General features: G+C 37.0%; 2 protein-coding genes and 1 pseudogene across 2 annotated transcripts in view; 1 reads left to right on the forward strand and 2 right to left on the reverse strand.

Annotated features, from left to right (window-relative positions):
* The window catches only part of LOC109241941, a 5,837-nt pseudogene extending 4,706 nt beyond the window's left edge, over positions 1 to 1,131 (forward strand).
* Positions 1 to 8,158, reverse strand: part of LOC109241940 (endoribonuclease Dicer homolog 3a) — a 55,033-nt gene extending 46,875 nt beyond the window's left edge. The window contains exons 1-5 of the mRNA XM_019408769.1: positions 7,926 to 8,158; positions 7,663 to 7,843; positions 5,781 to 5,894; positions 3,994 to 4,128; positions 3,813 to 3,882 (exon numbers count right to left, since the gene is read on the reverse strand). Coding sequence (XP_019264314.1) covers positions 3,813 to 3,882; positions 3,994 to 4,128; positions 5,781 to 5,894; positions 7,663 to 7,843; positions 7,926 to 8,035 — 610 coding nt within the window. The 5' untranslated portion in view covers positions 8,036 to 8,158. The remainder of the gene's footprint in view (positions 1 to 3,812; positions 3,883 to 3,993; positions 4,129 to 5,780; positions 5,895 to 7,662; positions 7,844 to 7,925) is intronic.
* Positions 8,159 to 16,214: 8,056 nt separating this feature from the next.
* Positions 16,215 to 44,769, reverse strand: LOC109241942 (anaphase-promoting complex subunit 5). The gene is made up of 21 exons (XM_019408770.1): positions 44,397 to 44,769; positions 43,543 to 43,702; positions 43,333 to 43,454; positions 42,822 to 43,071; positions 41,715 to 41,892; positions 41,556 to 41,634; positions 41,382 to 41,467; positions 35,743 to 35,875; positions 35,527 to 35,559; positions 32,764 to 33,012; positions 27,192 to 27,269; positions 26,834 to 27,096; positions 25,305 to 25,364; positions 25,145 to 25,212; positions 23,768 to 23,873; positions 23,525 to 23,666; positions 22,293 to 22,391; positions 21,824 to 22,088; positions 20,901 to 20,968; positions 18,274 to 18,462; positions 16,215 to 17,448 (listed from the first exon to the last, which is right to left on the reverse strand). Exons 1-20 carry the CDS (start codon positions 44,568 to 44,570, stop codon positions 18,316 to 18,318), a joined length of 2,760 nt encoding a protein of 919 aa, XP_019264315.1. The 5' UTR covers positions 44,571 to 44,769; the 3' UTR covers positions 16,215 to 17,448; positions 18,274 to 18,315.
* Positions 44,770 to 64,880: the final 20,111 nt, after the last annotated feature.

The following is a 64,880-nucleotide window of genomic DNA, read 5'->3' on the forward strand; positions in this document are numbered from 1 at the left end:
TGAAAGAGTATTATGATAAAGGGCATCGAGAGGTGGAATATGAACCGGGAGCATTAGTTTGGCTTCGTTTGCAACCTTATAGACAGCGTTCTCTTGCTGGTCAGCTTCGCCACAAACTTTCTCCAAAGTTTTATGGGCCATTTCAAATTTTGAAACGCATTGGGACAGTTGCTTATCAGTTACAGTTGCCTGTGGACTCTAAACTTCCTAATGTTTTTCATGTTTCTCTTCTTAAGCCTTTCAAAGGTGCAGCACCAGCGCCTACACCAACATTACCTCCTATAACTGATGGTCGGGTTGTGCCAACACCAGGTTCTGTTTTGCGTGCTCGCCTTAACCGCGGAACATGGGAAGTTTTGGTTCAGTGGGCTGGTTTGGATGCAACTAAGGCTACTTGGGAATGTGTAGACTAGTTTCGACAGGTTTATCCTGAATTTACGCTTGAGGACAAGCTCTTTCTTCAGGAGGAGGGTGATGTTATGGACTCATTTGTGGGACGTGTCTATGCTAGGCGCAATAAGTGAATTCAGTATTTCAATAGGCTTAGATCTCTTCTTTTAGTTGTTATTTATTTTCTGTTTAATTATTCTAGAATAGGTTGTCTACGTATTTCTGTTTTTATAAAGCCTAAATTATAGGTTTCCTACTCTTGTAATAAGTCTAGTCCTATTTAACAGAAACAGAAGGAATAAAACAGGAGGCCAACTTTTATCAGAAAACTACAGAGGATTGGAGTTCTCCCTAACGAGCTCTAAGGTTTCAAACTCCCTTCGACGAGTTTGATTGTTTATTCACAATAGGTAAATCAAGGAATCGAAATAAGGAAAAGGGGAATCGCCCTGTGACACGATCTATATCGCGGGACCTTAACAGAGGAGAGGAGGCTGAGGCTGTTCCAGAGGAGAAGAAGAGTAACCATGTCCAAAGAAAGCTGCAAAAGAGGCAACAGGATCACAAGATTGACCCACATATTGAGGAGCAATTTGCTAGTGGGCGTCTATTGGCTGCAATCTCATCACGACCTGGCCAGTGTGGTCGTACCGATGGTTACATCTTGGAGGGTAAGGAACTTGAGTTTACATGAAGAAACTCCAGAGAAAGAAAGGAAAGGGTGCCAGTGGTGCTGCTTAGAGTTGCACCTCCATTTTTTCATATTGTGATAAGTTTAGAACAAATTAGATTGGTCGTTATTCCCTATTCAGTAGTCTCGGTGCTACTCTTCATTGGAAGAGAATGATAACTTCTTGTATCAGAGTTAGATTCAAGTTTCTTTTGCATATGGTTATCTAAAAGTTTTGAGAACTGCCTACTTTATGAAAAGAAGAATTTTGAGAACAAAAAAAAAAATAGAGATGAAAAAAGAAATTGGTTCAGATTTCTGTTTCTCCACTNATCTATCTTCATGGCACTTGAACCCACAACTGCTGCTAACTTTAAACCTTTCCGAAGATCATCTTTCTCGAACCGTCGACATTAGAAATACTGATTCAATCATGAACTACCGCACCCCGCGATACCTGACAGCTGCATCTTCAATACTATTACACAATATCTTACCCCAAAGGCGAATTGTAGAATATCATAACACCGGCGAACTGAGTACGTTCAATTAGGACAACGACACCTCAGCATAGAAGAAAACTCCACCACGCTCGCAAATACCAAGTCTCGTTACTCCACCAGCCCACATCTGATCATTCTTAGTCTGATTGCCTTTCCCTACTGGGGATAAAATACCGAATCTCTAGATCATGCGCTGAGTAAACCTCTCTTCGAGTCATTTACTGCCACGACACATAGGTAACATCCTACCATCATATCAGACATTCTAGAAAAACAAAACTCTGTTTTTCATATGCAACATCTATTAATTAAGTAGGTAATACTCCCGTTTACATTAATTAGACTCATTCTTCAATGTAAATGCCCCTTTCTTCAGGAGGAGGGTGATGTTATGGACTCATTTGTGGGACGTGTCTATGCTAGGCGCAATAAGTGAATTCAGTATTTCAATAGGCTTAGATCTCTTCTTTTAGTTGTTATTTATTTTCTGTTTAATTATTCTAGAATAGGTTGTCTACGTATTTCTGTTTTTATAAAGCCTAAATTATAGGTTTCCTACTCTTGTAATAAGTCTAGTCCTATTTAACAGAAACAGAAGGAATAAAACAGGAGGCCAACTTTTATCAGAAAACTACAGAGGATTGGAGTTCTCCCTAACGAGCTCTAAGGTTTCTAACTCCCTTCGACGAGTTTGATTGTTTATTCACAATAGGTAGATCAAGGAATCGAAATAAGGAAAAGGGGAATCGCCCTGTGACACGATCTTTTTCTCTAAGAGGCAAGGTTTGACTTTGGTGATGAGAACTGTAGAAACCACTGTAATTATGCGTAATAACAGGAATACTCTCTTTCTTCTAATTAATATTCTTAAATGTCATTATTGTACACGCTGACCCATATTATTTGTGTGCTAAGGTTTTTTAAAAATGGAGTCAATGCTTACAGAATTATTTAATAGCCTTGATGTAAAATTGCTCTAAATAACTATTTATGTCTCCTTGCACTAAGGCTGTAAGGGTAGATCTGGCAGAAGAGCTATGAAGAACTTCTTGTTTCGAAAACATCAAACATTTGAAAAAACTTAGTATTTTTTAATTTGTCAAAACAACTAATATTTGAGACTGGAGGTAGTATATATATTACGCTCTCTGATCCTTTTAAAATGTCTTTTGGCAGATGCACTAATAAGAAATCATTTACTAGTAGTATTTATCACAAGGGCTATATGATTAAATAATCTTTTAGTTCTCCTCGAACATATTTTTGGATTCTAATATACAATATTATTGAAGAATAGATTTGAAAAAAAATTAATATCTTCTTAAATTTTTTTAATGTATACTCAGTTTTTTCGATCAAATTAAATAAGAAGACAGTTAAGAAGGAAACACATCGGAAATGGAATTAACTAAGCAGGAACAAGATCNATTCAAGTTTCTTTTTGCATATGGTTATCTAAAAGTTTTGAGAACTGCCTACTTTATGAAAAGAAGAATTTTGAGAACAAAAAAAAAAATAGAGATGAAAAAAGAAATTGGTTCAGATTTCTGTTTCTCCACTTCTGCACAATCTTTTGGACAATTATGCTAAGTAGATTTCTAATACTTTTTTTCTTAATTTTCTCCCACATCTAGATTTTGTTTTAAAAAATATATGCACACTTATTTAATACTTTGACTAATAATTTAGAATTTGAAATCAGCTTTTAATTTAAGCTTTTGTATTCTATAAATTAACACCGCCAATCACCTTGTACTCCTTTTAGGTTTAGAAGTCTCTTTTTGTTGTTAATTAAATTTTTCACAAATTAATTCTTTGCAAATTTATATCAGAAAAGTTTTAAACACTTACTTCTTTTAGGTTGCAGAGCCTTTTTTGTACTAATAAATGTAAAAGTTTCGAACAAGTTTTAGCACTCTCATAACATGAGTAGAATGAGAGAAAAGGATTTTCAGTTGTTGTAAATCATCATACACAAATATTCTAATAACTAACATAAAATATACATGCACAATATGTACCTAAATACTCATGTAAAGTTAAACGACTCTTTTACATTCAATCAAACGCTACTTCTATTGATACTTCTTTAATAATATTTATGTAATTTATTATAATTTTCTACTCATTGAAACAAGGTATACGCGCAACGCGCGTACCGTAAGACTAGTTTATTTGTTGATGAGAGGGATGATTTGGGCAACGAGAAGCAGGCAGAGCACGAGGAACTGAGGAAGATCAAAAGTTACCTTTTCTAGTCACGGGGGTAGCAGTCATCCCAAAAACCTTTGATGTTCTTGTGGAATGATGATAGAACTCCTTTGTTGGTTATAGAGAGTGCACAGGAGCATGTCCAACAGGATAACGAGAAGATGAGAAAAGTTTAAGAAGGGAATTAAGAAAAAGTCACATGAAAGAAGTGAGGCTTACCGTCATAATCATTTTATAGGGATGTTTACCACTGGCACGATGACACTCGTCTAGTATCAGAAAGCACACTCTACCAAATTTTATGTAACCCTTTCTCAGTGCATCCAAGAAAATTTGGGGTGTCATAACCAAAACCTGTGAGATCAAAAGTAATTGCAGTTATATCAAGTAATACTTACAGCACATTCATAAATGGAGAATTTAAATGATTTATATAATATTAAACTCTTTAGAAAAGTTATTTAAAAGAACACGTGGTAGCATTACTCAGCAAGAAGTCAATATAAAGAAATCAAGACCGCAAAAGTTTCAAGTCAAAGTAGTATGACCGAGTCCAATGTTGGATCTGATAGACTCAACGAACTTCTAGTTGGATCTAGAATTAAAAATAGGATCGCTCCGCCCCAAAGGTATCCCTTGGCACATAAAATCTTCTTTCTTCTAACCCAGCCCACTTAGGAGCCTTACAAATTTCTTTTTATGGATAATAAGAGAAGGGCCGTGTATCGGACTAACAAGTAACCTAAATGACAGGAAACAAAAGGATTGTCTAATCTATTACAATCATGCATGCACATTTTTGCTATCTCATAACTCCAATTGACTACTAAACGGATATCTAATTTCTGGTAGCCAAGACTAAAAGATCATGCAACAAGCATCTTTCCATGTGATCTGCAAAGAAATTGGCTCAGGCCAATCTGGAAATTTTATGGGGCTCACACCTGATTCGGCGAATTTGGCATGGATCGCCGTTGTAAAATGCTCATTTAAGGCGTGCTTAAGCCCTGAAGCTAAAAAAGAGCTCAAGGAGGGCGCTTCACCTCACTTACGTTGCGCTTTAGTGCAGGCGAGGCACTAATGTGTACGTATTAGTAACCATGCATCTATCTTGAATCGAGTGGTACTAAACAATAGACATAATCAGTAAAGAGATGTTAATTATTAAGAAAAGCATTATGAATGAATTTGTCTTTTTTTTCTTGCATTACAAATATATTTTATTTCTATTTTTCATTGCACTTTTTTTACTAAAGCGCACACTTTTTGCACTTAAAGCCCTAATAGACCTGGAGCACTTTCTAAAGGTTTTCGCCTTTGACAACACTGGCGTGGATTGATTTTCCATCGGACTGAGATCACAATTAGCATGCACAGAATATTAAGTGTGGCACTATCTTGGCAATGCTTGGAAGACAAATCATAGATATTAGGATCAACAACCAGAAAGCGGCATGCTAGGCACAGCGCCTTCGAGTTTAAAATATATTCAACTAGAAATTAAGCACTACAACAACAACATACCCAATATATTCCCACAGTGTGGGGTCTGGTAAGGGTAATGTGTATGCAGACCTTACTCTTACCTTGTGGAGGTAGAGACATTAAGCAGTACAATCATAAAATCAAAAGGTTGATGATTTGAATTTTTTTTTTTCTTTCAAAATGTTTGTGTAGTGTCCATATCCTCAGCAGGGCAATCAAATAACTTTACATACAAATATGCTAGTCAATCATATGAAGCTTTGTGCATAGTGGGACTTGACCTGTTTACGGGATTTACTTCAGTGAACAAGGAATGCTCTTTGATTATTACATATGACTATCTATCAAATAATAATATCTTGACTACAGAACCACAAAGCTAGTCGTGTCTTGAGATTGGAAAAGTAACCTTCACCTTGGCACAGATCGTGTTACCTTAGATATCAGCTTCACCGATTATCATACAATTATTTCAGCACAAACACACTTGAGCTGGAAAACCAAGAAAGGGAACAACTTACGTCATTATCATCAGTTTCGGTTTTCCATTTTTCTGCATTCCAGTCATCAACTCCTTTGGCCCCATAGTATTCTTGAACCGCAAGCTGTGTATGATGTCGTATAACCTCGTATTGCTGCAACAATGTTATAAATAAACAAGGATTAGTATCATCAAAATTGAGCACATTCCAAAGTACCAAATTTGATAAAAGCTCAAACTCAAACTTTTCAGCTGATTGCAAATCCTTATCAAAAGGATAAAGTAGATTGCAGATCATTTAATGCTCAAAGCCCCTCTACAGTCTACAGTCATAATTTTGGAATGAAACATGCGTTCAGGACTTCTATGAATAGAGCACAGTGGAAGCTCTAAAAGTTTGAGTGGCATTGTTTGAAAATCAAGTACTTCCCCTTGGAAGAAAATTTTTCTTTTTCTTTTTGGTCCTTTCATTTAGAGATTTCTATTGTATAGATCTGTCAGAGAGTACATCTATCCCACTGCTTCACGCTTGGGCTTGTGACCTCAATAAATTTCTGAGAAGAATATAGCTCTCCTCTTCAGTAATCACTCTTCCCTCTTTTAGTCAAGTATCATACTCCAACACAATGGACATGGTTTAATTAAGTCATTTTGACAGCAGAGGGACGGGCACCATTATCCACCGAGCTTTGAACCGTGTGTCACTAGCCTTCGAGGATTTCTCAGTTATCAAACATCAATAAATAATAATAAAAATAAAGAGATAAAGACAGTGAACTTCATTTATATTAGCATGCTTTCTACAGAAAGAGATAGTTTCATAAAACAACAAAATACCCTTTTTTGCAAAAACTTTCTACGGGAAGAGTGATACTTGAACTAATATTTGTCATTCAAACTCATAAAACAAAAGTAATTGTATATTCGGAAATGTATCATTTAAAGATTTCACAATGACTAAGGAAAACAAAATCATCAAAGTGCAAAATAACAAACATACTAAACAAATAAACAAGAACATAATCTTGGTACTCCATACAAAAATCACAAACAATTCCAATAGATATTCACATTATCTTCACCACAAGTCACATAATTCCAAATCAAACATTTAATACTCATTAGTTGCATAAGTGAGTAGAAAAAGACTGAAACTTCCAAAGAAGCCCACAGGCCTAAGTAATGCGTGAAAGGTAAATTCTCTGAAAACATAAGATCAATAAATACTAAATAAAAGCATAAAAACATATATTGTAAGCAACTTATCAGCAAAAGAAAGAAAAATCCATACAATCAGTAATTCTTTGTTTGGATTTATTTCACGATCCGAGTTTGAACCAAAAACCAAAAGAAAAAAATTGAACTCTTCATCCGAAACTAAACCAAAAAACCAAAATTTTCTCTTAACCACAGACAAAAAAAGAAAAAAAAAAGGAAAAAATATTCAAAACCATCAAGATTAAGGAAGTATGTCATAATGAAGTATGTCATTTACCAGGTGAATAGTAAGTTGGTCAAGTTTTCTGGGAAGGGAACATTATCAAGTGCGATAACAAAACAAAAAAAAAGGGACCTAAAAAAAGGACCATAGTTTTTTTTCTTTTATAACCATGGTACGCGGACGAGCTTAGGCACATCTCCACTAATTAGAGGGTACCTGCTACCAACAAATGGGAAGAAATCACCTAATATTTTTGCCTCTGCTAAGATTTGAACCTCAAACCTAAAAAAAAAAAAAAAAGAAGACCATAGTTGGACTTTTCTATCACCATTTATTTCCAACAGTGGTACTGGTTCTACTTAGTCCAAAACCATAACTTTACCCACCATAATCAAGAATTTCTAAACCACATTCTCTTATTCAACCAAAATTCTGGCCAAAAAAAAATGAAAAAGATAAAGAAAAAGAAAAGAAGACATGCCTGATGAACAAGATGAACAGTAGGTGCCAAGAATACAATAAACTTCTTTTCATCAGCAGTCCTCAATGTTTTACTAATTTCTCTGATCATCATCACTGCTATATATGTCTTCCCAGCCCCAGTTTCCAATACACATATAGTGTTCCTCTTCATTGCCACTTCATATACCTCCAATTGGTAACTGAAAAAAAAAACATGCAATTTCATCAAAGTTCAACTTCTTGTTTTAAAATAAATATAAGAACCCAAAAAAAATTGCATACTCTCTTGGAATAAAATCCTCTTTCTGCTTCTTATCTACAGCCATTTGTTCAGCTTCACTACATAAGTCTTCAAAGTTTCTCTTCAATGGGTTTTCTTTCTCCTCCTCCATTGTTTTTCTTTCGAGTTTTCTCCTCAGAGAAAAACTGGAAAGTTACAAATGCCAAGGGCGTGAAGAATCAAGGAGTGAAATTTGTACTCATATATTCTGCATATAGTGGAGACTGTTTTCTTCGGCCCAATAAAACAATTTTTCAGTTTTTTTGTTTAAAACTTTTTAAGTCAATTAATTTATACTCTTTTTGAAAAAAGAATAACCTATACTTTAGGTTAATCTAAATTAGTGGCTGGTTGATAATTTAACTTGAACAATTAATATTCTAAAAAATTATAGGAGATAATTTTATCCATGGTCGTTGAACTTTTGTGTTTGTTACCCAAAAGTCACTAATCTTTTTTTGTTACGTAAAAATAATTCAACTTTGTGTTCATTATACAAAAGTCACTTTTCTTTCCTTTGTTACACAAAAATCATTTTACTTTGCTCTAGTTATCACAAAAGTCACATTTTTACTTGAAAAGTCTATTATGCCCTTGATATTATATAAACCTTCATATTTATGTAATACCTTCTATATAATATACTATATAATATATTTTTAACTATGTATTTTATTAATAAATAAAATAACTTAATATTATTTTATTTATTATTTTTTATAATATATTCGTATATTTAATTTTTCTTAGCTTTAATTTTCAAGATTTATTAGTAGCGTTAAAAAATAACCTTTTTCAGCAATTCTTTTTTTTTGAATTTAATCGACCGACCAAAGTTGGTCGGTAGCCCTTCTGAGTTCCAACCTTCAAAATATCGACCACACGCTAATGGTCGCATTTTGGACGATTATTGACCAATACAGACCAACTTTGGTCGATTTTTTCTCGACGGTTTTTTCCGAATTTCTAGTAGTGTAATTTCCCAAATAACCAATTGCCGAGGTAAATTCACAGCTAAATTTGCATGTAGTACATATGGATTTTCCTTCAGAATAACATGATTTGTTCCTCATTTTCTTTGTTTGTTTACCTACGAATTTTCTCACGGAAATGTACTTGTCGATTTATTTATCTACTAACATATATTTGAGTTAACCCTCAGGGGTTGGCCTGGTGGCAATAGACTTGAGCCTTGGGGTTTGCTCCCTTTCAAGGTCTCAAGTTCGAAACCCACTGGGTGCAAACAACTTCTGAGGGCCATCGAACTGGGTAGAACCTGAATTAACCGTGGTGCACTTGCGGGAAACTCCTTGCCGAGGGCCAGTGCACCCCCGGGATTAGTCGGGGCTCTTAGAGACTCGGACACCCGGTGCAAATAAAAAAAAAAACATATATTTGAGATACTGACAAATTTAATAACACTACATATATTTTGAAAATTAACGTTAAGAAAAAATTAAATATACGAATATACTATAAAAATAATAAATAAAATAATATTAATTTATTTTATTTATAAATAAAATACATAGTTAAAAATATAGTATATAGTATATAAGAATAGAAGTAATTACATAAATATGAAGGTTTATATAATATCAAGGACATAAAAGACTTTTCAAGTAAAAATGTGACTTTTGTGATAACTAGAGCAAAGTAAAATGATTTTTGTGTAACAAAAGAAAGAAAAGTGACTTTTGTGTAATGAACACAAAATTGAATGATTTTTACGTAACAAAAATAAGATTAGTGACTTTTGGGTAACAAACACAAAAGTTCAATGACCATGGATAAAATTAACTCAAAATTATACTAGTAGTACTTTTTGTGTTCCGTCTTATAAATGATTGTATTTTATAGCGCAATATCTAAATTTATTTATATATTACATCCGTAGAAGAAAAAATAGAATTATAATAAAAATTCAATAATGAAATTTAATTGAAAAATATTATATCATTACTTTTTACTAAATAAATAAACTTGAATTTAAAAAACTAGTATAAATTTATGTAAAATATTTACTACTCTTATTAGAATATTGGCTTCTTTATTTTATTTTATTTTTTGGTCTAGAATATTGGGGTTAACGTACACGTGCTTATCATGCTCCAAGCTTCGAAGAGGAAGAACGTGGAAAGAACGCTCCAATTAAAAACTGGCAAGTAAGGTCAACAGTCTTTTTCTTTTCTTTTTCCCTTTTTCTTTTTTCTTTTTTCTTTTTTTGTTTTTGTTTGGTACTAATATCTTGACTTGAGTTGAGAGACTGTTTTGAAGTACACTACTTAGTGAAAAGTGAAGGGGTTGAGATTTTCCTGTTTGGTTTTAATTTTACGAAAATCCCTCTATTTTTTTGTTACTATGAAAATACCCTCATCCTTTTTGAAATTTACCCCCTACTCCTTCTTATCTTTTTTGTGTTAGAAACATGGAATAAATAGGGGATATATCGATGCAGACAAATATAATCGTGTTTATACGAAATTATGCTCAAATTTTAAATTCATAACGTAAAATTATTTGTTAATTGGTTAACCCTAATACATGTCTGAAATTTTCTTTATGATTGAAGTCAAGAAACTCTACTTTTCTCTCTTGTCTATTCCCCTAATCAAAAAGACGATAATCTTTCTTCCCTTCCATCGAAAAGACAATAGCTTTGATCGCTAAATCTAGTCTCTAGCTTTTTATTCTAGGCAATTCTATTGTTTGACATAAATATTGGGGGATAATCTTGGTTTAGAGATGATGATTAAGCTTAACTAGTATTAGTACCCGCGCGATGCGCGGACACAAATCATGTCGGATTGTGATTTAAATTATTTGAATTATGTATAAATAACATTAAAATATAAATCTTCCAGATAAAATTTATATATAATCATTAGATATTAATTAAGAAGCAAGACATGAAACTATTTCGCAAATCTCATAGTGGATAACTTGCTTTCTTTTTCTATATTTATATAATCCAATAGGTTAATTTTAGTACTTGAATTTCGGTTTCGTTATCAATATTAAAAATTACAAACTATGTCATGTGGTGATTTGTCTCGTTTGAACATATTAAATTATATTAATTTAATAAAATTCTCAGTATGAGTTTATTTTTTATCTCAAGCTTAAATAAATCTTATTCTTTTAAATTGTACACATTTTTTTTGTTCTTTACTTATAATTATTATATTATTTATTATTTAATATTATTATACTTTCATGTGATTTTTCGGCTTACTAATTGACTTAATATTTTGCTTATTATCCTTTTAATAATTATTGATAAATATTATTTTTTTATTCTTGAAATTTAATATATTTTACGCTTTTATCCTCTTACTCGATACTATTTTACTATTTAAATCTATCAATAATATTTTTGAATATTATCCAATTATTTACTTTATTTTTTTAAATTAATTTAAAGTATAAATATTCTCACATTATATCTAATTTTTTCTTTATATAATCTCTTCCCTATTGAGAAATTTTTAATTGATATTTTACCTGTAATCAAAATAATATCATATTTTACTTTTAGTTGTAACTTTGATTAATATAAAATATTAATATATAAGTTCTTTTATTATTATATTCCAAATCTATTAAGTTTTTTTATATTTATTTTTTTGTATTACATGCAATAAAAGAAATTCTCTTTTAGTTTCAAGATACAAAATTTGACTTTCCATTTTAGTTAATAAAATTACTTATATTAGATATTTATTTTATATTTTTTAAATTTTAATTCTATATCTAGTAAGACTTTAATTTTTGGTGCCACTTTATTTAGTATTATTATCCATTACTATCCTTTAATATAATATAGATAAATCTAGAAATTTCATAATCTTAAAATAAATATCTATTTTATTTTAAAAATATTGCTTGAATTCTTAAGTTATTTAATTTATCAATAGTATTTTTAAGTATTTTATTTCACTTTATTTTATTTTCTAAACTAATTCTTAGCATAAATATTCTCACGCTATTTCTAATTTAATTTTAATATTTTTAAGTTCTTATTTTATCTGTTAGACATAAGTTGCGTGGTATTATCCACAACATGATCTTTCTTATCATAATAGATAAATAACAACATTCTCATCTCAAATTTAAATAAGTTTTATTATTTTTCTTTATGATGAAGGTTTTGATTAATGTCTCTCTATTTATTCCTTATTTTTGCTATTCTATTATTCAATACATAATATATAGTTATGTGGCTTTCATTAGCTTGTTTAATTTAATATCTATTTCTACCACACACTTTTTAGTATTAATCATAACAGTTAATTTCTTATTTGTTTGACCACATTATANTATGATGATTCGAGAGATAATTTTAGAGTTCTCTAAGATGTTTTACTTTATAACACAAACTTTTCAGGTGATTTCTGATATTAGTTTTACCTTCGTTATTTTATTTTATTTGTAATAATTTATTTATTCTGTTTATCATTATCTGAAAAGAAAACATATGCAACTTTATCACCAACATGAGCAAACTACCAGATTCGTAGGCTAACACTCTTGTAAATAGGAGAATCACATCCCTTGTGATTCAGTTTAAATCGTAATCTACTAATTCTCTCAAAGGTCAATGCAATGAACTCAAAGTCATGGCTAAATTTTATTTTTCTAATTCACTATTGAAAAGTAAATTAATAGAGGGATTGAAATGCAGTATGCACTCTATATATTTCCGGTGAATCAAGCAAGCTTTTGAATCTATATCTATATTATATTAAAAGGAGAGTAGTATGCATTGTGGTTAAACCAAGTGGCAAGGTAAAATTAAGCCACTTGGCAATATAGGACAACATTAATTATAAGAAATTATAAATGGAAACATAACTAAGGGAAGTAGTTTAGTGAATCTTATACATAATCTAAATATATCTTAGACAAATGACAAATCTAATCTCGCTCTCTCTTTATATATATATAAAGAGAGAGCGAGATTAGATTTGTCATTTGTCTAAGATATATTTAGATTATGTATAAGATTCACTAAACTACTTCCCTTAGTTATGTTTCCATTTATAATTTCTTATAATTAATGTTGTCCTATATTGCCAAGTGGCTTAATTTTACCTTGCCACTTGGTTTAACCACAATGCATACTACTCTCCTTTTAATATAATATAGATATAGATTCAAAAGCTTGCTTGATTCACCGGAAATATATAGAGTGCATACTGCATTTCAATCCCTCTATTAATTTACTTTTCAATAGTGAATTAGAAAAATAAAATTTAGCCATGACTTTGAGTTCATTGCATTGACCTTTGAGAGAATTAGTAGATTACGATTTAAACTGAATCACAAGGGATGTGATTCTCCTATTTACAAGAGTGTTAGCCTACGAATCTGGTAGTTTGCTCATGTTGGTGATAAAGTTGCATATGTTTTCTTTTCAGATAATGATAAACAGAATAAATAAATTATTACAAATAAAATAAAATAACGAAGGTAAAACTAATATCAGAAATCACCTGAAAAGTTTGTGTTATAAAGTAAAACATCTTAGAGAACTCTAAAATTATCTCTCGAATCATCATATCATATTATATTATAAGTAGGAAGACCCAAAGTAAAAGTTAAATTACTAAATTGTCCTATAAAAGTTAAATGACTTTCTTTACCCTTCAAGCAAATACAACTAAAGTAAAAAAGAATGTGCAAAAATGAAATTACACATTCTAATAAAGTTTAAATTTTTTTGGAGAATGTGAGTTGCGTTGAATGGCACAATAGGTTAAATTCATTTGGCTAATTTAATACACGCCAAATTCATCTACTGAATGCAAATTATTAGTATCAATTAATTAATTATCCATTCAATATATACAAGGTTTATTTAGCATATATTGGCGATAGAGTTTGTTTTGACTTATGACATCTTACATTTATTATGCTTTTTAAATCACGCTAAATTACAAGAACACTCATATTTATTCTTCCTTTTAAAATTTTAGAAAGATACCTTCTTAATTGACTTTTACTAGGTATGTTGTTGTTATTGTAATACCTTCTTAATTGACTGATCTTCATAACCTTTCATATTGTAGCTTTACCTCTCACATCTGGGCAAAAGTTTATCTCCATCCTTTTCTCTATGTAAGTTCAGTACTCAAAATTTTATATTTTTCGTATCTGAATTCATCTAGCGATGTAACTTTACTTTCTATTCTACGAAAGAAACTTCATTATCTCCACTTTGTTATTTTTTATGCACATTCATTACTCATAATTTTAAATTTTCTGATTTGGATTCATTTAAAGTATCGATATCTTAAACCCCATTTTGTGATTTTTGTTGCAGGTGAAAGATAGAGGTTAAATTTTTGCCTAATAGAGTTGAGGATGCAGCAAATGAAGCAGTTGAGTGCAAGTGGTTAGTCTCTCCTCTGGTAATGAATAAATATCTCTGACATACGAAAATATAAATTTATGTTAAGTTGGTGTGTATTCCTTAATTATTTTGTTCTTTTGATTTCTTAAAAATTTATATTTAAAATACCTTCACGAAACCTTGTATTCTTATGATTATTATGATATTCTTGTAATAGCCAATTGCATTTTTGCAATTAAATTGAATTATTTACTTAGCGCAGTTCGTTTGTATTGGCTTCTTTGCTATTATATTTACGGATTATCTAAAATAAAGGAACCTTAGCATCTAAGGTATCCACGAACATATGGGGTAAGGTTTCTTCTTTTATAGAATTTGCTAAGTAAGATCAACATTCATTATTTTAGAATTTGCAATTAAATTTTATGTTATAACTAACTAAAAATACATTTTTAATAATATTTATATTATTTTAAGCATTAGGGGTTGCCCAAAAACTAGTAAAATAATAGGCATGAACTCATGCACAAGCCCCCTCAACAAACATAAACATTTGCAATATCCCGCAAAACTTGAACAGCTTAGTAGTGTTGGGAGACCATACGTTTCGCAACAGAGAGAATTTGTACCCATTTCAACCATCCATATGGAACTATCTCCGTTGTTGTAAAAGGCAAAGCTTCAACACAAGCTTCCAAGAACATTGAATGTGAAAAGCATGAGCCAAAAGCAACGAATCAGGGACATCCATTGCCACAATATGATGTAATAGTGATGCAATATCTCTGTAATTGCACAATATTTCATAGAACTAACTCTTCTTGGAGTTGGAACATGGGATTATGAAAGAAAGGCCATTGAAGGTGCTTGTGAAGGCTCAATTTATGAAGCACAGAAGCAGTGAAAAAGGCTAATTCATGTACAATTTGATGATCGACGGAGATCTTTTCCTTTAAAGCATAACTACAATCTGCACATAAACTAAAGATGATTCTAGCTAACGAATATTGACTTTCCATGCTTAACTTTAATCTTCCTCAACTAAAGTGCCAAACAACTGAATGCCCGCATTGCATGATATACCATCTTTAATTTTGAGGATCACTAAAGTCATTTTTCCACCGTGCAACACATGTTTGTTGTAAAGTTTAGTCTTAGACATTAAAACTTGCGGCTAATGAAATATAATTTCATACTAGTAAGCATTATTGGAAAACAATTCTCGGTGGTCATTCAAGTAAAAGTGCATTGCATAAAAATCGCTATTCTATTTTTTGTCACTTAAAATCATTTCACTATTGCCTAATTAACTAAAGAATAGAACGGCCGAAAGGTAACTCTTCTCTCACTTCACTATTGCCTGATTAACTAAAGAATAGAACGGCCGAAAGGTAACTTTTGTCTCACCTGAAAGCTTCCTGAGTCAAATGTAAATTAACCTGTTTTGAAAAACAAGTCACAGGGTCAAGTCTATAATATGGATATAAAATAGGTTAATTAGAATTAGGGTTGTTTTATTTAACATATTAGGTGATTTGGAGAGCCACGTCAGCTTTTAGGTGAAAGAAAAGTTACCTTCCGATCAACTTTATTTTTAACCAAGTGACAGAAAATAGAAATGCCTCGATCAACTTTATTTTTAACTAAGTGACAGAAAATAGAAATGCCTCTTTTGTGCAATGAATTTGCATTTGAATAACCACTTTCCCAGCAATATTAATAATTTTGTTAGAACGGATAGGCAGAAGGCAAACTATTGCTGACGAGTGACGTTCCTAATCACCTTATCCACTTGAATTTTTTCGATGCTACAATACGTGTTCGAATTTTCTCAGTCGTATCCTGTACAATAAGTTTTCTTGTTCCACTGATAGATTAGATAACTCATTAATTGAAAGGTAAACCTTTAACCTCGTTGCAATTTAAACTTTATGATGAATGTATTTGGTTCTTTCATTACCATTCACTAAGTGACTCGAGGCTAATTCCTAGGAGTGACTCAAGGCGACTCTATCGGCAAAAGAAATATAATTGCGTCATATGCATAGGCAAAGTTCGTATTATAAAGGGGCGTCCTCTTAAATATAGACTTTCACAAATTTCTTATCAGCACCCTCTTTGTTAATGCTCGTGAATTCAAACACCTTTCTCTTACACATTCTGACACTTCCACTCTCTCCACACTTGTTCTCCAAATGGTAGCACAATGGGAAATCAGAAGACCTCTATCTTCTCTCTAGCATCGTTTGGATGTTCATTCCGGTCGACTTTCTCTCTAGCCATACATATTCCCCTTCCACACCATAAAATATTCAACACATTAGAAGGTATTTTGAGGCTATTCGATCCACTGCCACAACCCTCGAAGCTCTTTTTCAGTCTTTCGGCACCTATCTTCACAATAATGGTCCCTTACATCTATGGTAATCCTACAATTACTACTGCTAAGTTACTTGTCTGGGCTCAGGATAAATCTCTGCACATGGTGTCAAATGATTTTATCATGTTGATGAGGTGATAAGTCTGAAGATCTCAACTTTCAACATGGCTCAATGTCTTATGATGTACTTTTTTTTTTCTTCTTATGATGTACTTAATATCTGATATCCTACTACATTGCTAATCCTATAGAACAATCTGTACAACGAGAGAAGATCTTACACATCATAAGAAAAGTTGGAAAAGGTTCTTACTGTAGACAATCTCTTCAGGAGGCTTCTTTAGATCTCTATCTCTCGATCAGCGATTGTGGATATCTAGTTCAACACCGCGGAGCAATCATTTAGCCTTAGCCTTTTCGGCCTCGCAAACGGGCCAACAAAATCATGGTTATCTTCCAATAATCATACTCAAAAGGTGTTGGTACACTCTAACTGGTATAGCATGGCCATCTAGCACTAATGTTCCTCAACCACCATCAACAACAAAAATGTGCCTCAATCGGAAATTGGAGGATAGCGACGATACACTTGCCAAGAAATTTGAGGCGTTTCTAAGATTGCAATCGGAAAGCCACCACATCCGTGATATCTTCACTGTCTTTATATGATTATATCACAATCAATGTCCACATGGGTATTCCATTAGAAATTTAGAATGCTTCTCATGGTGCATGAATGAAGCTGTAACAAAGCATGTATGAGACAGTCCAACACGGATTTGCCAGCTGCCTGTGATAGGAAAAAGAAAACTTAATTAGATAGTTCTTGCAAAGCAACTCCCACTAGATTAAGAAAACTTTTCGCCTTTTGATCTAGTTGTCTTACTCGTGGGCCTTGTAAATGGAACGGAACCTCCAGGATTCAATAGGAAAGGCAAAAAGTATCGGAGGCAAACTCATCATGCTTAAGGATAGTCCTTATCAGGTAACTCTGAACTCTTCTCTTCCCCCATTTAGATCTCTAAGTGCATTGGGAGGTATTATGCTTTTTTTTTTGTAGAGCAAGGAGATAAATGTCCAATACTCATGACGGGGAAGGGTTATTCCCCACAAAAATAAATAAATAAAATTGTATTTTCTTGTATAACAACTGAAGAGCAACACCTAGATGTTACACCCAACTTCCAGCTATGCTAGTGTCTCTCAGTTTTTTCAGTTAAGCACGGAATATAGATGATTTTCTTTTCTCTAGTTTCAGTCAAATGAAATTAGTTAGCTAATGTTCCTTGTTCTTAAAACCAAGCATACTCTTTCGGAATTGAAGAAAACTGCAAACTCTCGATTAACCGACATAGTACAAGGTAGAACGTCGTATAGCTTATTTTTCCTTCTGCTTGCACACTTCTCTTCCAGTTAATACGATGACTTTCAAATCGTCAATTCATACTGACAGCAAGAGTTTTGGTTCCCAAATATATGAAGTTACAAAATTATCCTGTTGAGACATACTTTAACCAATAGACTCCGGAATCGTTGTTGATCTAGTGAACAATTCTGTATCAAGAGCTAAAATCTACTCTTATAAGTAGCTGCAAGGAGGCAAATAATCACTCACCAAGGGCATATTTACGTAAAATACTGGTTCTTAGCAACAATATTAAAGAGGATCTTCAATATCAGAGCTTTCAAGAGTAGTGATGTGTTTCCTAAATGAAGAAGCTGCTTCTTCCCTGTGGTCCAGCTGCCCCAGCTTGTCATATACAATGGCCATCAAGTAAAAAGCTTCTGCTGCCAATTTGTGATACTGCATAAGAAAATTCATTGTCATGTCAGAAATTTATCTTTGCTTTTATTGGGGGGCAGTGGAGGGACGGGCAATTGTGAGCCAAGCGAAGGCATGTCCCACTTTACCAGAAAACAGAAACAGTTCAGTGCACTCACAAGTGGGAATTGGATTCATTGTGATAGTTAGTGTATGTTCCTCTATTATGGTAGTCTCATTTTTTTTTAATTGAAAGCCATCAGCCAGGGAAAGGATCCGGAGGTGTTGGGGGTTTGGCTTGACCCCTACCATGTACATAGAAGGTAAAAGATGACAAAAGAGAAGGGGGGCCATGTACCTGACCTTCCATAAGCACTAGACTGCAGCTGAGACAGCCTTCAAAAAACTCATGAAAGAGCTAATCATATGCAGCTTCTCTTCCATGAGGAAAGAAAATACATTAACTTACAAAAAATGGCTTTGTCAAATCTACTTCTTATGCTAGGCAACCGTCATTTATCCACGTGAAAAGGACCCTTAGCTTCTCTAGGCAATTGCTGGAATGTGTAGCAGTATGAGGATATGAGCTATTGCCACTGTTTGCAGCTTTTTTGGCAAGAAGATCAGCCACTCGGTTGGCTTCTCTATAATAATGGGTAATTCGAACTTCTTCCTGGTCTAGAATCTATTATGGTAGACAATCAAACTTAAGTATGCCGAGAACTAGATTCTTCAAGCACTTAAGTAGGGATTTACAATTCTGACCTAACGTATTGACCTTAAAATGATAAAATTAAAAAAAAAATGTTGCGACATCACCTATTAGATTCACAAAGAAGGTTTAGTTGAGCTGATCATGTGCAAATTCCAAATTGTTTTCCCTATTTCTCAGAAAAACAAGTCAAAGCTAAGATGAATAGGTTAAAAAAATATGTAAAACATTGCTCTACAAGATTGCCTTTGGGCGGGGCATGAAGTTAGGAGCTCACCACAACAAAGCTTTTAACCTAATCTTTCTTTTATTGTTAGGAAAGGCTAATCATATTCAAATATGATAGCAGAAAAGCCAATGAACTCCTATTGTTTACTATCTTGTGAGAATTACAGTACAGAAATCCAGAATATAGGCAAGACAAATATGCCCAACGCACTAGTTCATCTAGACTGGCAATACCTGTTAAGACAAAAAAATTAGAACCTAGCGCGGCATTAAAACTGGAAGCAATCACATGATTAGCAATCTAGTAGCACTCGTCATTTCAGCCGCCTATTTTAATTTTATGTATTACAAAATTAAGCTTGGATATCTCAACTGTATACATTTAGGCACAATAATCACTTCTAATTTCGTTTCACCTTCACCTTTCTCATGGAACTACACTGGTAGTGCTTATACTATGTCTTACTTCTACTTATCTTAAAATCTTTTATTCTCTAGAGTATCTCTCCATGGTTCCTACTTCTGGTTGACGCCTAGAGAATTAATGGAAGAAAATATGATAATTTACAATGGAATTGGATGCAAAATGCCAAATCTAGTGCTACACAAACAGCATTGGTTACTCCACGTTCACGAGAATTGATGAAATAAGAGTAAATTTTGCAGATTAAACATCTCCGGCGATTTTATCGAATTCAGCTAACAAATAGAAGCTGGAGTCCGAAAAGTATTCTGCAAGGCCCAGAATGGAACATGGATTTACTTTTCTAAGATTTGGAACAACAAAACAAGTATGATGGAAAAGAAAATAGGGTGGATCGGGGAGGGAAAGACTTAGTATATTTTAAGGAAAATACTTTCTTTGAAGAGGGTCAGGAAAATGGAGAAAGTTAATTCACGTACTTTAATCTTTTTCTCTTTTCCTTCACCTGACTCAATTGGTTCTCAATTCTGAAGAGCATCTAGTTCACCTAATTGAACCCTAATCTTATAGAATTGCTTCTTTTCGGCCTCAGCCCTTTCATTTCTTTCCGTTAATCTCACATAATTGGTAATTACAGTTTACAGAATTGTACCTTTCTTTACTTTCTCTTTTTAATTCTCCTTCAACTCACTCAAATGATAATTTTAGATAGTTATGCCTTCGTGTTTCTCATTTACACTCTACTTTTAACATGTTTTTATTTTGTATAGCAGGCTTACAGCTATTTGTCCATATATGTGAACACAAAAAAACCTCACTAAAACACACACACACACACACATTTGCTTAGAGTAGAGGCTTTTTGACAGGGTAAAGAAAACATTGTATTTAAGAAAGAAAGATGAATTTCACAGAATACAACTTTTGTATCTTCTAGATATTATTTCACTTAGCTATTGATGTATATCATTTCCCACAACGTAATCCAATGTACTTCTCTTGTAGCATATTAATACACAATGAAGAATTTCAAATTTCTTGGAACCAAAACTGAAGTCTTTTAACTAGAGTATAAATGTCATTGATTTGAATACCAAATTGTCCATATTGACTAACCTCTATAAGTTCCAGGTCTTCGGAAGCCTGCCTCAACGGTTCAAGTACCATCTCTGGTTCTTCAGATACTGAGAACAATAAGTAACACTAAGCAATGGTCAAAAATTTAAGAAGATAGCGCAACAAGAAAATTCAGCAGCTACTTAATTTTCAATTTCTAATTGACTTGCACGTCTCTGTGTGTGCATTAATGGGAGGTAGAGTCTCAAGTGAGGTACAGGGCAGGATGATGTAATTCTTGCAAGGAAAGGCCACATAAGACTTCATAAGACTATATTGATACACTTATACCAGCTAAATCCCAAAATATATTATTTTCAATTTAGGTTATAATTGTTTTCAAGTGGAACTAGTTTGTCCTTGTCATTTATATTTGACTCAAATATGGTAAATCATATTCAAAGAGCGGCAAATTAATCATAAAAAAATCTCAAGGTCAAAGGATATATGAACCATGGGAGGTGGGAATGGAGGGCAGCTTGATTGGGAAAGGGGAAAGGTAGATGGCAAGTCATGGCTGGAGATGAGGCAAACTATTGGAGTGATTGGCAGGTTCTCCTGTTCCATTCTGATTCATAAAATCGTAGGCATTCACAAGAGCTATAATTGCTAAAAAAGAGTCCTTACGCAAAAAACTGCCCAAATTTCTCTTAATCCTCTGATTATCACTTATGATGGACCATGTAATCCATTACTTAAAAAACGTAATTTGCAAAATGTGGAGGCATTTGCATCATTTGGGTGACATGGACAAGAATTATATATGAGGTTGAAAACACAGGATGTAGTTAAAACTCAAAAATGAAGAATTATATATGAGGTTGAAAACACAAATGAGATCTGATTAGAGCACAAGCTAATGAAAAGTCATGTTTACACTAAGTATAGCAAACAGGTGGAGCACTAAAATTCCGATAAGGCACCTGAAAAGCTCGAGTCAGCAAGATAGCATTTTGCTTCAGTGATAAAGGCCCGAGCACGAAGCTCCAAACCACCGTGACCAAGAAGTACAGGAAATGCCCCATGTATGAGAGCCAAAGCTCTTTTTGCATGACTTGATCCAAGTGAGAGCCAAAGCTCTGCCAGCGTCAGCGTAGCAGATGCTTTGAGAAGGTCTAAGTTGAATGAGTTACAAAAGGAAAGGCTTGCCAACGCGTACGGAATACCTAAAACAGCATTTCCTGATCTCTGAAATGGATGAACATAGTTATATTACATCTTGATCGTGTCAGAGAAAGGAAAGAGTGTGGGCTCAGTAGTTCAAGTTTTACAAATCCAATAGTGAAGATGCATAAGCGGTAAAAGAAGTTCCATCTCTTCTGACGAGGTGATATTTTTTATAAGAAAGTACTTGCATGTGAGCAAAAATATTGATTAACAGTAAATCAATACCTTGTGTATCTCTGCAAGTAAAAGAAGAACAGTGGCATTCTCGACTTGTAAACTGAATTTGTAGCACATACAGAAGAGAGAGTGTGCGATAGCTGCTGCCTGGAAGAATCATATGCACAAGAATGGAAATTAAGAAATTCTTTAGATGCTTATTGCCTTTGGCCTCTGTCACTGTTCAAACTAGAGCAAATTATTGCCTATAGCTTAGAAAATCAGAAAAGGATGAAATATACTTTAGCACCACAGCACAATATCAAGTTATCAGATGTAAGAGAAACAAAATTTGTGAGAACTTGGGGAAAAGAGATTCAGAGTGGACTTGTCTATATAAACAAATTTCATATTCAAATATTTTCTTTTTGGTAGGTGATATTCCAATATCTTAAGGTAACAGCTCATTCAGAATAGTCTTGCAGAATGATCATTATCACCACATTGGCTGCAAGACCAAAGAGTAGAGTCGATGTGGTTAAAATCCTCGGCATCACAGGCACAGGCAAACCTGTAAGTGATCTATTCATACTCTGTTTGCAAGCATGCTTTGCAGAATCAAGCATGATCAAATATTACTAGACTTTAGAACCAAGACCAGACTTGCTGGTGCTGCCACTTTGAACCAGACCATGGCCTCGTGATTTTCATGTCCATTATCAAGAGAAAAAACTGCTCATTCCAGAAAACCATGCAAGTTTTCCAGAAAATTGAAGGCCTTGAGGACAATGAAAATGATCTATCAGTACTAATACAGGCAATGAACTAAAGAAAAAACATGATCATCAGCATAACAGTATAATGATTCACTTAGAAGAACAGCCAAAGCCTTAAAAGTGAATATATTTATGCAAATAGAATAGGGAAAAGCATAAAGAAAAACAAGAAAACTTAAATCTTTTCCTGACCAAAGAGCAAGCAACAAAGGTATCCAATTTTCTATCACAAGTGTATTTGAAAATCACCAGTTTAGGATGTACTTGACCATATTCCTTTTCATTATTCATTCACCTTTTCTTGGGAGCAAGTGGGCACATTCTTCTTTTGATTAGAAATGATAGTGCATGAGCAAAAAAATTAATCAATAAGATTCTTGCACCATCTCATTTGTTCAAAGTTCAAAAAGAGAAGCAGAAACTATTAAGTTAGCAGGTCATGTAGATATAAGAACAAGTTCACCATCCAACATATACCTTACTGAATCTACTCGAAAGAGATCTAACTAAAGGAAAGCAGACTACCTGGCTAAATTGGTTAGCTGCAATTAGTATTCGTGCATGGCGGAGGCTAGCTTCAACTTTTATCTCTATATCTACACCAGTTACTGAAGAGGCTAAAACACCTAGCTCATCACACAACTGTTGAGCAAGTTTTAAATTTCCCCTGAGAGGCAACTAATATCCAATCAGACAAGCAAAAGGAAGTTTAAAACCAAGTAAGAATAATTTTATGCAACTTGATTAGCATTAGAGAAGTCTCCTTACGTATGTAAAGCATGATCATGGAGCAATTGTAGTTTTACAAGCTGAATTTGTGACTTTGAAACGGATAAAAACTTCTCCTCCGCAAGTTTCAGAGCAGCAAAAGCTTCTGAAGGCGCACAAAAGAAGCCATTATTGAGTATGAGCAAAAAAACAAAAATAAACTATAAACTATAATATCAAGTCACTTTTCCACTTTGCTTTCCTTGTATTTTCTGAGGGACGTAGGGGAAGAGGATAAATTTTTTTAACAGAGAAAGGAAAGAAATAGATCTGCCTTCCTACTCTCACATATGTAAAAATAAAGTATGAAGGATTATATACTAATTTGGGCACAGTAAACTAAAACCTGGCATAAGACTGAAGACAAATATGGATCCCTACCCACTGATTTACCAGCAAACACTTTGGTCATAAGTCAGCAGCCTATCATGATCTATTTAAGTTCATCTGTTTCTACCTTCTCCCGACCGGATTGCACAGCAATGTTCTTCTCTACAAGAAAAGGCTAATTAGTTCTGAAGCTTTTTCCCGCACTACTTCCAAAATGCTTATTGTAATATGAACTGGTATGAGGTAGCCTAGTATTTACCGGCAACCACTTTGGCCACAACTCATTAGCCTATCACAATCATATTTCCATTTGACCTACTTCTATCTTTCTTCCGACTAAATTACACGTGAATGTTATTCGTCTCTAGAAGAGAAGGCTAATCAGTTCTGCACTTTCCTGCATTTCTGCCAAAACACCAATTTTTACTTGAACAGACATGTGTTGTCAGAAGGCTGTGTTCAGTTCTTACCAAGTTCTCTGGTAAGTCTTCAAAGATTTGTGTCCCACATTGGTTGAGGGAATAGGCTCAAGGCCCACAGTCTTTACCATGTCTCCTTGTATGATTTTAGGCAATCCTCACCACATGAGCTAACTTTTGGAGTTGAGTTAGGCCCAAGGTCCATTTTCTTAACATGGTATCAGATTCAAGCTCATACCTATTCTAGGTTTACTCAATGCTGGGCTCCAATTATATGTTTGTTCACAGTACACATGTCTAGTTGTAGTCGTGTTGGGGGAGGGATTGTTAGAGTGTCCAAATTGGTTGAGGGAATAGTTTGCGGTCTTCTTATATGGTCTTGGGTCTAATGAGCTAGCTTTTGGAGTTCAGTTACCTATGGTCCAACTATGTCTAAAAGAATGCAATTCCATTGAATAAACAAAAGAAATCAAGTAAACAATGCATCAGCAAATGACTTAAGTATAGTAACGCTCTACTACTCTCATCTATGCACCACAATGACATGAGCCAACAGATACATGTACAACTACTGTGTAGCTATGCCAATTCAAGAATACTTCTGAAGTATAAAATATTTTTAGCTAACCTTTGTATCCTTTAAATACTGCTAGATGCTGGATAAGTTTTCCATACGCTAATGCCACATCATCCAAACTGCATGCAGAAAAGAAAGCAAATTTCAGTCGAAAAATATGGAGGCACAGTTTCAAACAGCTCAACTACTTAAAAATTCATACAAGTATTACCTCGATGAGCCAGCAAAGCATGTCGCATAAAGCAGTGCATTCATTCGAGCAAGAGGTGCACTAAATTAGCATACAAAAAGAGAAGAAAATCAGTAAAGACATCTGAACTAGAATTGAGTGCTTTGCGATGTACAGATTATATACATAGCTGACAGGTGACAATAAAACACCTAAAAATGTGAACTGCATTGGAAGTTCTATCTAGCCTTCTTTGAACTGATAAAGCAGCATTTGATCTACAAGCTTATAAGGCAAACCCATCCCATTACGAGTTGGTGTTTATAATCTCCAACTGGCTTCATACTTTTGTTATTCTGGGCTACGCAAATTGGACACTGCTTTCCTATTTCCTTTGCAAATCCAAAACTTTTAAGAGAGTGAGTTGGTCCTTTTATAATAAATTAAGGTTGTGAAGAAATCTTAGATACCATTGTCATTCGGCAAGTCCTAAAACTACAGAAGAGCACACTCCCCTAATTAGGTGCTGTGTTTCATGCTGTTTAGTACATGGAACTAATGATAAATTATTAAGCTTTCTATTTAGTACTGGAGCTAACTGTGATGATCATCTTCGGCACTGCACAGGAAAACAGCAGCCATCATCCTCTTCTATGGCTTACATAGCTCTATAGCTGTATAGCTGATATAGCTCAACTTGGTAACTCTGCGTATGTGACATAGTATTCATCCTTTGGATTCCGACCACATCTCTGGTCAGTTTCTAACCTCAAATCTCCTTTAGTCTCTTCTACTGTCGTTTTAACTAAAGGATCTAAAACTATAGTTAAAGGGACAAGAAAAGCTTACAATCTTCCTTTATGACCTTTAGTTTCAGTTCATTTGGCAACTAAGTGTCCATAAAATATGTTATTTAATAGTAAACTGACCAAAAACTTCAATTTTTTTAAATGTCCTGTTTTGTTCTTGTGCAGGACTGAAATATAGGACAGATATAGCATCATAAACTGCTCACACTAAGGATTTACTCGTCCGCCTAAATTCCATTTTGGTTACCCAAAGGACTGTCCGTTTCTCGAAAAGATAAGCTTTTCCCTTACTTAAATACTTTCCCAATATTCTCCTATCAAGAGAGCACCGTGCCACATTTTGTACTTAAGTTCTTCAAATTATTCAGAAGTCAAATTCAATTTTCAAAATCTAAAAGAACTATTAAGGCCTTAATACCTGCCCGGTCAAGGTGAAACCCATAAATCGGGAAGCGAGGGAGTAATACTTGTTATTTTGCATTTGAAAGTAATGACACTTGAGGATCTTTCTAATTCTGCAGCAAAGCAGATTTGTTGCTCCTTCTTAATATCCCTTTCCCAAACATTTATCATGAGTAATGGCATAGACTGACTAACCATGCATTTTGCAAATTTCAAAATTGGCAGTGGTCACCTAGGCAGAATATTTTCATGCTTCTGAAACATCACTTCATCGTTAATTGCACAAGGAACATATCTCACATAGATAACAATACCGTACTGTATGCAGAACAAGCATGAGAACAAAGATCATCACGTCACCTGCCATAGACCTCCCAAGCAGTAGCGCGGAACAAATACGAAGAGCCTAAAAGTTGCAGCACAGATCCAGGGATGGAACATGGCTGCCCACAGAACTGGAGAGCATCAGTATTACTCCTACATTCATTCTCCTGGGAAAAGATAACGGAACCTTTTGGCTTCTTTAAGTTCCTAATCCATTGAGTACAAAAAGCCCCGTCTGAGATCATTAGTGAAGCCTCATCACCATATTCATTAATCAGATGAGAACTCAACCTCAGTTCCTGCAAAAATGAATACAATCAGGACAAAGAAATCGACAACACAAAGAGAAACTTTATACTTTAAAGATTAAGCAACGTCTATGAGCGAATATAACCTTGCAGACATTAATTGGGCATGTTGCAAGTTTCATGGAAGCTTTTGGACCAAATGAAAGCAAAGGTCTTTGCACTTGCTGCACATTAAATGTCACAAGTTAAGTTTCCTTATAAATTACACATATACAGCAACCATATGAAGAAAGCGAAAAGCCTCTAACAATACAATGTTCAGCAATGACTCTCTAATGTTCCTTGAGTTAGTTAACAATAAATACAGAGAAAATATCTGGCTCAATATCCCAGTAGAAACTAAGCATCTACAGCTGGCAAAAGGAACTATATATGTGCAGAGCATTGCAAGCGAACTTATAAGAATGTAGCAGATGACATTTAAGCCCATCTCTGGCCAGGCCTTCCGATGGTAAGTGAAGTAGTGACACTTCAACCTGCTTCAAATGCATTTCACAGAATTACTTAATCCCAAGAAAGCAGGAAATGGAAGAGAAATATTATCTCAGCTATCCGCTCTCACTTTGTTTTTACAAAATTGAACAGAAGTTTGATTTGTGATGATCTGGAAACTCTCGTTTCGGGACAAAATTCTGTCCCTCGTATTGAGCCAGTCTTGCTCGTGTGAAGTTCAAAGCAATCTCCTAGTACAACTCTGTTCACAGTTGTTGTGTGAAGGTGACTTTCGTGTTTGAACTGAAGGGAAGTGCAAGAATAAGCTGAGAAATGAACACGTTCATAAGGACCAAACCATGAACAAATTTTGGCTCTTGGAAGATGTTGACTTCTTAAAAATTAAGCATGAGCCAGGCATAAGTTCAATTACTTACAGACCTAAAATGTGAAACACGGGCAATATGACCCTGGTAATTTGACCATACTGGAATAGCTTACATTTTCATTTAGAAAAATTGACCTTTTCAAAGATGAAGTGGAAGAACTGCATATCCCTGGGCTATGCCTACAGTTTATATATGTCATTAAAAACAATAACATAATAATCTATATATAATTTCAATTCCTTTTGGTCATTTGGGTTGTGTTATATGCATGATTAGAATAAGTACAAAATGGATGGTCATATTTTTCCTTTATTTTCAAAATTAGAAGGCATACTCACAGGAGTTTAAGAAAAAATGGTGACACCACAAAAAATTAATACCTACAGTTTATTGTTTCTATTATGGTACCGATTTTTCATACACCTGCAGTTCAACTATAGAACCCAACAATTGATCTGAAACTCGCAACTTGATCAAATTACTCGCCCTGTCAGGTTCATAAACTATGAGAAGAACTTTTACTCGTAAGTATTTGTTTTAGAAATGGAAATAATTTGCCTTTTCTAATAAGGTTATTATGTGAAGAATACAACTAAAGTAACAAAGGCTAGTTTTATCCTAAAAGTTCTAATACTTCTATTTGCATTTGTTGAAGCACTCCAAGTAAAAGTTCAATAAGCATCAAATAGAAATTAATAGTCGGGCTGATCGTCAGCTAAGGGTCTGATACTGATCTTAAGTTTAAGGGATCTACAGTTGCTGTTTTAAATCTATAACAGGGATACTGGGACAGGTTGAACTAGTTTTTGGAGACATATAGTTCATTTGCTCTAAGAAATTAGTGTTTATAGCCTTTCCTTGAAGTTCTGCTTTCCTAAATATGCTTTCCTTTCTGTTTCTCTGGCGCATCACAGCACAGGGGACTATTAATGGCTTCTAAGATACAACAAGTGGACCTAAGGATGTGGTCGATGACTCCCTGGTTGTTTACCGCGATACTTTAATTGTGATGCTAATCAAGCCAACTAAGCACGTAATACGAGTTTTGTTGTGCTCCCAATCAATGTCAGAACTTAAGATCAATTTAAGGATGATTCCAATTGTAATATCACGAACCTAGAAAAGTCGAATTAGGTTTATAGGTGTAAAATCAGCAATCCTTATGTATTTGTGGTTGCCTTTAGTTGCTAATCACAATCCATATCAGATCGAGCTCGGAGTCCCATTTTCAAGGAGTTTGAGGAACCACTAGGAGGAGAGAAGAAACAATACCTCTCTAAAGGGTGTAAGTTGGAGCAGGTAATATATCAACCTGTCTACTTAAGACCTGTCTCTCAAAGAAATGCCTGTATCAAGGAGTAAGAAAATTGAGCAGCAGTATAGGTATTTTTTCAGATGGAGATGGAAGTAAGAAAAAAATTTCACCTCCTGACAGGGGTAACATCACTTTTGCCTATTAAGGATGGTCTGTTGGGGATGAGGGATGTAACAGTAATAGAGCTTTGCTTGGAAATAGTTATGAAGGATTGAGGAGGAAGAACAAAAAAGCGACATGGTCCATAGGACTTGAAGCGAATAGCGAGAAGTGAAGCGCACGCTTCTTTGAAGTTGAGCGCACAATTCATGACAGTAAAAAGATCCAAATATATATGTGAATTTAGTACTTATAATGAACAAATTGCAATTAAAATAACTAATTTAATTGTTCAATGTACAATAATGTCAATATTAATCCAACTCCTCAAAGTTAAGATTCACAGAACCGACTGCTTGTTGTTGAGCTCACTTTGCGCATCATAGTTTGAAGCGGTACTTCCATAAAGTGCATGGCTTCATCCATGAAACAATAACTTCTCGCTTCAGATCGCTAAGCGAGGAAACAATGGATTTTAATAACACCGCTCAAGGATAAGCACTTCGAGTGTAAGCTTAGTGTTGGGGCTCATGAAGCAGAAGTGGACATGAAGCTGGATACACAAGTCATTGCCAGGAGAGATAGTTTCAAATATCTTGGGTCTGTGATACAGGGAACGGGGAGATCGATGAGGATGTCGCACATCGTATTGGAGTGGGATGGATGAAATGGAGGCTCGCTTCTGGTGTTTTATGTGACAAGAATGTGCCACCTAGACTTAAAAGGCAAGTTCTATAAAGCGGTAGTCAGACCGGCCACGTATGGGGCCAAGTGTTGGCCAGTCAAGAAATCTCATGTCCAGAAGTTGAAAATAGCGGAAATGAGGATGTTGAGATGGATGTGTGGGCATACCAAGAAAGATAAGATTAGGAACGAGTCTATTAGGGACAAGGTGGGCGTGGCTCCTGTAGAAGATAAGTTGTTGGAATCGAGGCTGAGATGGTTCGGATACGTGAAGAGAAGAGACCCTGATGCCCCGGTTAGGAGGTGTGAGAGGTTGAACATGGCGGGTCAGAGGAGGGGTAGAGGGAGGCCTAAGAAGTACTGGGGTGGGGTGATTAGGCAGGACATGGCCTACTTCAGCTCACCGAGGACATACCCTTGATGGGAGGGTGTGGAGGTCGAGGATTAGGGTTGTAGGTTGACAGGAAGTCTAGAGTTTCGTCTAGTCATCCCAGTAGTATTAGTACTAGTCTTGTATTTTCCTATTCCTAGCCCCTTGCTATTTCACATTGTGTCATTATTTCCGGCGAGATTGACTCTATTCTTATCGTGTCGTATTTTTAGATCTCTGTTATTGCACGTATCTCCATTTGCACCCATTTTTAATTACCTTGTTGTTGCTACTGTCTGTTTATTGCTTCATTTTCACTTCTCTTGAGCCGAGGGTCTTTCGGAAACAACCTCTCTACCGTCATAAGGTAGGGGTAAGGTCTGCATACACTTTACCCTCCCCAGACTCACTTGTGGGATTTCACTGGGTTTCTTGTTGTTGTTGTTGCTCAGGGATAAGTACAAGGAGTACAGAGGGGAATGGAGCACACCAGAATTATCAAGCCCATAGATAAAAGGCTTGTTGATGTGGATGTGAATGTGAATGCTAAGCAACTGGGAAGAATTTGCTATACTATACTGTAGCATTTCGTAAGCCCCAATAATTTGGGATTGGAATTTAGTTGATTGATTGATGGATTGAGTAGCATTTATGCAAAAATATTTAATTCAAGGGAAAACACATACAACAGTTTAGATTCACGTAGTTTATAGATTTGAATCTTTTTTCCAACTGAGGTGAAATGAATTTTTTTTTAATAATAATAAATCCACTAATTCCAGCTCTGAAACTCCAAGGGCAATGGTGTTGCCCCTCTATTCTTCTCCACTTAAATATCAGACTAGGTTCACTAATAGGATCCGAATCATGACATGCACCGACCACATATCCCTCATTTTATTACCTCTACTTCTGAACCTGGGGCATAATGTATCTAACACCGTTAAGATATCTCAAATAGGAGACAGATAAATGGGATGATGAAACTAAAAGTATCCACAGTCTGATTAAGAGGGTGTTTGGCTAAGCTTATAAGCCGGTCAAACTAGCTTATAAGCACTTTTCGGCTTATCTACGCATTTGGTAAAGTTAAAAGTGCTTATAAGTCAAAAATAAGCCAAAAGCCATAAGCTGGTCACCCCTAGCTTATGAATTTTTAGCTTATAAGCACTTTAAGTTTGACCAAGATTTTTACTATTTTATCCTTAAAATATTCCTTTTTAGAACAAAACTCCTACATTGATACTCACTGCCTCAGGTATTTTTTCAACCTAACCCCCCTCTCCCCCCTTCCCCCTTCAAGTTTGCAATTCTCATTGACTATATAAAATAAGCAAATTCTCTATTCCTTTGCATTTTTTTATCTATGTGATTGTATATTAATCTTTGAATTGTATGTAATAAATGAGGACAGCAAATTTTTGGTGTATTGCTTTTTAAGTGTTGTGGTGACGAAGACAGTATTTGTTTCTCTTCAATATTTTGTCCTATTTAGATTTATTTTTATTGAGAAAATTTTGTCAATTTATTAATTATTATAACTTATTATTATATGCTTATCATAAAATAAATTATATTTATCATAAATATTATCTTATCTAAGCACAGTTGTATTTAAAATAAAATGACAAATAGGATATTTTGTATTTGAATCGATTAGGAATCTAAAATTTTGAAGAAATTATGCCCTTATAAGTGTAAACAGTTCTAAGGTTATTTAAGTCATTTTAATAGAAAAAGAGCTTATCAGCACTTTTTAATCAAATACTGCAGCAACTTATTATCAATTTCAGCACTTATATCCAAACACGTAACTGCTTATTTATTAAATCAGTTTCAGCACTTAAAAGTGCTTTTCAGCACATAATGCTTATCAGCTACTTCAAATCAGCTAATCCAAACGGCCTCTAAATAAAGTAAGAAATGTTAATATTACATTAAGTTCATGAATAATACCTCGCACTGGCTATTTCGCATACTCTCCGGATCTCAAAATTCACCATCCCTCCATTGGATTATCCAAAACCCAATAAAAAGATGTTATGTTACACTTTAATTGTCTTATCTGAATGAATGAACACCCAAAAGCAACAAATTCAATTGAGTAATTCGTGCGACATATTCAAGGACAAAAAATGAGTAACACCTTGCAACATGAATGAGCGAGAATGGGTACCGCTTCTATTTCTTACTGCCTTTACATTTTTTTCACTTTACACCTACGCACTTTTTTCTTTAAAAGAAGGTGCCTTTACATAAACACTTTACTCATGCAAATGGGTCTACCTTGGTGTATGCTATGATTAAATATCACCATTAATTATTTGGTCACTGCAATGCATAAACAAGAGAGTGATTAAAGTGCTTACAGTCAGGTCGAATTTAGCCATGGCAAGATGATTAGATGCAACCAGTCGTTTCAGCTTTAGACTTTCCGCTCGCTTTAAGGATCTTCTCAAGAGAACATATAAGAGTTGTTGAGTGGATAATGAAGTTCCTATACTGGTTACAGGTGAATAGGATGATCCGATAAGCCCCCTCATATTTGAGACTCCAAATTCAGACAACAGCTTGCAAATTGCTGCTAACGTGTAAGCAAGACAACTATCATTATTTTGCTGCATATGAAGAGAGGAGAAATATTAGATCTCCTAGTAAGGGATGTTATAAATTAAATAAAGAGGCAACTCTACAGGGAAAAAGTTATTACAGGCACATCAAGCCTGTTTATGGTTGAAACAAACTGATATCTGGGAGGACCGGATAACCATATTTATTGCTCTCTCCTGGAAAAGAAGTTAAAAACTATCTACCAGTGTTTTGATTAATACAGTGAAAGACAGGCCGAAACCATTGAAGACATTGACACTTCAACCGAGTTCCACTTGTGCCTTTTCATCAGCGGGATTCACATTTTTAGCATTTAAAAACAATTCTGATTGGATTCAGCTGATAGTGAAGAGACATCTCCATTTTCTTGGAGCTCCTTCGCCACTTACTGTTAATCACAGTGCCATTTTGGAGATTTGTAATTTCAGTATCTTTTCAATTTTCTCCATTCAGAGTTTGCACGTTTAGCCGTCAGCTAAGCATGTTATGCAATTTGATAAAAAATGTTAAAACTCCTTCCCAAATGGAGCCTTTTGTTCTGATTTAGATGATTGTTTAAACAACGGTTGAAGTTTGTTGTTTTTACATCAGGAAAAACTGCTAAAAGTTACTTTCAGATATTTAAGAAAATAAAAATGAGGAGTTGCATTGGAAAGTGTAGAGAAAGGATCTATGTAACTTTTGTATGTAACTTTTGTTACAATATAAGATGTGACGGAAATTTCTAGGATACTGAAATAAGTTGCAGAGAGACCAAGGATGAAAATAGACGTAGTATTTTTTATGTATAGTATATGTAGATCTTGATTTTTTATTTTGGCAAACAATAATTGCGCTAATTTCCCCGGTATCCAATTATGAAAAGGTTCAATGGGCATCAATTAAATAGCAGTGTTCATTCATCATCTTGTACAGACACCCCATGCAAGAAAATATTGCAAAACCAATCATTTGTCAACTAGTTGGTGACAAGAAAAAGTATTTGTTCATAATCCTATAACACAAAATAATGAAAAATGCCTAAAGAAGGAATGCAGGAAATTCAATGGTCTCCAAACTACTCATCAAAAGATTGCGAGATAATTGGGACTGCTATGATGATATACTTCTTTAACATAGGAAAGGTGGTATACATCAATTGCATTTTTAACTCCTTGTTAGGAAAACTCTTTGACACAAAATAGACAATACAACTAAACTAGACCAAGATTAGGGACTTGCTTTAACTGAGTTAACTTCAAGTAAATTATGGGTTCTTCTGTCCTAAGTCAGGTCACTCAATATCATGTTTCCTTTACAGAAGCAAATGCTCTACCCAGCAATTGTACCACTTGAGAAGAAACAAAACTTGAAACTGGTGATAGCTAACTGTGAAAATATGGCACATCAAAGGAGAGCTTTTTGTCCCAGATAAATTTGTAATTACCAGAAAGAAGAGAAAGAAGATTCTATCAAAGAGCATGAACAGCCGAAATAGCAAAAGATCCATGTAAAACAAGCAAACAGGTTTCCCCATGAGCACTATGCGGCAAGAAACCAATTACAAAATAGTCAAAAAAAATCTTATAGAAAACTGTTGAGTTTGTCTCACATCGGTTGTGGGATGAGGATTTAGTCTCCTTATGTGAACTTGGACAATCCTCACCTCATGAGCTAGTTTTTGGGGTTGAGTTAGGCCAAAGGTCCATTTATTATCAAAAACAAATGACGGGAAAGGTATGTGCACAGAATAATTATATGACTCCCCAAAGAATAGTTGGCCCAAAAGTACTCCCTCCATCCCAATCTGTGTGATACGCCTCCATTTTTGCAATGTCCAAAATGGTTGATTCACTTGTACAAATAATAATATTATCAACACTCTCGTTCTTTGATAGTTCTAATCATTTCAAATAGTCATATTCAGACAATCACAATATACATTTCACATCATGCAAACTTATCAATTAATGATAATAATTCTACTCCTACTAATATAATAACAAGTCAATTACAATATTAAACTCCATGGTCATTCATGCTATATTCAACAAAAAGAGATGGAAGAAGTATTATGCTTGACTTGAGGTGTCGATGGTAATTGAGTGGCTGAGTAAAAGTTAATTTTATATGGGTCCAGCCGCTTCGAGTTTCTTCCCCTTAAAGCACCATTAACTGACTTTATTTCCCTCCTTAAACTAGAGATAAACATAGCAAGACAGAAGAAGGAGCTCAACCAACCAAGCCTTCACTTTTGACTTGCTAACTATTGCTAGAAGTGATCAAAAAAGCAAATTTTTTAAGCATTTTATCAACATTAGCTGTATCATCGCAAATGCATATGTTGATAGCCATTATAAGATCATGTGGTTTTAATCTTGGTTGCCTTTCATCTGAAAATTTTCTCAATATGACACATCTGTATCAACGCAGGTGAACAAACAATATTATATGCCACTTCAGTGCAAAAAGGAATAAAAGATAATAATATATAAGAGAAGGGAAGCCATAGTCGAAAAAAAGGAAGGAACAAATATGGCCACCTGTTGAGACACACGAACAGCTTCTGTCAACACCTGAAAATATCAAGCAAATAGTTGTTATGCCAAAGTGGAACAGCAAAGATCCTAAGACCACTCCTACGCCCACCCTCACCTTCAGCCCACCAATAAGGGGGGCATGACCTACATCAAAATCAATAAAGTATGAAAAACATAACATGGACAATGAAGGTAGGAAATGACGTTGAATATGCCTACCTCCAAAGCTTGCTTTGGGTGCCCAAAATGAAAATGCATCATTCCCAAGCATAATAAAGCAACTTCGTATCTCCCAAAGCTATTGCAACCGGTTGAAGAAGAAGGTATAAAATCACATCCTTCCGTCCCTGCACTTTGGTAAAAATATTTCTCAGATCTATTTGCAAGGTTTTAGAGTCAAGTGAATATGTGTCTAGATTTATATCTGTCTGAATTCATCGTACTTGAGTAAGGATAATCTGGTACTATTGCAGTGTATTATGTATTTTATTAAGGAATATTTACTTATCTTACTAGTATGGAGATTGATTATTTACCATATTGTACGCAGCATAAGACTCCTTTATTAGGAGCACTTCTTTACAAGCTGTTTTAGAAAATCGAGTTAATGAGAAGTTTTCCTTATTTTCACATGGTACCATAGCCTCTACAATCTTGCTAGAGATTCAAATAACTTAAGCTACTGGCGGGCTGCGCTGGACAATATGTGTTGCCCCACGGCCATTGTTCTTCTTCTCTTCTTCCTTGTATCCAACACCACTCCTCTCTTCGACAACCGGCACCGTTACTTTCTGGATGACCGTCCAGGCGATGCTCTTCTCTATAACAATTATTGAGGTGATGCTCCTCTCTTTAGGATCATTCATGGTGATCATCCTGATGGCATGACCGATCACACCGATAGATGCTACTAACTTCTATGCTATCAGTGCCCTCCTATAAACCTTGAATTATTTGTCATTGTTCTGCAATTTAAGTTAGGTTGATAATGTCTTGGAAATTTACAACACCATATCCTTTTTACATGGTTGAGAATAAATTCCTTTTTCTATGGCGGGTGGATTCACTGTGTACTCTCAAACTCTTCAATTACATAGTAGTGCAAGAAGCACTTTCTTTCATTGTGTACTTACCAATGACTTTTCGGAGGAAAGGACTCTAGCGCCGCTTTTTTGTAATTGTGCACTATCCCAGCGAGATTTCAACGTCAAATTTCTGTTATTCCAATATAAGCAAACTCGAGTTGGTCTCTCCACTTTGACTTTTGAGTTTGAGGCTGTCCGTTAGAAACTTAGAATGTCAAGTCTAAATTCATACACGTCCTCATTGTACTTGAACAAAGAACATCTTATAGAATATTATATAGAATACTGTAGGATAATCTTTATTTTGACTACGGAATATTTACTTACCTTATTAGCATAGAGAAGTATGTAGCCTAAGACCCCCATATAAGGAACATCTCTTGTAAATAGTTAAGAAAAATTAAGTTAATGAGAAATTTTTCTTAATTTCACACTAGTAATAATGATCATGACACATTAACCCACCCCCAAGCCCCGCAATTTACTCTCTGTTCCTTTTTTTTTTGAAACCAGGGTGTCCGAGCTAACTTATGCACACCTCGACTAATTTCATGGGATACTTGCCACCTTCCACCAACAACAGGTATCGGGTAATTCTATCCACCAAAACTTGGACAGATTGGAAAATATCTCATCGGTTTTCTCTCCTCTGCTTGGATTTGAACCTGAGACCCCATGGTTCTCACCACTTCACTGATCACTAGGCCAACCGTCCTTAAATTAACATTGCTTCAATGAGCTATGGGACAATTCTTACTTTTCAATAGATTTAGGACACAACATCTTTTTTTAATAAGGTAAATTGTATTAATCAAAAGGGCGAGAACTCCCGTATACAGGAAGTATACCAAAAAGTAGAGAAATTACATCAGAACATGATTCTCTACAAAAGACGCCCAATCCTCTATACAAGTAGGGGCTACATGAGTGCACCAAAAAGCAATCAAAGATAAAAGACTATTTTAAGATGTGAAAAAGGAGACTCAATCCCCTCAAAAGCTCTCCTATTTCTCTCCCCCCAAACTATCCACATGAGAGCTAACGGGGCGAATTTACACGCCTTTTGCTTTCTTTTTCTATGGAAACTGGCCCAGCTATATAACATTTCCTTTACAGTGCTTGGCATCACCCATTGAACACCAAAAAGGTTCAGGATCGCCCTCCACAAAGCCGAGGACACAGGGCAATGCAACAAAAGATGATCAACTTCTTCCCCTGAGCTTTTACACATATAGCACCAACTAACAAGTGTAATTCCTCTCTTTCGCAGATTCTCAGCAGTCAAAATCACTCCCCTCGCCGCTAGCCATGCAAAAAAGCACACCTTCGTGGGCGCCTTAGGAATCCAGATCGAGGAGTATGGAAAAGAGGCCTCCTCTCTCACCAACATACTTTGGTAAAAGGACTTTACGGTGAACAAACCATCGCCACGCAAACCCCATCTCCAAGAATCACAAGATGGATGGGGCCTGCCTTGCCCATATAGCAGTGTCAATAAATCTTGGAGCTCCGCAATCTCCCAATCTTGCATGTTCCTTCTAAATGAGAGGTCCCATACTACCCCCCCCTTCATGCTCCTTACGAATCTGTTGGACCATCAGTTCCTCCTGGTTTGAACTCTGAAGACGTGGAGGAAGGAGACCCTCAGAGCACACCACCTATGATTCCAAAAGCTAATTCTCCTTCCATCTCCCACCCTGTAAGTGATATTGCCACTGAAGGATTCCCAATTCTTCATGATGCTCCTCCACATGCCATACCCGAAAGGTGTTGTGATTGCCTTGGTCCTCCAACCCCCTCCCGTGGAATCGTACTTTTCCACTATGACCTCCCTCCATAGAGCATGCTCTTCTACCTCGAATCTCCACAGCTATTTCCCCAACAAAGCTCTGTTGAATACCCTAAGATCTTTTACTCCAAGTCCATCCCACTTCTTTGGGGAAGTGACTGTCTGCCAATTCACTAGATGATACTTTCTAGTTCCATCCGCCGCATCCCAAAGAAAATTCCTTTGAAGCCGCTACAGTTTTTCTGTGATGCTCACAGGAGCTTGCAACAGGGACAAGTAATAGGTGGGCATACTCGATAAAGTGCTTTTAATAAGCACTTCCTTTCCGCCTTTTGACAAGTACAGTTTATGCCAGCCTGCTAATCTTTTTTCAACCCTTTCGATCACTGAATTCCAAACTGTAGTATCCTTATGCGAAGCGCCCAATGGGAGACCCAGGTAAGTAGTGGGAAGGGAGCCCACCTTACATCTGAGAACATAAGACAAAGCATCTATAAAAACCTTCTAGAATTTTATGGGTTGCTTAATTATACCTCAAACTTTATGTTTGTCAACATAACTTCTAGTCATTGCTTTTACAAAAAACTTATTGATCCTAGGAGTATTGATGGAAGAGGCCCAAATTAAGCAGAGGTGGCAGTCGTACTTTCATAGACTTCTGAATGAAGAGGGGGACAGAAACATCGTGTTAGGGGAGTTAATGCATTCCGAGAGTCACCAAGACTTTAGGTACTGTAGGCGTATTAAAGTGGAGGAGGTCGCGGGAGCAATGTGTAAGATGAGTCGGGGCAAAGCGATCGGACCAGACGAGATTCCAATTGTATTTTGGAGGTATGTGGGTAAAACAGGCTTGGAGTGGCTGACTGAGCTGTTTAATGTTATTTTCAAGATGAAGAGGATGCCAGATGAGTGGAGGTGGAGTACGATGATTCTGTTGTACAATAACAAAGGGGATATCCAGAATTGTAACAACTATAGGGGTATAAAGTTACTAAGTCATACTATGAAAAGTTGGGAGAGGGGGGTGGAAGGGAGGGTAAGGAGGGCGGTGTCTATATCAGAAAACCAGTTCGGGTTCATGCCTGGTCGCTCTACTACAGAAGCTATCCATCTTATCAGGAGGTTGGTGGAACAATACAGAGATAGGAAGAGGGATTTGCACATGGTGTTCATTGATCTGGAGAAGGCGTATGCCAATGTCCCTAAGGACGCTCTTTGGAGATGCCTGGAGGTGAAAGGTGTGTCGGTAGCTTATATTAGGGCGATAAAGGATTTATATGATGGAGCTAAGGCTCGGGTTAGGGCTATGGGGGGTGATTCAGAGCCCTTTCCAGTAGTTATGGGGTTACACCAAGGATCTGCGCTCAGCCCGTTCTTATTTGCCCTAGTAATGGACGCATTGACACACCATATTCAAGGGGAGGTGCCATGGTGTATGTTGTTTGCTGATGATATAGTTCTGATTGATGAGACGAGAGGCGGCGTTAATGAAAGACTGGAGGTATGGAGGCAGGTCCTGGAGTCTAAAGGTTTCAAGTTGAGTAGGACCAAGACGGAATATTTGGAGTGCAAGTTCAGCGATGTATCGGGGGAAGCAGACGGGGAGGTGAGGCTTGACTCGCAAGTCATCCCTAAGAGAGAGAGTTTTTCAAGTACCTAGGGTCTATTATCTAAGGAGATGGGAAGATCGACGGGGATGTCACGCACCGTATCGGGGTGGGATGGATGAAATGGAGGTTAGCGTCCGGAGTCCTGTGTGACAAGAAGGTGCCACTGAAACTTAAAGGTAAGTTCTATAGAGCGGTGATTAGACCGGCCATGCTGTATAGGGCTGAGTGTTGGCCAGTCAAGAATTCTCATATCCAGATAATGAAAGTAGCCGAAATGAGGATGTTGAGATGGATGTGCAGGCACACTAGGCTGGATAAGATTAGGAATGAAGATATTCGGGAGAAGGTGGGCGCGGCTCCCATAGACGACAAGATGCGGGAAGCGAGGCTTAGATGGTTCGGACATGTGCGGAGGAGGAGCCTAGATGCCCCGGTTAGGAGGTGTGAACGGTTGGCTTTGGCAGGTACAAGGAGAGGTAGAGGGCGGCCTAAGAAATATTGGGGGCGAGTTGATAAGGCGAGACATGGGGCAACTTCAGATTTCCGAGGACATGGCCCTGGATAGGGAGGTGAGGAGGTCGAGCATTAGGGTTGTAGGTTAGGGGGTAGTTGAGCATTTTTCTTCGTTGTTCTAGCTAGTCTGATAGTGTTTTATATAGGACTGCTAGCGGTTATTGTTCCATCACACTTTCTATTTTTTGTTTATTATTTTTTTACTTTTATTTTATAGTTTATTTTCAATTTTTATTACTGCCATAACTATTGTCCTTCCCACTTATTTGTTGTCACTTACGGTGCTGATCTCATTTGTATGTTTTCTGTTGTTGCTACAGATCTTTTGTTGTTGAGCCGAGGGTCTCTCGGAAACAACCTCTCTACCCTCACGGGTAGGGGTAAGGTCTGCGTACACTCTACCCTCCCCAGACCCCACTAGTGGGATTATTACTGGATTGTTGTTGTTATTGATCTTAGGAATCGACCATTTAACTTGAAGATAGAACCAAATCCTCATTGCCCCAAGGCCTTATTAGTCCAGGTTCATAAGCACGATAAGATCATCATTGATGATACGATTGTCAGGTAGAAATTAGCTTGCTCGGTCATAGTCTAATCACGGGGACGCCCATAGAATTGCAAGGGTAATCCCCAAGCTCACATTATGGTTGCCTAGAATAAGTAAACAGAATATCATTCCTCAAACCACATGGCTAGTATTTCCTGGCAGATTGCTGGTGTCTTTGAGTAAACTGTTACCGGCTAACTAATGCTTTATACTACACTGAGCATCATCCAAAGATTCTGCGAGTTGTTATTAATGCAAACATGAAGGACGTTTGAAATGTAGATACAACATAATAGACGATACAAGTATACCTGTAATCAAAATACCGGTGGATATTTTCTAGAGAAGTATGATAGTCCTGATGATAAAGGCTATTCAAGTAACGCAAGAAGTGAACCTTCATAAAAGCAGAAAAAGTTACTTTCGAGACAGATAATACAAATTCAACTCAAATCCCCTAAACACATCACTCCATAGTATCTTACGCGATGTAACTCTGGAGCTAGTTTAAGAAGGTCCTTCAATACAGACTCAAAAGCATTGAGAGTGAAGGAGCTTCCCTGCCTGAAAGAGAAGATAAATTATTTACTTAAGAATCTAGACAAACATATGCTGACATAAGTATTCGATAAAACTTCAGTCACCTTTCAATTGTATCAGCTTGCTCCAAGAGATAACCTTGTATTTGCCAATTTGTACGTAAGAAAGCTCCAGTCTGAGAATCAACACAATCCGATGCATCACAAGAAGAAGATGCGCATGTGCTAACTTCTCTTGGCTTAGTGATTCTTTTGATTTGTGGTCCAGGAGAAGAATAATGATCTGCAACCCATGACTAACATTAAGCACTAAAAAAGCATAAGTATCGTTTATCTAGGCTTATTCATTTCCAAGTATTTCAGTAAGCAAGAACCAAAGACAGTTCAAAGCTGAATAAGATACCCGGATTACTGAGCAGACATCAACACATCACATCTTAGGAAGGTAAATAAGACCACTACAGCAATCAGTAAAGGTCGGTATAGTCACTACAGCTTCTGTTAATTTTACTTCCTGGAATTTCCTTAATATTTTCTAATGCATAAGAGGAAAATGCCCATATATCCTTTATACTTCTGTTGATAGTCTTCAAAATAAGTTATTCGTCTACAAAATCATCATGTCTTAGGCAGGTAAGCAAGTCTACTACAGCAATCAGTAAGGGTCTATAATAGCTGCTGCAGCTTTTGTTCGTGTTATTTTTCAGAATTCCCTTAATGGGAAACTCCCGTAGTTTGTATACTTACTGACCAAGCTTCTGAATATGTTACTCATCTACACAGAAAAAGGACGCAAAACTACGAGATCTCATGAAGCTTGGTATCCAACTGGATCTGGATTTCATAGAATGTGAACTAAATTCAACATGAGAATATCATCTGAAATTAGAATCCTGGTTTTGTTCGTCGTTCACACAGTAAATCTGAATAGTGCTTTAAATTGCGTACTACCTATTTGATGCACTAAAATCCTTGTTCATGTTGGAATAACTACAAAGAATGATTATCCTTCCTACAAATAGCTAGAAAATACAGTTGGAAGAAGCATAACTCTACTCTTTCTTTTGGAACACAAAGCCCTTTCTCATGAAGTGATAATAGCAGCATCCTCAACTGAATGATTGCACGTAAATTTTGCACCATACAGGAATCGATCTTTCCCAATGCACACAAACATGATTTTACTTCTACAAATATACCAAAGAAAAATACCTTCAATAGATCTAACTAGAGCTTTAGGTGCATGATTGTGGAAGGAAAGCTTTTCATCAACCACATTTCTTGCTTCGATTTCTTTGTTGATTTTCTCAACAACAAAATTCTCCAAATCCATGTTCTCATAGTGCTTTGGTGCGTCAGTATAGCTATCAGAATCGTTAAAATGTGATAACTCATAAGGAGGATAAGCTGAGAGAGATTCCTTGCAATATGTTGCTACATTTGTCAAAAGATGACAGACAGCCTACACAGAAAACAGTCCAGAGATAATGTTTATCAACCTTTTATTGAGTGGATTTACCCTATGCATGATCCAAGCAAAAATAAATCGCAATATCAAGTCAAATTGGAAAAGTAAAATCAAAATCCAAATTGTTCAATAATACGATGACTGCACAAGAAGAATAACACTTAAGACTCATGCATTGAACTTTATGCTTCATCGGTGCCATTGTCTTGACAAAGCCAAGTCCTTCTAACAAGATAATGAATAGTTCAATAGTACCTCAAATGACAATAGATTAAACGCAAGTAAGCAACGACGAGCAAAGACTCCAAGATTGCTGCTAGGATCCAAAATGATTTGATCGTCATCCATGACATTTGAATCAGAACCCCCAAGTATGCCTATTCATAATAATAACATAAATGATAAAACTTCGTAAATAAAAAGCTAAGCAGGTTACAAACTTAGATTAATAATAAGTTCCATTACCACGCAAATCAATAAAAAAGTTAAACAAATCGTCAGGTGAGGCTAAAGATGATAGCTTTCCAGCTAAATGGTCGCTCAACCAATGCTTCAGTACGCCTCCAATTTCATTCAGCTGTGAGATGAGTTCATCCAGCTTTGGCTCAAAAATATCCTCAGAAGACTGTTCCAGGAAAAAAGACAAATTTACTCTGTTCAAACAGCATTCTCTACACTGTGGTTGGAGATTTAGACCGCCAACCAATTTGCCCACAAAATCATTGATATATAGTCCTAACTCCTAAATGACTAATAAAATTCAAATCAGCATAATGCATACCAAACACCATAGAAAAAGTTTCAGGTACCCTTTTTTTCTGGAAATGAAGAAAATTAGGCTCAAATCAGAAATTCTAACCCTATCAACATAAATCCAGTTCTAATACAGTAAAAAGCAGCAAAAAATGCCAACCTCTAGGGGCTATTTGATTTGGTTCTTTTATCTGATTACATCACTAGATCGGATAGTGAAAAAAATCAGTGAATAGTTATCATATAAACAAAACCACTTTTTCATAAACTTAATTACAGTTAAACTGCTTGCTGAATAACTAAATATTTTAATAAGCATGATATATTATCTAAAGCAGTAAGAAATAACTAAATTTTTATTATTTCAGAAGTTCCTTTTACCGGATTTAACCAGCATCAATTTTCACCGAAGCAGTTTCACAGTCAAAATCAGTGCTTAGTGTTGTACAGTTAAAAAAACACTTTCAGCAGATAATTAACTACGATTGAAACTGAAAAATTTCTAATCGACTCTCTAATAATCACTCAGAATTTGACAGTTAGGGAGAGATAAAAGAAAAAATTACCTTAGTGAGAGATAATAAGAAGGAGGCGAGAAGATTGTGTTGGGAGACAGAAGAGAAAGGGAAAGGGACAGAGGTTTGGGAGGGAGTAGCATAGACTTGAATGAGAATGCAAATTGAGAGCTTGTGTGGTGTTATCGTAAATGCTCCCGGCGCCGCCTTCGATATCCCTGCCATTGCCGTTGCGGTTGCGGCGGACTTGGTGTGAGCGCGCCGATGGAGGGCTATTCTAATTCTAATTTTGAAATTTGAACTTTTGGTGGTTCTTCAAACAAACAAAAAAGAAGAAAGATGTACGCTCGTAATAATGTGTATTGTACGAAGCTCTTTGATGATTGTACGTTCAGTTTGGTTCTATTCATTATCCTTTCCATTCAAATACTGTTTCCCCTCCCCGCCCCCGCCCCCAATGAGAGTGCCCTTGAGTTGCTTATAGTTGTATACATGTCACAATCTTAGCAAGAGGAAATTTTGTGTACTTAATATAATATTTTAGGGAATTTTACATCTCATGAATATTCAACTTAAACTCAAACAATTGCTAGCCTAAAAATATAGTTTCTTATTGATTTTTCTCTTGAAATTCGCATCACAAGTTCTCCCTTTAATTTATATAATAGTTTTTAGTAGGGAACTTTATATATCTGTGCAATTATTAAAAATATATGTTATAAATAAGTGAATGTATATGAACGTTCATTTAATCTATTTATACATTCTATTTAACATACTACTTCGATAGATGTACCTATCAAGTCCTGGGAAGTATTTAGTAAACTTTGGGTGTATCTTGTGTACTATAAATATGACATTCTTTGTCCATGGAAGAACACATAAGAAACGCACTCGAATAAGATGATGTAACAACCCGGCCGGTTGTTTTGAGTATTTTAGCCCCCCGATCCCCTATTTATTGCCTCCTCCATGTTATATTGTGGTTACGTAACTTGCCGGGGTATTTGGTTTTGGTTTCGGGAGAGTTTCAGAGTGAATTGGGACACATAGTCCCTAAGTCGGAGGTTTAAGTTGTAAGAGCTGACGGTAGTTTGACTTTTATGTAGACGACTCCGGAATGAAGTTTTGACGATTCCATTAGTTCCGTATGGTGATTTTAGGCTAAGGAGCGTGTCCGGATGTTGATTTGGAGGTCCGTAGGTCGTTTCAGCGATAATTGGCTAAAGTTGGAAATTTAAAGGTTTGGAAGATTGGGAAGTTTGACCGGGAGTTGACTTTATTGATATCAGGGTCGGATTCCGATTCCGGAAGTTGGAATAGGCCCATCGTGTCATTTATGACTTGTGTGCAAAATTTGAAGTCAATCGGAGTTGTCATGGTATGAACCAGCATTGGTTTTAGAATTCGAAAGTTCATAGTTTCATAGGCTTGAATTTGGGTCGCAATTAGTAGAATCGATGTTGTTTGATGTTATTTTTGGCCTCGAGTAGGTCCGTTATGTATTTTGAAACTTGTTGGTATATTCGGACAGGGTCCCGGGGGACCCGGGTGTGAAACGAATTGAATCTGGATCAAAATTGGGCTTGTGAGATTTCTAAGGCACTGCTCCTTCTCGTGCAATCACACCTGCGCATTTAGGGCCGCAGGTGAGGCGCCGCAGGAGTGGCCCTCGAGCCGCAGAAGCGTGTTTTATCATGGCTAGCTGGGACAGCAGGTGCGGTCCATGTTTCGCAAAAGCGGACTCACCGATGCAAGGAATGCATCACAGAAGCGGAGAAGGCCAGGGAGGCCTTGGATCGCAGAAGTGGACAGTGTCCGCTGAAGCGATAAGAGCCGTAGGTGCGAGACTTCTGTTAAGTGAAATCCGCACCTGCGATGGTTTTTCTGCAGGTGAGTCATCGCAGAAGCGACAAAAAGGCCGCAGAAGCGGAAGTCGCTGGGCAGAAAGGTCTTGTTCGAGGGTTTGATTTTCATAATCCACTTTTCGACTTAGAGAGCTCGGTGTCAGGTGATTTTTCAAAAGATTTTCAGGTAAAATATTGGGGTAAGAATTGCTAACTCGATTTTGGTTAAATTACACAAACACAAATCTATTGTTGTTTTTATCATTTAGTTAGTGTAGTGTTTGGAGTTAGAAATTTGGGGGGAAATTGGGGAACTTCTTAGGCTAAACTTTGATTTGGAAGGCGATTTGAGGCCGGATTTCAGTAATTCTTGTATGGTTGGACTCGTTATCGAATGGGTGTTCGGATTTTGTAATTTTGGTTGGGTTCAAAGACGCGAGCCCAGGTTGACTTTTTGAGTTGACTTTTTATTTCTTTGTAAAGATCATAATTTTATTGTTCGAATTAGTTTCCTACAGTTTATATTTATAGTATGAAGTTGTTTTGGCTAGATTCGAGCTGTTCGGAGTTAGATAAATCGAGGGAAAGGCTTAATGGTGGATTGAATTAGCAGGATTTGAGGTAAGTGACTTTCCTAACTTTGTGTGGGGGAATTGCTCCTTTGGATTGGTGTTGTTTGTGATAATTGTGATGTGTGAAAGCCAGTGGCGGATTTAGAGGGTAGCGTGCGGGTTCCCGGGAACCCAGTAGCTTTTGCACGGTCTTTGTATATGTATTAAAAAAATCCATTAAATATCGATAAATATTTAATTGTGAACCCAATTGATAATTTAAAATCGTTATAGTAACCCATAAACTTCAAAGTGTGGATCCGCCTCTGGTGAAAGCCGTGTACACAAGGCGACAAGTGTGTACATGGGCTAAATGTGAAAATTACCGGTTTTAGCTATGTAGATTCCTTTCATGCCTTAATTGAGTTATCCTATCATGTTATATTCGTCATCATTAGTCTATTTTCACATGTTCTATGTGTCTTATATCTTACTTGTTAATTGTTCTACATGTTTAGTTGAAGTTATTGTTTTCTTTATTCCTGTATTCATTATTTAACTGTTGAACTTTTTACTTGAAGTTGTCATTCTTGGAATATCTTGTTGTTGAAAATGGTATTGAGTTACAAAGGCCGTGATTTCTATTGAGGCAAAGTGTTAAGTTGTGCCATATCATTCTGTTGAGTTATTCACTTCCGGTTGTTATTGTTGAGACTTTGTGTACATTGTGGTTGAGCCGTGGGCTCCTTATTGTGAAAATACTATTATTGTTGATTTCTTTTGGCAAGTTGTGATATCGGGCACTTGAGATGCGATTTGTGGTATATTGTGATATTGATACGCATGCGGTGGTATAAGGTTTTGGGGTTGAAACACATGCGGTGAGATAAGGTGGGCTTGATACGCGTGGCTAGTAGGGGAACTACTAGAAGCCATGCGGTGTGATAAGGTGAGCTAAAATGAGGGATGCTATTTCGGGAAAATGATTTTCAAAAACTAAAATGCAAGGCTCCCGCGGTGATATAAGGAAAGCTTGTGAGTTATTCTTGTGACTTTAGACTACGAGGCGGTGCCTCGGTAGTGACTCTTGTTGATATTTCTTTATTGCTGCACTTGTCTTTGGTTGTTTGTTTCTTTAGCGTATTATTTCTTGTTTTCTTCGTGTTGCTCTATTTGCTTTAGTTCCGTGTAGCTAACCTTTATGTGTTATTTGATGTTTTAATTTCATTACTATCATTACTACACTGCCATACTCTTGTACAGTCTTCTTATCTAGTCTAGTAGGGCCTTGACCTGACCTCATCACTACTCTACCGAGGTTAGGTTTGACACTTACTGGGTACTACTGTGGTGTACTCATGCTACGCTTCTGCACATCTTTTTGTACAAATCCAGGTACCTCCTACTAGTCCCGGCATCAATGAGCTGAGTTCGTATTTGGAGACTTCAATGTACACCTGCCGACGTCCGCAAGCCTCAGAGTCCCCTTCTACCTAGATTTCCTTTATTTCATTATCCTTTTATTAGACACTGATGTATAGAGATATTCAGCATCACTTTATAGAGCTTGTGACTTGTATTTCACCGGGTTTTGGGAGTTGTATATGTTGAGTTGCAGATTCTATTTTATATAGTTGTTGAAATTTTTGAGACCTTAAATTATTGCGTTAGTCGTTTCTACATGAATTCTAGGATTACCTAGTCTTAGAGACTAGGTGCCGTCATGACATCCTACGGAGGGAGAATTGGGGTCGTGATAAGTTGGTATCAGAGCTCTAGGTTCATAGGTGTTACGAGTCACAAAAAGGTTTAGTAGAGTCTCGCGGATCGGTGCGGAGACGTCTGTACTTATCTTCGGGAGGCTATGGAACTATTAGGAAAAGGCTTCACTTCTTTTCGTGCGAAATTGTTGAATTCTAAATTCCAAATCTCTGCATTTCTATTCTCTCACTGATGGTGGGGAAACGCATAGCTGGATCAGATGATATTCTACCCGTATCCCATGCTAGAGCCGCGAGAGACCGGGGCCGGGGTAGAGGCCGAGGACGGGCACGTGGTGCATCCAGAGCACCGACCCGAGCTGATACAGAGGAGCCACCAGTAGTTCCAGTTGGAGGACATGCATCTGATGCGCCTGTTAGTGCCCCAGCAATTCAAGAGACCCTCGCCTAGTTTTTGAGCATATTTGGCACTCTGCTCAAGCAGGGTTGATCCCACTTGCTCCTGCCACATCTTAGGCCAGGGGAGGAGCACAGACTCCCGCTTAAGGGAGCTGCTTTTAGCGTTAGAGGATGCCCAGGGTTTTATTGAGGAGTGCCACCGTATCCTCCATACTATGGGTATTGTGGAGTCGAGTGGGGTTACTTTCACTATGTTCCAGCTTGGTGGCGAACGTATGAGTTGGGTAGTCCGGCTGAGGCAGCTTTGCTCACTTGGGCTTAGTTCTTAGATATGTTCGTGAGGGAGTTTGTTCCCCAAAGTCTTAGGGATGCATGACGCGCAGAGTTTGAGCAGCTGCGCCAGGGTGCTATGACCGTATTGGATTATGTAGTCCGACAGAGTGATTTGTCCATGCATGCACCAGCCATGGTTGCTACTGTTAGAGAGCGAGTTCATCGATTTATCGAGGGGCTCAACCCTGGTATCAGATTCAGCATGGCCTAAGAGTTGGAGATGGACATCCCATACCAGCAGGTAGTGGAAATCGCTAGGAGATTGTAGGGTATGTGGGCCAGGGAAAGAGAGGAGAGGGAGGCCAAGAGGCCTCGGGATTCTAGCACCTATAGTGGTGCATGTGCCCCAATTGTAGCCTGTCATGGTAGGGGCTATGTGAGCCGCCCTGTTCATTCAGCACTTCCAGCTTTCAACAGTATTCCGGCCACTCCCAGGCCACAGGTTCCCCATTATGCACCGCCATTGTCTAGTGCACCTCCTGCACGGGGTACTTTCAGCGGGCAATCCAACCGACCACGTCCGAGCCAATTCCAACAGCCATGTCCTCCGAGAGCTTGTTTTGAGTATGGTGACACTCGTCATATGGTGAGGAATTACCCCAGACTCAGGAGGGGTGCACCTCCATAGACAACTCAGGCCCCACGTATTCCACAGGTTCCTCAGGCTTCTTAGACCATAGTTACCGCACTAGTTGCCACTTGATGTTTGGCCAAAATGCTATGCTTTTAATACATTACTTGCCCTGTATTTTATTACCTTAGTGGTTAATTGTGCGATGTTTAAGCTAAATTATGTTGTTTTATGTGTAGGATCATCGGAAGACAAAGACAAGTGAAAGTTGCACAAAAAGAGGACAAAAATACGAGAAAAGAGCACAAAAGCATGAAGTACCCAAGCCTGGCTACTGGCCAAGCATAGGCAGCTCTATAGCAAGCTTGACTGTGCTACAGGCCAAGCATAGCCAGCGCTATAGCTAGCTTGACCGCTCTACAGGCCAGGCATAGCCAGCTCTATAGCCAGGCTGACCGCGCTATAAGCCTGGCCTCGCGAGGTCTATAAACCGATGATCAAAAGTGCGTGAATTAAAAGATTCCGACCTGGATTTTGAACTCAAGGACCTCGAACCCTATCCTTTAAGTTCTCCCTAAACATGTCTAAGGAGGAAGGACGTTTTTGAGATGGAGGACATTTTTGAGAGGGGATTCGGCCTAAGGAGGCAAGAACACACTAGGAGCAAGGCGGAGAATTCTTCTACGAGTTTTTCACTTCCTTCTTTCTATTTTCATTATTGGTTATGAATTCTAGTATTGTAGTTTTGCATACTATTACGAATAGCTAATTTGTTATCTAGGGTTTTGATGGAACCTTTCGTAGGATAAATTCTTGTGATGTTTTTATATAATTGAGCCGTTGGATTCTCTACCTATTCAACTACGTGTTTATTGCTGTTGATTGAATGGCCATCAATTGACTGTGCCTATTTAGTGTGTACTGCTCAAGAGAGAGTACGCATTTAGGTAGTTGTTGAATAAAATCACTCCTAACATATGTGAGAGATTAATACGGAGGGTTTAAAGGCGGGATTAGAGATAACAAATCCTTGGTGCGATTGTAGTGAACGGTGAATTATTGTGAGCTAGCTTAGTTAGAGAGAATACGTCTAGTAAATTGTGGTAGTTGCTCGATAGAGAGCTACGACACCCGAAGTACTCACGATCGGTAGAGAATACTTAGGCAAAGTTATAGGACACGTAGCGAGAAGGATTTCGACAATTGGGGAAATCATAACTCTAGACTTCCTTAATCTTTTCTCCAACCCCTAGTATCTTTAGTTGTTAATCTATTACTTTAATTTATTATTTAATTAGTTAAACATAAGAATCTTAATATTTATAACTTAGGAATTGTTCGAGCTTGTCTCCTTAGTGATAGTAAACAGTTATAGCTAAACCTTAGTTCTCTGTGGGATTTGACTCCGAACTCTTAGACCAGATTATATTTGCAATGATTGCTTATCCTTTTAAGGACTAGAGTTGGGTGTGATCACCACTTCACCCTCACAACCAGTTAGAGGTGGAGGTCGGGCAGGTAGAGGTCGCCCTAGAGGGGGAGGACATGCCAGATATTATGCCCTTCCTGCTAGAACGGAGGCGGTTGCATCCGACTTAGTTATCGTACGTATTGTTCCGGTTTGTTATAGAGATGCATCGGTATTGTTTGATCCAGGCTCCATTTATTCCTATGTATCATCTTACTTTGCTCCATATTTGGGTATATCCCGTGATTTTTTGAGTTCTCCTGTCTATGTGTCCATGCTTGTGGGAGATTCCATTATTGTTGACCTTGTGTATCGGTTGTGTTTAGTTGTTCTTGGCAGTTTTGAGACCAGACCCGACCTATTGTTGCTCAGTATTGTAGACTTTGATATTATCTTGGGTATGGACTGGTTGTCGCCATATCATGCTATTTTTTATTGTCACGCCAAGACGGTGATGTTGGCTATGCCAGGTTTATCGCAGTTAGAGTGGAAAGGTACTTTAGATTATGTTCCTAGAAGGGTAGTGTTTTTCCTTAGGGTACATCAGATGGTTGGTAAGGGATGTGATGTGTATCTAGCCTCTGTAAGGGATGTCAGTGTTGATACTCCTACCGTTGAGCCAGTTCCGGTAGTGAGAGTTATCCAAATATATATCTGGCGGATCTTCCGGGCATGCCGCCCGACAGGGATATCAATTTCTATATTGATTTGCTATCGGGTACTCAGCCCATTTCTATTCCACCACATCACATGGCCCTGACATAGTTGAAGGAGTTAAAGGAACAGTTGCAAAAGTTGCTCGATAAGGGCTTCATTCGGCCTAGTGCATCACCTTGGGGTGCTCCGGTCTTGTTTGTAAAGAAGAAGGATGGTTCTATGTGCATGTGTATTGACTGTCGATAGTTGAACACGGTTACAGTGAAGAACATATATCCATAGCCACACATTGATGACCTATTTGATTAGTTACAAGGTGCCACAGTGTCTCAAAGATTGATTTGCGGTCAGACTATCATTAGTTGAAGATTTGGGAGCCGGATATCCTGAAGACTGCCTTCAGGACTTGGTACAGTCATTGCGATTCGCTGTGATGTCATTTGGGCTGACCAATGCCCCAGCAACATTCATGCACTTAATGAATAGTGTATTCCAGAACTATTTTGACTCATTCATCATTGTGTTTATTGACGACATCTTGGTGTACTCCCGGAGCCGGGAGGATCATGAGCAGCACTTGAGGACCGTGCTTCAAACCTTGAGAGAAAAGAAGTTGCATGCAATATTTTCAAAGTGAGAATTCTGGCTTGATTCGGTAGCATTTTTGGGCCATGTGGTGTCTAGTGGGGGGATCAAGGTTGATCCAAAGAAGATTGAAGCAGTGCAGGTTTGGCCCAGACCGTCTTCAACTACTGAGATTCGGAGTTTTCTTGGTTTGGTAGGGTATTACCGTCGATTTGTAGAGGGTTTCTCATCTATTGCTGCACTTATGACCAGATTGACCCAGAAGGTTGCTCCATTTAGGTGGACCGAGGAGTGTGAGGGGAGCTTTCAAAAGCTCAAGACTGCTTTGACTACAACCCCAGTGTTGGTGTTGCCCACGGGTTCGGAGGTCGTACACTGTGTACTGTGATGCGTCGCATATTGGCCTCGACGTGGTATTGATGTAAGACAGTAGGGTTATTGCCTATGCGTCTAGACAGTTGAAGGTGCATGAGAAGAACTATCCTATCCACGAACTTGAGTTAGCAGCTATTGTTTATGCCTTGAAGATTTGGCGGCACTAGTTATACGGTGTCCCTTGTGAGGTTTATACCGACTACCAGAGTCTACAACATCTAATCAAATAGAAGGATTTTAACTTGCGGCAGCGGAGGTGGTTAGATTTGCTTAAGGACAATGATATCACCATTCTATATCATCCCGGGAAGGCCAATATGGTGGCCGATACCTTGAGTCGCAAGGCGGGAGTTTGGGTAACTTAGCATATCTACCAGTAGCGGAGAGGCCATTAGCATTAGATGTTCAAGCCTTGCCCACCAGTTTTTTAGATTGGATGTTTCGGAGCCGAGTCGAGTTTTGGCTTGTGTGGTTTCTCGGTCTTCTCTTTATGATCGTATCAGAGAGTGTCATTATGACGACCCCCATCTGCTTGTCCTCAAGGACACGGTTCAGCGCAGAATGCCAAGGAGGTCACTATTGGGGATGACGGTGTATTACGGATGTAGGGCAGGCTATGTGTGCCCAATGTAGATGGTTTGCGTGATTTGATTCGGGAGACTCATAGTTCGCAGTACTCCATTCATCCAGGTGCCTCCAAGATGTATCATGTCTTGAGGCAACACTATTGGTGGAGGAGAATGAAGAAGGCATAGTGGAGTATTTAGCTCGGTGCCTAAATAGTTAGCAGGTAAAGTATGAGCATCAACAACCAGGTGGATTGATTCAGAGGCTAGAGATTTCAGAGTGGAAGTGGGAGCGATTACTATAGATTTTGTTGTTGGGCTCCCACTGACTTAGAGGAAGGTGGATGCAGTATGGGTGATTGTGGATAGGTTGACCAAATCGGCTAATTTCATTCCAGTGGTGACTACTTATTCTTCATAGCAGCCGGCTCAGGTTTATATTCGCGAGATTGTTAGACTTCATGGCATGCCGGTATCCATCATCTTTCATTGGGGTACGCAGTTTACATCGCAGTTCTGGAGGGCCGTACAATGTGAGTTAGGCACGTCGGTTGAGTTGAGTACAATATTTCACCCTCTGACGGACGGACAGTCCGAGCTCAGATATTAAAGGATATGCTCCATGCATTTATGATGGAGTTTGGGGGTTCTTAGGATCAGTTTTTGCCGCTTGCGGAGTTTGCCCACAACAATATCTACCAGTCGAGCATTCAGATGGCTTCGTATGAGGCCTTATATGGGAGGCGGTGTCGGTCTCTGGTGGGTTGGTTTGAGTCGGGTGAGGCTAGGCTGTTGGGTACAGAATTGGTGCAGGATGCTTTGGAAAAGGTTAAATTGATTCAAGATCGACTTCATAGAGCCCAATCTAGACAGAAGAGTTATGCGGATCGGAAGGTTCGCAATATTGCATTCGTGGTTGGGGAGCGGGTCTTGCTCCGGGTTTCGCCCATGAAAGGTGTTATGAGGTTCGGGAAAAAGGGCAAGTTGAGCCCCACGTATATCTGACCTTTTGAGATTCTTGAGAGGATTGGAGAGGTGGCCTACAGCTAGCACTACCACCTAGTCCAGCTGCAGTTCATCCAATATTCCATGTTTCTATACTCCGAAAGTATCACGGTGATCCGTCTCATGTGTTGGATTTCAGCTCAGTCCAGTTGGACAAGGATTTGTCTTATGTTGAGGAGCCAATGGCCATTTTGAATAGGCAGGTCCGAAAGTGGAGGTCAAAGAACATTGCTTCAGTGAAGGTTCAGTGGAGGGGTCAACTAGCCGAGGAGGCGACTAGTGATACCGAGCATGATATGTGTAGCCGTTATCCTCATCTTTTCACCACTTCATGTATGTCTCTATTCTCGTTCGAGGATGAATATTTGTTTTAAGAGGGGGAGGATGTATTGACCCGGCCGGTCATTTTGAGTATTATATCCCTAATCCCCTATTTATTTCCTCCTCTATGTTATATTGTGGTTACGTAACTTTCTGGGGTGTTTGGTTTTGGTTCCGGGGGAGTTTCGGAGTGAAATGGGACACATAGTCTCTAAGTCAGAGGTTTAAGTTGTAAGTGTTGACCGTAGTTTGAATTTTGTGCAGATGACTCCGCAATGGACTTTTGATGGTTCCAATAGCTCCATATGGTGATTTTAGACTTAGGAGCGTGTCCAGATGTTGATTTGGAGGTCCGCAGGTAGTTTCGGTGGGAATTGGCGAAAGTTGTAAGGTCGAAGGTTTGGAAGATTAGGAAGTTTGATCGGGAGTTAAATTTATTGATACCGGGGTTGGATTATTATTTTGAAAAGCTGAATAGATCCGTCGTGTCATTTATGAGTTTTGTACGAAATTTGAAGTCAATCGGAGTTGTCTTGGTATGAATTAGCATTGGTTTTCGAATTCGGAAGTCCATAGTTTCATAGACTTGAGTTTAGGTTGCCATTCATAGAATCGATGTTGTTTGATGTGATTTTTGCCTTTGAGTAGGTCCGTTATGAGTTTGACACTTGTTGGTATATTCGGAAGGGGCCTCGGGGGGCCCAAGTGTGAAACGAGTGGAATCCGGATCAAAATTGGGCTTGTGAGATTTCTGAGGCACTGTTGCTTCTAGTGCAATTGCAGTTGCGCATTTTGGGCCGCAGAAGCATGTTTTTTCATGGACATCTAGGACCACATGTGCGGTCCATGTTTTGCATAGGCGGACTTGCTAGTGCGAATAATGCATCACATAAGCGGAGAAGGCCAGGGAGGCCTTGGATCGCAGAAGCGGACAATGTCCGCAGAAATGCTTGCGCAGAAGCGATAAGGGGTCCGCAAGTGCGAGACTTCTGGGCTTAAGTGGAATCCGTACCTACGATGGTTTTTCGGCAGGTGCGGCGTCGCAGAAGCGATGAAAAGGCCACAAAAGCGGAAGTCGCTGGGCAGAAAGGTCTTGTTCGAGGGTTTGATTTTCATATTCCACTTTTGGACTTATAGAGCTCGGTGTGAGGCGATTTTCAGGTAAAACATTGGGTAAGAATTCCTAACTCAATTTTGGTTCAGTTGGACGAATCTATTGTTGTTTTTATAATTTAATTAGTGTTTGGAGTTGGAAATTTGGGAAAAAATGTAAGGATTTTTTAAGGCTAAAATTTGGGGATTTGGAAGGCGATTTGAGGTCAGATTTGAGTAATTCTTGTATGGTTGGACTCGTTATCGAATGGGTGTTCGGATTTGTAATTTTGGTTAGGTTCCAAGACGCGGACCTAGGTTGACTCTTTGAGTTGACTTTTTATTTCCTTGTAAAGATTGTGATTTTATTGTTTGAATTAGTTTCCTATAGTTTATATTTATAGCATGAAGTTGTTTTTGCTAGATTCGAGCCGTTCGGAGTTAGATAATTGAAGGAAAGGCCTACTAGTGGATTGAGTTAGCGTGATTTAAGGTAAGTGTCTTGCCTAACTTTATGTGGGGGAATTACCCCTTAGAATTGGTGTTATTTATGATAATTGTGATGTGTGGAAGCTGTGTACGCAAGGTGACGAGTGTATACACGGGCTAAATGTGAAAATGACCGATTTTAGCTATGTAGATTCCTTTCATTCCTTAATTGAGTTATCCTATCATGTTATATTCATTATCATTAGTCTATTTTCACATGTTCTATGTGTCTTATATCTTACTTGCTAATTGTAATACATATTTAGTTGAAGTTCTTGTTTCCTTTATTTCGTATTCATTATTTAACTGTTGAACTCTTTACTTGAAGTTGTCATTCTTGGAATATCTTGTTGTAGAAATTGGTATTGAGTTACAAAGGTCGTGATTCCTATTGAGCCAAAATGTTAAGTTGTGCGATATCATTGTGTTGAGCTATTCACTTCTGGTTGTTATTGTTGAGACTTTGTGTACATTGTGGTTGAGTCGTGGTCTCCTTATTGTGAAAATACTGTTATTGTTGATTTCTTTTGGCAGGTTATTATATTGGGCTCTTGAGGTGCGATTTGTGATATATTGCGATATTGATACACATACGGTGATATAAGGTTTGGGGGTTGAAACGCACGCGGTAAGATAAGGTGGGCTTGATACGCGTGACTAGTAGGGAAACTACTAGAAGCCATGCGGTGTGATAAGGTGGGCTAAAATGAGGGATGCTATTTCGGGAAAATGATTTTCAAAAACTAAAATGCAAGGCTCCCGCGGTGATATAAGGAAAGCTTGTGAGTTATTCTTGTGATTTTAGACTACGAGGCGGTGCCTCGGTAGTGACTCTTGTTGATATTTCTTTATTGTTGCACTTGTCTTTGGCTGTTTGTTTCTTTAGCGTATTATTTCTTGTTTTCTCCGTGTTGCTCTATTTGCTTTAGTTCCGTGTAGCTAACCTTTATGTGTTATTTGATGTTTTAATTTCATTACTATCATTACTACACTGCCATACTCTTGTACAGTCTTCTTATCTATTCCAGTAGGGCCTTGACCTGACCTCATCACTACTCTACCGATGTTAGGTTTGACACTTACTGGGTACTACTGTGATGTACTCATGCTACGCTTCTGCACATCTTTTTGTACAGATCCAGGTACCTCCTACTAGTCCCGGCATCAATGAGCTGAATTCGTATTTGGAGACTTCAATGTACACCTGCCGACGTCCGCAAGCCTCAGAGTCCCCTTCTACCTAGATTTCCTTTATTTCATTATCCTTCATTATTCTTTTATTAGACACTGATGTATAGAGATATTCAGCATCACTTCATAGAGCTTGTGACTTGTATTTCACCAGATTTTGGGAGTTGTACATATTGAGTTGCAGATTCTATTTTATATAGTTGTTGAAATTTTTGAGATCTTAAATTATTGCTTTAGTCGTTTCTGCATGAATGTTAGGCTTATCTAGTCTTAGAGACTAGGTGTCGTCATGACATCTTACGGAGGGAGAACTGGGGTCATGATAGATAACTTCTACATTCTCCTCATATATATCTTGTCTTCATTACTATATTATTTTATTTTGCTCTCATTTCTTAACACGTTATGAGCATGAGTTGCTCAACTCATAGTTACTTTGCCTGCTCCACGAGACTCAACGAGACTCTAATTTCACTCTCGTCTTTTGAAGTTGAATCTACTTTTTCATCCAGTATGTATTTACAGTTTTATTTTTAGCGACAATTTAATATATATGCGCTATACGGTAGAAGGCTATTAACTTTAATTTTGTGCCAGTTTTAATTTTGAATGTATGTTACTAGTTTCAATCGGATCCTAGTTTAGTCTTTGGTAAAGATAAAGTATGCAGTCATCTGTTTAATATAAAAGGTTAGCATATTAGTTATAATAAAGATGATAAAAATAATTTCCATGTAACTATGACTATATATGCTATTGAATTAGTACTCGTTTCTTCATTTTCTTCTTCATTTTCTATTTCGAAAACTGTGTTATCTTTTTTTATAAAACTTGGACATAGGTGAGGATATTTATATAGTGTTAATTTACCTTACAATAGTTTAAAATTTTTGAGCGAACATAAAAGGTGAAAATAGACTAATTAATCAACATAAGTGATCCTTTATTAATTAAGTTAATTGAGATTACTAATTACACGACTGCATTTAGTATACATAGTATAATTAAAGATTATGCATTAGTTTGCTGTGATACATAATGAAGTAACAACACATGTTCTCTTAATTTTACGAGTTAGTATACTGCCATATAAATATAAATGGTATAAATTGATAATAATTCTTATCATTCTAATTCACTTATTTTTTGTGATAGTTTTTACTGTCGAATTTATCAAAGCTTGAATTTGTGGCACTTGACATCTCTGGGAATAACTATTTACCATGAGTACTTGATGCTGAAATTCACCCTAATGCTAAAGAGCTTTCAAAAATAGTCTGAGTCAATTTTTATGCCTTTTGGTGGCTGAACAACATAATGTCCTTTTAAACCATGAAGCACTCTACACTGGATCAGCTCCATTCCCAAAATCGAATGTGGTAGCGATAGATTCAAAGTCTGAAAGAAGATAAAATATATCGTGGCCGTATGAATATACATGGTCGTGGAAAGGGACGAAATAATAATTACCATGGTGGTGGTCATTATAAACAAGAGAACAATAAGGATTCTCAGAATAATCCTTCAAAAGACAATAATAATATTTGCCACCGATATGGTATGAAAAATCATTGGGCACAAATTTATGTACACCTGAATATTTTGTCCAGCTTTACCAAGTCTCTATAAAAGGGAAACAAAATAAAGTTGAGACTCACTTGACCTTTAAAAATGATGTTGAGGCGGGCCCTATGAATAATCAAGATAAATTTGAAGCAAACATCACCTATAAAGATGATATTTTTGAAGGTCTTGCAGATATTACTCATTTAGAAGCTGGAGACTTCTTTGAGTATCATAACTAAAGACTTATTACAGGAAAAAATTATAAGAATAATTCTTTTTAATGAAGTTTATATTTTGAATAAAACTTTTATGTTGTCAGTATTTACTTTACTAAATATAATTTTTTTGTTCTTAAATTTGTCAATATTACTTATGATGCATTTTTTTTCTTTATGAAGAATATGGAAACTTCCCCGCCTTTAGTTGGTCGTATGAATAATAAAGAAGAAATATATATTTTGGATAGTGCTACGACGCACACCATATTAAAAGATAAGAGATATTTCTCTAGTTTTATTATGAAAGAAGCCAATATCATAACAATATATGGTTGTACAAAATTAATTGAGGGTTCTGTAAGAGTGACTATATTATCACCAGGAGAAACTATATTGGTTGTTAATGATGCATTATATTGTAGTAGATCTCAAATAAACTTGTTAAGTTTCAGAGATATTCCCCAAAATGGCTATCATATTGAGACCACCAATGAAGGAAAGGTTGAATACCTTTATTACTACAATAAAATCAGAAAAGAAGTATGTGCTTGAAAAGTTTCCCGCATTTTTCTTTGGATTATACTACACTAGTATTAGTGTAGTCGAATCACATGCCATAGTAAATGTAATAACCCGACCGATTATTTTGAGCATTGGTATTCCATTCGATGGTTTAAGGTCTTGAGTAGTTTCATATGGTGTATTACGACTTGCGTGTATCGTTGGTTTTGGTTTTCAAGTGGTTCGGGATAAATAGGAAGCTTTAAGTTGGAATAGTTGACCAAGTTTGAATTTTGTGTATTTGACCTGTGATCAGAGTTTTGATGGTTCTGGTAGGTCTGGATGGTGATGTAACATCTATCATCTGATGGCATTGATTCTAAAAGGTCATTAAAGGCAAAGTTAACCATCATAGAAGTATAGTTATATCTTCAACAAAGTATGTAGGACAACCTTCTTTCTTGGCATGAGTTAGTGTAAGACTTTACTTCCTTCTAAATGAATCATGCACTGTAAGTTTTGGTAGATCTAAGCTCTTTTCAATAATGTTATTCTGTTCTTGTACCTTCTTGCTGGTAGAATTTCTTGTGAAGTTTAAAATGTTCCAGTTGGCATCTTGAGGTAAGGGTGCTTGATTCATTCCTAATTTATAGTTGATATCTCTTGAAATTGTTATTGCACATATATATATATATATATATATATATATATACTTATACAAAGTTTCAAAAACTTAATGGTAAATGTTAATAGTTTGCACTTTTGGTATAGTTCTTTACCTTTACAATCTAGTTTGATNATATATATATATATATATATATATATATATATATATATATATATATATATATATATATATATATATATATATATGTGTGTGTGTGTGTGTGTGTGTGTGTGTGTGTGTGTGTGTGTGTGTGTGTGTGTGTGTGTGTGTGTGTGTGCGCGCATCTGTTTTTGTAACGATCCGGCCAGTTGTTTTGAGAATTAGCATCCCGATCGACGACTTAAGGTCTCGAGCAGCTTCATATTCTGTGTTATGACTTGCGTGTGTGGCCGAGTTCAGTTTTCGGATGATTTGGGGTCAATTTGTAAGAAAGATTCTTATTTTAGAAGCTTAAGCGGTAAGAGCTAACCGGAATTTGACTTTTATGTAGATGACTCCGAAATGGCATTTTTATGATTCCAATAGCTTCGTATGGCAATTTTGGACATAGGCATGCGTCTGGATTTGGATTTGGAGGTCCGTAGGGTAATTTGAAGCATTTCGGCGAAAAATTGGCAAGTTGAAGTTTTGGAAGGTTGAAAGGTTTGGCTGGGAGTTGACCTTGTTGAAATTGGGCACGGATTGCGATTCTGAGAGTTAGATTAGACCCGTTATGTCATTTGAGACTTGCATGCAAAATTTGACGTCATTTCGGGTTGATTTGATATGTTTCGACACGAGTTTTGGAAGTTGGAAGATTTGGAAATTCATAAGTTCGATTCGTGGTGTGATTCGTAGTTTTGTTGTCTTTTGATGTGATTTGAGACCTCGAGCGGGTCCGTGTTATGTTATGGAACTTTTTGGCGTGTTTAGACGGGGTCCCGGGGGGCTCGGGTGTGTTCTGGATGGGCTACGGGCCATTTTCTTACGTTTTGGAATCCTGAAGTCCTGGTGTCCGATATCCTTCTACGCAATCGCGAAAATACAGATGCGATCGTGTAGGCTATTTGGTGAATGGCCCATTTTCTTTCTTCGTGTTTGCAGTATATGGTTCGCGATCGCGAACGTGCAAATTCTTCTGCATCGCATTCGCATTTGATCTTCCGCGTTTGCGTAGAGTTGGCCTTGCTGGGGAGCCCCACTTTGTTCTTCGCATTCGCATATCCTTGCTCGCGATCACGTACGTTGAGGCTGTAATGAACTGCGTTCGCGCTCTTCTTTCTGCGATCATGTGGTGCTTAATTGGCAGCTAATATTTTTCATCTTCGCGATCGCATATAAGTCTTCGCGATTGCGATTCATGTTACCCGGCAGCAGAATATAATTTCAAAAGTTGTGGGTTCTGTCCATTTTTCATATTTTGAGTTGTAGACCTCAGCTTTGGGAGATTTTTCGTGGTGTTTTCAAGTAATTCATTGGGGTATGTGTTCTCTACCCGAATCTTATTATATTTCATGAATCCGTTGCTATTTTCATCATTTAATTAGTGAATTAAGTTGGAAATTTGGGAAAAATTTGTAAAATCTTTCATAATATAAAATGATGATTTGAAGGACGAATTGATGTCAGAAATTGAATATTTTGGTATGGTTGAACTCGTATCGAAATGGGAGTTCGGGTTTTGTGAATTTTATCGGGTTCTGAGGTGCGGGCTCGGGGGTTGACTTTTTAGTTTTTGCTAAAGATTGAAGCTTTATTATCTGGAATTTGGTTAACATGAGTTTTATCTATGATGTGAAGTTATTTTGGCTAGATTTTAGCCGTTCGGAGGTTGTTTCACTCGAGAAGGTCATTTTAGAGTATCGGTCTAGCTTCTTCGAGAAGGTCTTTAGAGTATCTAGGATTCGAGTCATTTGTGCTAATTGTGTCATGTGAAGGCCGTGTACGCGAGGTGACGAGTACGTGCTCGGGCTTATTTGTGAACATTTGACTGTTTAGGGCTCTCAGGTTCTTATGTTTATTAGATATGAAGTTGTTTTGTCATGTTAAATCCCCCATTTATTAAATTCGCCCTTACGTGTCTTATTTGGAATTAATTGCTTCATGTTCTACCCTTATTGCTGATTAAACTCTTATTTGCCTTAGCTGAAGTTGTTGCCTTTTTATTGTCATGCTATCTTTCCAAATTGCTTATCCTTAATTGAAGTTATTGTTATCTTTTCTGTAATTGTCTATCCTTAATTGAATTTGTTGTATCTCTTTCGTAATTTCTCAACTCTAAATGAAGCTTTATTATCATTGTTGACTTATCCTTATTTGGAATCATTAATTCATGTTATCTCTCTTATCATCGAATTGTACTTTTGTGGAATCATTTGCTACACATTATCTTATCCTTGTTGAGCTATTCTTGTTGAGACCAGTATTCCCTGTTGTGTCCTTCTCTATGAGCTCGTTCTTCCGTTTCTTTGTGTTCTGAAGTTCTTGAGTTGATTTACTTGCCATATTCTCGTGTTATTGTTGTCGTTGCTATTGTATTCAGTGTTGTTGAGCCATGGGGCATGTGTGGTTGTGATATTGAATCTGTTTGAGGAAATATTATGGCATATGGGCACATATTGTGAAAGTCATTTTATTGAGTTGTTATGTTTTGGCACATGTGTTATTGTTGTGAGGATTGTTTAGGTGTTTGCATAAGGTTTATGTCGTGATGTCATTACGATGTTTGCACGAGGTTTCTGCAGTGCTGTTGTTATTATTGATACGTATGCGGTGGTGTAAGGTCTGGGTGTTGAAATGTATGCGGTGAGATAAGGTGGGCTTGATACGCGTGGCTAGTAGGGGAACTACTAGAAGTCATGTGGTGTGATAAGGTGGGCTAAAACGGGGGATGCTATTTCGGGAAAAAATGATTTTCAAACCAAATTTAACGGCTCCGACAGTGATATAAGGAAAGTTTGTGATTCGTTTTGACTAAATTTCAAACTAAATGTAGGGCTCGTGTTGTCATTTCCCCATTCTTTTGTACTTGTCTTTGATTGTTGTTTCCGTAACATACGATTAATTGTCTTCCTCCGTTTTGTACTATGCTTAGTTCTATGTAGCTAATCTTGTTGTACTAGTTGTTGCTTCAACTTCATTGCTGTCTTTATTTCATTGTACATTTCGTGGTGATCATTTCTTATGTGCCATTCTCTGTCTCTACTCTTACTTGTTGACTTGAATTATGGTAGAACACTTGCACAAGCATACACGTAAATGAAGCACCCATATCGGTTTAAGAAGATGAATCCTGACGTCATTGATCATTACATGTACTCTTGTCTACTTGCCTTCTATGTGGGAATTGTTCTGTTGGCACGTGAGTCGTCAATGCGGTTATGAATTTTAATGTGGGCGCAAGATGCCAAGTGATTGGGATTCATGAATTAGGACCCGCGAGCTGTGATTATGAGGTTTGGTACCTCGTGGAAATGCTTAAAAGATCTGATAGGAAAGCGATTGTTCTTATTGAGTTGTTGCTGGTTTTTCCTTTATTTGGTTTCATCGGACTTAGACTGTGTTCAACGTACTCTACAACATTATTACCCGACGCTTCCTATTAAAATTTGTTGTTACTAGTGTATCATTGCAAGCATTGTTTTGTATTCCTTATCCGGCTTAGCTTTATATTAACACTGTCTCTTTGTTAGTTCACCTTCATACTTGTTCAGGTTGTTTAGTCCAGTAGGTGTCTTGACTATCCCTCATTACTACTCTACCGAGGTTAGTCTTGATACTTACTAGGTATCGCTGTGGTGTACTTGTCACACCTCCTTTTTCGCTACTACACCCCGGGAAGAGGTATAATAAAGGGAGTTTTTCCAATTAAAGGACAATCGAAACGGGATTCATTTTGTTAAAAATCAGAGTCGCCACTTGGGAGATTTATGGTGTCCCAAGTCACCGGTTTGAATCCCGAATCGAGGAAAAGGTTTGACTCTGTTTAACAGTCGCGAACCAGAAATTCGGGTAAGGAATTCTGTTAACCCGGGAGAAGGTGTTAGGCATTCCCGAGTTCCGTGGTTCTAGCACGATCGCTCAACTGTTATATTCTGCTTAATTATCTGATTTTAGAACATTTTGAACCTATGTGCAAATTTTAACTTTTAACCGCTTTTATTCAATTTTTAAAGAAGATTAAACGTCGTTTAAAACATGTCTTTGGATCGCGTCGCATGAAATGCACCCGCAATCCGTAACACATTTTATTCAACGTTTTAGGATTTGGATTTGGGTCACATGAAATGCACACCCGAGTTTAAGAAGGTAATATTATTAAAAGACGTGCCTAAAGCAACTACCGCGTTGTTAACTTTGCGGGAGGCCATGGAAATTTGCTAAATGGCACGTCCCGAGTTCTAAGTATTTTTTAAAAGAAATGATTAATGAGG

Source organism: Nicotiana attenuata, unplaced genomic scaffold (assembly GCF_001879085.1).
Source record: "Nicotiana attenuata strain UT unplaced genomic scaffold, NIATTr2, whole genome shotgun sequence".
NCBI classification, from domain to species: Eukaryota; Viridiplantae; Streptophyta; class Magnoliopsida; order Solanales; family Solanaceae; genus Nicotiana; species Nicotiana attenuata.

Bases quoted from the DNA above. Each gene is read 5' to 3' on its own strand.
- LOC109241942 (XM_019408770.1), bottom strand. From the start codon at position 44,570: ATGGCAGGGATATCGAAGGCGGCGCCGGGAGCATTTACGATAACACCA. The intron at 43,072-43,332 runs GTACTATTGAAC...TTTTCTGTGTAG, and splicing joins TTAATCTATTGTCATTTGAG to GCTGTCTGTCATCTTTTGAC. The intron at 27,097-27,191 runs GTTATATTCGCT...TCATTTTTGCAG, and splicing joins GCCCAATTAATGTCTGCAAG to GAACTGAGGTTGAGTTCTCA.